At 41.4% G+C, this 72,089-nt stretch overlaps 1 protein-coding gene across 1 annotated transcript; it reads right to left on the bottom strand.

The window, feature by feature from the left end:
* Nucleotides 1-21,689: 21,689 nt before the first annotated feature.
* Nucleotides 21,690-61,513, bottom strand: LOC115506837 (nuclear RNA export factor 3-like). The gene is made up of 19 exons (XM_032592068.1): nt 61,490-61,513; nt 61,228-61,398; nt 59,762-59,812; nt 28,961-29,042; nt 27,858-28,032; nt 27,491-27,644; nt 26,764-26,847; nt 26,567-26,671; nt 26,362-26,442; nt 25,697-25,804; nt 25,420-25,523; nt 23,593-23,629; nt 23,174-23,242; nt 23,033-23,088; nt 22,787-22,894; nt 22,609-22,667; nt 22,374-22,489; nt 22,238-22,280; nt 21,690-21,766 (listed from the first exon to the last, which is right to left on the bottom strand). The coding sequence occupies exons 1-19, from the start codon at nt 61,511-61,513 to the stop codon at nt 21,690-21,692; spliced, it is 1,704 nt and encodes a 567-aa protein (XP_032447959.1).
* Nucleotides 61,514-72,089: the final 10,576 nt, after the last annotated feature.

The raw sequence follows: 72,089 nt of genomic DNA, 5'->3' as shown, positions 1-72,089 counted from the left end.
TGAAGGACCTGAATGTGAGACAGGAAACCAGCAAAACCTTAGAGGAGAAAAGAGGAAAAGACTTCTCTGACCTCAGCCGCAGCAATTTCTTACTTGAAACATCTCCAAAAGCAAGGGAATTAAAAGCAAAAATGAACTATTGGGATCTCATGAAGATAAAAAGCTTCTGCACAGCAGAGGAAACAATCAACAAAACTAAAAGGCAACCAATGGAATGGGAAAAGATATTTGCAAATGACATATCGGACAAAGGGCTAGTATCCAAAATCTATAAAGAGCTCACCAAACTCCACACCCAAAAAACAAATAATCCAGTGAAGAAATGGGCAGAAAACATGAACAGACACTTCTCTAAAGAAGACATCCAGATGGCCAACAGGAACATGAAAAGATGTTCAACATCGCTACTCATCAGGGAAATACAAATTAAAACCACACTCAGATATCACCTCACACCAGTCAGAGTGGCCAAAATTAACAAACCAGGAGACTATAGATGCTGGAGAGGATGTGTTGAAACAGGCACCCTCTTGCACTGTTGGTGGGAATGCAAACTGGTGAAGCCACTCTGGAAAACAGTGTGGTGGTTCCTCGAAAAATTAAAAATAGACCTACCCTATGACCCAGCAGTAGCTCTGGTGCGAATTTACCCAAGGGATACAGGAGTACTGATGCATAGGGGCACTTGTACCCCAATGTTTATAGCAGCACTCTCAACAATAGCCAAATTGTGGAAAAAGCCTAAATGTCCATCAAGTGATGAATGGATAAAGATACTGTGGTTTATATACACAATTGAGTACTACGTGGCAATGAGAAAGAATGAAATATGGCCCTTTGTAGCAACGTGGATGGAACTGGAGAATGTGATGCTAAGTGAAATAAGCCATACAGAGAAAGACAGATACCGTATGTTTTCACTCTTATATGGATCCTGAGAAACTTAACAGAAACCCATGGGGGAGGGGAAGGAGTAAAAAGAAAAAAAGATGTTAGAGTGGGAGAGAGACAAAGCATAAGAGACTTGAAAACAGAACAAACTGAGGGTTGATGGGGGGTGGGAGGTAGAGGAGGGTAGGTGATAGGCATTGAAGAGGGCATCTTTTGGGATGAGCACTGGGTGTTGTATGGAAACTAATTTGACAATAAATTTCATATAATACAAAAATAAAAAAATAAATAAAATAAAATGATGGAAGTAAAATAGAATTTGAAAAAAATTACATAAATGCAAAAACTATAGTAAAAAATTAAAGAAAAATATTTTTAATAGGAATTGAAAGTAAAATTGAAGTTTTTCTCTTTCTGCCTTCAAGATAAAGAAAAAAAAGAAAATTAGAAAAAAGAAAAAGAAAAAAAAGGATATCGTTTGAAAATTTGAAAAGGTGAACACAGTGAAGTAGACTAAAATAAAATGATGGAAGTAAAATAGAATTTGAAAAAATTTACACAAAATTTAAAAATATAGTAATAAAAATTAATGATAAATATATTTAATAAAAATTGATAATAAAAATGATTTTTTTCTCTTTCTTTATTCAAGAAAAAGAAGAGTTAAAGAGAAAAAAAAGAAAGAATATTGAAAAGATGGACCTGCTAACACCTTGAAGTAGGACTGAAATTACTTCGTTTTCCCCTAGAAGGCAGTATATGTAACACTTTATAGTACATAAACTAAGCCAGTGGTGAGACTTGTGTTCTTGAAGAGCAAAGTTGTCCCAGTTGGGTAGGGCTCAGTGTAACAGCTCCGCTCTCCACTAGATGGCACTGCTAGCCTACTGGGGTAGAGTGTTGTGGTGCTCATAGGTGCGTATGCACATGCACAGGAGCGGTGAAAATGGCGCCACCCAGCTACCCAGTCTGTTCTCCCAGATCAGCAATTGAGCATCTGTCTTCTATCTTCAGCTTTCATCCACTCCCCCTTTTTTTTCACTCTCCGTGACCAGGCCACAGGCAGTACCTCACTCCTGAGTTTTGTCTCAGATACAGCTCTTTTCCCCAGCCCCTTACTTCTGAATGACTGTGGTTTTGACCTGTTCAGCCCCTCTGCAGGAGGGTCTCACTGAGCAATGGCCGAATAAGCAATGGCCAAATGTCAGCTGCACCCAGGAACACTTGCTGGACCCTGCTGCTGCCAGTGCCCCAAGACTGCAGCCAGGTACCATCCTACCCCAGAAAAAGTTTGTTAGATAGTGTAGCAGCAGCTTTTCAGGGATTATGGAAAATCACAACACATATCTGGCACCATGCTTCACCCTTAACGACCTTTTTCCAGCACCAGTGAATGTGGCCGTTTTCTGGGGTCTGCTGGGACCAGGTGGCTTCAACAGTTTCTACCAAATGTCCATCCAGCAGTGGAACCTCTTTTTCCCGTGTGGCCCAAGAACCTCCGGGACCCCACTCTGTTCCTGGGGATTTGCCCTTCCCACCAGAGAACCGCCAGGTATTGAGCTGCAGAGTTGCAGACTTTGCTCTCCCCTTGTTTACAATCTTAATGGAATTTAAACCCTCTCCTTTCTCCTTTCTCCCTTTTTAGTTTAGTCCCTGCAGCTGTTTCCAATTTTCCTCTTTCTTTCCAGCTGCTTTTAGGGAGGGGTGCTTTTCCCATATTCTCCCCGCCCCCCAGTTTCTGTCCTCTCTCCACTCACAAAGCACCTCCCTTCCTGCACCTTTTTGCTCCACAAATTCACTTCTCTGCGCCTCGTACCTGCTGAATTCTGTGGTTCATGTTGTGCAGATTGTTGTGTTAATTCTCCAGTAAGTTTTCTAGGTGTGTAGGATGGTTTAGTGTTGGTCACAGACACGAGACAGACAAAAAAATTCCATGCTGTTTGACCATCTTGGCTCCTCGGGTAGTATTGACATTTTAATATTTGTTCTTGTAATCCATGAACATAGAATGCTTTTTCCATTTTTTTGTGTGTGTCTTCTTCAATTCATTTCATAAGGTTTCTATAGTTTTCAGTGTATAGATATTTCACCTCTTTGGTTAGATTTCTTCCTTGGTATTTTATGGGTTTTGGTGCAATTGTAAATGGCATCAACTCCTTGATTTCTCTTTCTGCTGCTTCATTATTGATGTATAAAATTGTAACCTATTTCTGTGCATTGATTTTATATACTGTGACTTTGCTGAATTCATAGATCAGTTTTTGGTGTAGCAGTTTTTAGTGGAATCTTTTGGGTTTTCTGTATAGAGTATCATGTTGTTTGCAAAGAGTGAAAGTTTGAGTTTCTCCTTGCTTATTTGGATGTCTTTTATTCCTTTTTGTTATCTGATTACTGAGGCTAGGACTTCCAACACTATGTTGAATAACAGTAATGAGAGTGAACACCCCTGTCTTGTTCCTGACCTTAGGGAGAAACTCTCAGTTTTTCCCCATTGGGGATGATATTAGCGGTAGGTATTCCATATATGGCTTTTATGGTATTGAGATATGATCTTTCTATCCCTACTTTCTTGAAGGTTTTTATCAAGAAAGGATGTTGTATTTTGTCAACTGTTTTATCTGCATCTATTGAGAAGATCATGTGGTTCTTATTCTTTCTTTTATTGATGTGATGTATCACATTAATTGACTTGCAGATATCGAAGCAGTCCTGTATCCCAGGTATAAATTCCACGTAATCATGGTGAATAATTCTTCTATTGTATTGTTGGATTTGGTTGGCTAGTATCTTGTTGAGAGTTTTTGCATCCATGTTCATCAGATAAATTGTTCTGTAGTTCTCCTTTAATTTTTTTTAATGTTTATTTATTATTGAGAGACAGGGAGAGACAGACCGTGAGCATGGGAGGTGCAGAGAAAAAGGGAGACACAGAATCAGAAGCAGGCTCCAGTCTCCGATCTGTCAGCACAGAGCCTGACACAGGGCTTGAACTCATGAACTGCGAGATCATGACCTGAGCCAGTCAGATGCTTAACCAACTGAGCCACCCAGGCACCCCTCTAGTTCTCCTTTACAGTGGAGTTTTTGTCTGATTTTGGAATCAAGGTAATGATGGCCTCATAGAATGAGTTTGGAAGTTGTCCTTACTTTTCTATGTTTTGGAACATCTTCAAACGAATAGGTGTTAAATCCTCTTTAAATGATTGGTAGAATTCCCCTGGAAAGCCACCAGCCCTGGATTCTTGCTTTTTGGGAAATTTTTGGTTACTACTTCAATTTCTCTACTTGTTTTGGTATGGTCAAATTTTCTATTTCTTCCTGTTTCAGTTTTGGTAGTTTATATATTTCTAGGAATTTGTCCATTTCTTCCACATTGTCCAATTTATTGACATGTTATTGCTCATAATATTCTCTTATTATTATTTGTATTTCTTCGGTGTTGGTTGTGATCTCTCATTCTTGATTTTATTTATTTGTGTCCTTTCCTTCTTCTTTTTGATCAATATGGCTTGGGTTTTATCCTTTTTTAAAATTCTTTCAAAGAACCAGCTCCTGGATTCATTGATCTGTTCTACTGTTTTGCTTTGTTTTGCTTTATTTTGTTTTTCCCAAAATCATTAATTTCTGCTCTAGTCTTTATTATTTCCAGTCTTTTGCAGGTTTCAGATTTATTTGTTTTTCTTTTTCCAGCTCTTTAAGGTGTAAGGTTAGGTTATGTATCTGAGATCTTTCCTCCTTCTTTAGGAAAGCCTGGAATGCTATATACTTCCTTATTATCACTGCCATTGCTGCATCCTTGAGGTTTTGGACTGTGGTGTTATCACTTTAATTGGCTTCCATGTACTTTTTAATTTCCTCTTTAATTTCTTGGTTACCCCATTTATTCTTTAGTAGGATGTTCTTTAATCTGCAAGTATTTGTGGGCTTAAATTTTTTTTTCTGGTTGGTGGTTTCAAGTTTCATAGTGTTGTGGCCTGAAAATGTGCACAATATGATCTCAATCTTTTTCTACTTGTTGGGGGCTGTTTTGTGTCTCAGTATGTCATCTTTTCTGGATAATGTTCCATATGCACTCAAGAAGAGTGTATATTCTGCTACTTTAGGATGAAATGTTTTGAATACATCTATTAAGTCCATCCAGTCACTCAAAGTCATTGTTTCCTTGTTGATTTTCTGTTTAGGTGATCTGTCCATTGCTGAAAATGGGGTGTTGAAGTCTACTATTTTGGTATTATTACCAATTAATTTCTTTATGTTTGTGATTAATTGATGTATATATTTGGGTATCTCACTATGGGGGCATAAATGTTTACAATTGTTAGATATTCTTGGTGGATAGACTCCTTAATTATTATCTAATGCCCTTCTTCATTTTTTACAGTCTTTAATTTTTTTAATGTTTTTATTTATTTTTGAGACAGAGACAGAGAATGAGGAGGGGAGGGGCAGAGAGAGAGAGGGGCACAGAATCCAAAGCAGGGTCCAGGCTCTGAGCACAGTGCCTGATGCAGGGCTCGAACTCACAGACTGTGAGATCATGACCTGAGCTGAAGTCAAATGCTTAACCAACTGAGCCACCCAGGTGGCCCATTTCTTACAGTCTTTATTTTAAAATCTATTTTGTCTGATATAAGTATGGCTACTCCAGCTTTCGCCTGGTGACCATTAGCATGTTAGATGTTTCTTCATTCCCTTACTTTTAATCCACAGGTGTATTTAGTTCTAAAATGGGTTTATTGTAAACAGCATATACATGGATCTTGTTTTCTTATCCATTCTGATACCCTATGTCCTTTGGTTGGAGACTTCAGTCCATTGACATTTAGAGTACAGAAGGATATGCATTTATTGCCATTGTGTTGCCTGTAGAGGTGGAATATTTGGTAGTGTTCTCTGGGCCTTTCTAGTCTTTTTTACTTTAGGTCTTTTGTTTTGTTTTGTTTCATTTTTTCTCCCCTCAGAGAGTCCCCCTTAAAATCTCTTGCATGGCTTCTTTAGTGTTCACAAACTCTATTAGTTTTTGTTTGTCAGGGAAACTCTTTATCTCTCCTTCGATTTTAATGACTGACTTTCTGGATAACGAATTCTTGGCTGCATATTTTTCCAATTCAGCACAATGAATATGTCCTGCCACTCTTTGTGGTCTGCAAAATTTCTGTTGATAGGTCCGCTGTGTGTCTGATCTGTCTTCCCTTATAGGTTATAGACTATTTTTCCTTAATGCTTTCAGAATTCTTTCCTTGTCTGTGTATTTTATGAATTTGACTATTATACGCCTTGTTGATGGTCAGTTTTTCTTGAATCTAATGACAGTTCTCTGTGCTTATTGGATGTTGATGTTTGTGTCTTTCACCAGGTTAGGAAAATTTTGGACTATGATTTGCTCATATAAAACTTCTACCCATTTTTCTCTCTGTTTTACCTCTGGGACTCCATGATTTGGATTTGATTCCTTTTTAATAAGTCACTGAATTCTCAAAGTCTTGTATCATGCTGTTTTGACTTACTTTCCATCTTTTTTCTGCTTCATTATTCTCCATAATTTTGTCTCCTATATCACTGATGCACTGCTCTTCTTCATTAATCCTTGACACTGTAACATACATTCCAAATTCCATCTAGGTTATAGCATTTTTACTTTTCTTCTGACTGGATTTTACTTCTTCTATCTCTGCACAAAGGGGTTCTATACTTTTTTCAAACTCAACTATTCGTGATTGTAAATTCTAGTGCAGGCATCTTGCTTATATCTGTGTTGATTAAACCCTGAGCTGTCATTTCTTGCTGTTCTTCTTTTGGGTTAATTCCTTCATTTTGTCACTTTGGAGGAAGAAAAAGAATTAATAAAATTAAAGAAAAATTCATAAGATTAAAAACAACACAAATAAATAAAGGAAGCTAGATCCTAGGTGTGTTTTAGTCTGGTTGTTGACAGAAGCTTGATAGAATACTGAAAAAAAAGAAATAAAAGAAAAAACAGGGAAAGATGATGGTGTAGAAGGACGCTGGGCTTACCCCATCCTGCTGATCGCAAGATTCCACCCACATCTGCCTAAATAACCCAGAAAACCACCAGAAGACTAGCAGAATGGACTCTCTGGAGCCAAGCATAGACAAGAGGCCCACAGAAGAGTATAGGAAGGGTGGAGAGGCAGTGTGCACTACACAGACTGGTGGGAGGAAGCCAGGGCAGTGGAGAGCCAGCCCACCTGGCAAGGCAGAGCTCCCGAGTCTGGCTTGCAAAAGTGAAGGGGCCAGACTGCATGAGTACTAACAGCCAACAGGACTTAACACCTGGAATGTTAAAAGTCAACAGCTCTGCTCTTGGAGAGCGGAAAGGGTGAGAGGACACTGGGAGGGAGAGTTGCTGAGCCCCAGAAGACAGACCTCAGCTCGGAGGGGGAAAAAAGGCGCTGGCAATCATCATCTACCTCTCACATCCCTCAGCTGAAATTCCAAAGGGAACCAGTTCCCATCACTGAACTTGCTTGCACCACAGAAACACCCAATTCTGTGCTTCTTTGGATCCATCCTCTGATGGGTCTGCCACCTTCCCAATGCTGCAAGGCCCTTCCTGCAGGGGAACACAGCAAAGCGAGCTAAGCCTGCCACACCCGCCCCTGTGCTCCTTGCAGATCCACCCCAGCTAATACCCCAGATCCCATCGAAGCAACACCACAATCCTGGCAGTGTGAAAATACCCCAGACAGAGGCCACACCACTCCACAGTGAGTCCTGCTCCTGGGAAAGGAGAATAAAAGGTACACACCAGTCTGACTGTGGCCCTAGCAGTGGGCTGGGAACAGACATCTGGTCTGACTGCGGCCACACCCACCAACACAAGTTAGTCCAGACAGCACAGGGGAAGTGCCCTGCAGTTTGGAGCCACCCCAGGGACTACCCAAAATGATGAAACGGAAGAATTCTCCTCGAAAGAAACTCCAGTAAGCAGCAGCAGCTAACTAATTGATCAAAACAGATTTAAGCAATATAAGGGAAAAATAATTTAGAGTAATAGTCAAAAAATTAATCGCTGGGCTTGAAAAAAGCACAGAGGACAGCAGAGAACCTATTGCTACAGAGATCAAGGGACTAAGAAATAGTCATGAGGAGCTAAAAAATGCTATAAATGAGGTGCAAAATAAAATGGAGGGGACCATAGTACGGATTGAAGAGGCAGAGGAGAGAATAGGTGAAATAGAAGATAAAATTATGGAAAAAGAGGAAGCTGAGGAAAAGAGAGATAAAAATGTCCAGGAGTATGAGGGGAGAATTGGAGAACTACGTGATGCAATCAAATGGAACAATATCCATATTATAGGAATTCCAGAAGCAGAAGAGAGAGAGAAAGAGGCTGAAGGTGTACTTGAACAAATCATAGATGAGAACTGTCTGGATATGGGAAAGGAAAAATGCATTGGAATCCTAGAGGCACAGAGAACTCCCTTCAGATGTAACTTGAATTGATCCTCTGAATGACATATCATAATGAAACTGGCAAAATACAAGGATAAAGAGAAAATTCTGAAAGCAGCTAGGGATAAACAGGCTCTAAATTACAAGGGGAGACCCATAAGACTAGAGTCAGACCTATCTACTGAAACTTGGCAGGCCAGAAAGGAATGGAAAGAATATTCAATGTGATGAACAGAAAAAATATGCAGCTGAGAATCCTTTATCCAGGAAGTCTGTCATTCAGAATAGAAGTAGGGATAAAGGAATTACCAAACAAAGAAAAACTGAAGGAATTCATCACCACTAAACCAGCTCTACAAGAGATCCTAAGGGGGATTCTGTGAGAGAAATGGTGCAAGGATCACAAAGTACCAGGATCATCACTACAAGCATGAAACCTACAGACATCACAATGACTCTAAATCCATATCTTTCAACAATAACACTGAATTTAAATGGACAAACTGCTCCAACCAAAAGAAACAAGGTATCATAATGGATCAAACAACAAGACCCATCTATTTGATGTCTACAAGAAACTCATTTTAGACCTGAGAGCACCTTCAGATTGAAAGTGAGGGGATGGAGAATTATCTATCATGCTACTGGAAGTCAAAAGAAAGCTGGAGTACCCATACTTATATCAGAAAAACTGGACTTTAAATTAAAGGCTATAACAAGAGATGAAAAAGTGCATTATATATAATTACAGGGTCTATCCATTAGGAAGAGCTAATAATTATAAATATGTGACAAATATGGGAGTCCCCAAATATATAAAAGAATTAATTACAAACATAAGCAACCTTATTGATAAGAATGTGGTAATTGCAGGGGACTTTAATACTCCACTTACAACAATGGATAGATTATCTAGACACAGGATCAATAAAGAAACAAGAGCCCTGAATGATACATTGGATTAGATGGGCTTGACAGATACATTTAGAACTCTGCACCCCAAAGGAACAGAATATATTTTCTTCTCGAGTGCACATGGAACATTCTCCAAGATAGATCACATACTGGGTCACAAAAAAGCCCTTCATAAGCATAAAGAATTGAGATCTTACCATGCACACTTTCAGACCCCAATATTATGAAACTTGAAATCAACCACAGGAAAAAGTCTGTAAAAGCTCCAAAAACATGGAGGTTAAAGAACACCTTACTAAAGAATGAATGCGTCAAATAGGCAATTAGAGAAGACATTAAAAAAATATATGGAAACAAATGAAATTCAATGAAAAGACAACAATCCAAACACTTTGGGATGCAGCGAAGGCAGTCCTGAGAGGAAAACACATTGCAATCCACACCTATCTCAAGAAACAAGAAAAATCCCAAATACAAAATCTAACAGCACACCTAAGGGAAATAGAAGCAGAATAGCAAAGACACCCCAAACCCAGCAGAAGAAGAGAAATAATAAAGATCAGAGCAGAAATAAACGATATAGAATCTCAAAAATTTGTAGAGATCAGTGAAATGAAGAGTTGTTTTTTTTTTTTTTGAAAAAAATTACACAAAATCGATAAACCTCTAGCCAGGCTTCTCAAAAAGAAAAGGGAGATGACCCAAATAGATAAAATCATGAATGAAAATGGAATTATTACAACAAATCCCTCAGAAATACAAGCAATTAGCAAGGAAGACTATGAAAAAATATATGCCAACAAACTGGACAACCTGGAAGAAATGGACAAATTCATAAGTACCCACACACTTCTAAAACTCAAACAGGAAGAAATAGAAAACATGAACGGGTCCATAACCAGCAAAGAAATTGAATCAGTTATCAAAAATCTCCCAAAAATAAGAGTCCAGGACCAGATGGCTTCCCTAGGGTATTCTACAAGAGATTCAAAGCAGAGATAATACCTATCCTTCTCAAGCTTTTCTAAAAAATAGAAAGGGAAGGAAAACTTCCAGACTTACTCTATGAAGCCAGCATTGCTTTGATTCCTAAACAGACAGAGACCCAGCAAAAAAAAGAACTACACGCCAATATCCCTGATGAATATGGATGCAAAAATTCTCAGTTAGATACTAGCAAATCGAATACAACAGCATATAAAATGAACTATTCCCCATGATCAAGTAGGATTCATTCCTGGGATGCAGGCCTGGTTCACCATCCGCAAATCAATCAGTATGATACATCACATTATTAAAGAAAAGAGAAGAAAAGAACCATATGATCCTGTCAATCAATGCAGAAAAATCATTTGACAAAATTCAGCATTCTTTCTTAATGAAAACCCTCAAGAATGTCGGGATAGAAAGAACATACTTAAACATCATCAAAGCCATGTATGAAAAGCCCACAGCTAATATCATCCTCAATGGGGAAAAACTGAGAGCTTTCCCCCTGAGATCAGGAACACAACAGGGATGTCCACTCACACCACTGTTGTTTAACATAGTGGTGGAAGCTCTAGCATCAGCGATCAGAAAACAAAAGGAAAGCAAAGGCGTCAAAATTGGCAAAGATGAAGTCAAGCTTTCACTTTTTGCAGATGACATGATATTATACATGGAAAACCTGATAGACTCCACCAAGAGTCTGCTAGAACTGATACATGAATTCAGCAAAGTCGCAGGATACAAAATCAATGTACAGAAATCAGTTGCATTCTTATACACTAATAATGAAGCAACAGAAAGAGAAATAAACTGATCCCATTCACGCACAGAGAACCATAAATAACCTATGAATAAACCTAATCAAAGATGTAAAAGATATGCATGCTGAAAACTATAGAAAGCTTATGAAGGAAATTGAAGAAGATACAAAGAAATGGAAAAATATTCCATGCTCATGGATTGGAAGAATAAATATTGTTAAAATGTCAATACTACTCAAAGCAATCTACACATTCCATGCAATCCCAATCAAAATTTCACCAACATTCTACTCAGAGCTAGAACACGCAATCCTAAAATTTGTATGGAACCACAAAAGGCCCCGAATAGCCAAAGTAATTTTGAAGAAGAGGAAAGCAGGAGGCATCACAATCCCAGACTTTAGCCTCTACTAAAAAGCTGTAACCATCAGCTTGGCATTGGCACAAAACAGACACATAGACCAATGGAATAGAATAGAGACTCCAGAATTGGACCCACAAAAGTATGGCCAACTAATCTTTGAAAAGCAGGAAAGAATATCCAATGGAAAAAGGACAGTCTCCTTAACAAATGGTGCTGGGAGAACTGGAGAGCAACATGCAGAAAAATGAAACTAGAACACATTCTTACACCATTCACAAAACTAAACTCAAAATGGATGAAGGACCTGAAGGTGAGACAGGAAACCATCAAAACCCTAGAGGAGAATGCAGGAAACAACCTCTTTGACCTCAGCCGCAGCAATTTCTTACTTGAAACATGTCCAAAGGCAAGGGAATTAAAAACAAAAATGACCTATTGGGACTTCATCAAGATAAAAAGCTTCTGCACTGCAAAAGAAACAATCAACAAAACTAGAAGGCAACCAACGGAATGGGAAAAGATGTTTGCAAATGACATATTAGACAAATGGCGAGTTTCCAAAAATGTATAAAGAACTACCCAAACTCCACACCCCAAAAAACAAATAATCCAGTGGAGAAGCAGGCAGAAGACACGAATACACCCTTTTCTAAAGAAGACATCCAGGTGGCCAACAGACACAGGAAATGATGCTGAACGTCACTCCTCATCAGGGAAATTCAAATCAAAACACACTTAGATACCACCTCACACTGGTCAGAGTGGCTAAAATGAACAAATGAGGAGACTATAAGTGCTGGAGAGGATGTGGAGAAATGAGAAGACTCTTGCATTATTGGCGAGAATACAAAATGGTGCAGTTGCTCTGGAAAACACTGTGGAGATTCCTCAAAAAATTAAAAATAGTACTACCCTATGACTCATTAATAGCACTGATAGGAGTTTACCCAAAGGATACAGGAGTCCTGATGATGCATAGGGTCATTTGGACCCCAATGTTTATAGCAGCACTTTCAAAAATAGCCAAATTATGGAAAGAGCCTAATTGTCCATCAAGTGAAGACTGGATAAAGAAGATGTGATTTATATGTACAATGGAATACTACTTGGCAATGAGAAAGAATGACATCTGGCCTTTTGCAGCAACGTGGATAAAACTGGAGGGTATTATGATAAGTGAAATAAGTCAGTCAAGAAAGACTGATACCATATGTTTTCACTCATATGGGGATCCTGAGAAACTTAACTGAAGACCATGGGGGAGAGGATGGAGGGAAAAATTTACAGAGACGGAGGGAGGCAAACCAATTGAGACTCTTAAATATTGAGGACAAATTGAGTGTTGATGGGGGTAGGGGAGAGGGGAAAGTGGGTGATGGGCATTGAGGAAGGGCACTTGTAGGAATGAACACTGGGTATTGTATGGAAACAAATTTGACAATAAATTATATTTAAAAGACCTTTTTTCTTTTTTTTTTTTCTTACTTGATCCAGCATTTATTTATTTATTTATTTATTTTATATATATATATGAAATTTATTGACAAATTGGTTTCCATACCACACCCAGTGCTCATCCCAAAAGGTGCCCTCCTCAATACCCATCACCCACCCTCCCCTCCCTCCCACCCCCCATCAACCCTCAGTTTGTTCTCAGTTTTTAACAGTCTCTTATGCTTTGGCTCTCTCCCACTCTAACCTCTTTTTCTTTTTTTTCCTTCCCCTCCCCCATGGGTTCCTGTTGAGTTTCTCAGGATCCACATAAGAGTGAAACCATATGGTATCTGTCTTTCTCTGTATGGCTTATTTCACTTAGCATTACACTCTCCAGTACCATCCACGTTGCTACAAAAGGCCATATTTCATTTTTTCTCATTGCTACGTAGTATTCCATTGTGTATATAAACCACAATTTCTTTATCCATTCATCAGTTGATGGACATTTAGGCTCTTTCCATAATTTGGCTATTGTTGAGAGTGCTGCTATGAACATTGGGGTACAAGTGCCCCTATGCATCAGTACTCCTGTATCCCTTGGGTAAATTCCTAGCAGTGCTATTGCTGGGTAATAGGGTAGGTCTATTTTTAATTTTCTGAGGAACCTCCACACTGCTTTCCAGAGCGGCTGCACCAATTTGCATTCCCACCAACAGTGCAAGAGGGTTCCCGTTTCTCCACATCCTCTCCAGCATCTATAGTCTCCTGATTTGTTCATTTTGGCCACTCTGACTGGCGTGAGGTGATACCTGAGTGTGGTTTTGATTTGTATTTCCCTGATAAGGAGCGACGCTGAACATCTTTTCATGTGCCTGTTGGCCATCTGGATGTCTTCTTTAGAGAAGTGTCTATTCATGTTTTCTGCCCATTTCTTCACTGGGTTATTTGTTTTTCAGGTGTGGAGTTTGGTGAGCTCTTTATAGATTTTAGATACTAGCCCTTTGTCCGATATGTCATTTGCAAATATCTTTTCCCATTCCGTTGGTTGCCTTTTAGTTTTGTTGGTTGTTTCCTTTGCTGTGCAGAAGCTTTTTATCTTCATAAGGTCCCAGTAATTCCCTTTTGCTTTTAATTCCCTTGCCTTTGGAGATGTGTGGAGTAAGAGATTGCTACGGCTGAGGTCAGAGAGGTCTTTTCCTGCTTTCTCCTCTAAGGTTCTGATGGTTTCCTGTCTCACATTTAGGTCCTTTATCCATTTTGAGTTTATTTTTGTAAATGGTGTGAGAAAGTGGTCTAGTTTCAACCTTCTGCATGTTGCTGTCCAGTTCTCCCAGCACCATTTGTTAAAGAGGCTGTCTTTTTTCCATTGGATGTTCTTTCCTGCTTTGTCAAAGATGAGTTGGCCATACGTTTGTGGGTCTAGTTCTGGGGTTTCTATTCTATTCCATTGGTCTGTGTGTCTGCTTTTGTGCCAATACCATGCTGTCTTGATGATGACAGCTTTGTAGTAGAGGCTAAAGTCTGGGATTGTGATGCCTCCTGCTTTGGTCTTCTTCTTCAAAATTCCTTTGGCTATTCGGGGCCTTTTGTGGTTCCATATGAATTTTAGGATTGTTTGTTCTAATTTCGAGAAGAATGCTGGTGCAATTTTGATTGGGATTGCATTGAATGTGTAGATAGCTTTGGGTAGTATTGACATTTTGACAATATTTATTTTTCCAATCCATGAGCAGGGAATGTCTTTCCATTTCTTTAAATCTTCTTCAATTACCTTCATAAGCTTTCTATAGTTTTCAGCATACAGATCCTTTACATCTTTGGTTAGATTTATTCCTAGGTATTTTATGCTTCTTGGTGCAATTGTGAATGGGATCAGTTTCTTTATTTGTCTTTCTGTTGCTTCATTGTTAGTGTATAAGAATGCAACTGATTTCTGTACATTGATTTTGTATCCTGCAACTTTGCTGAATTCATGTATCAGTTCTAGCAGACTTTTGGTGGAGTCTATCGGATTTTCCATGTATAATATCATGTCATCTGCAAAAAGCGAAAGCTTGACTTCATCTTTGCCAATTTGGATGCCTTTGATTTCCTTTTGTTGTCTGATTGCTGATGCTAGCACTTCCAGCACTATGTTAAACAACAGCGGTGAGAGTGGGCATCCCTGTCGTGTTCCTGATCTCAGGGAAAAAGCTCTCATTTTTTGCCCGTTGAGGATGATGTTAGCTGTGGGCTTTTCACAAATGGCTTTTATGATGTCTAAGTATGTTCCTTCTATCCCGACTTTCTCAAGGGTTTTTATTAAGAAAGGGTGCTGGATTTTGTCAAATGCCTTTTCTGCATCGATTGACAGGCTCATATGGTTCTTCTCTTTTTTTTTTGTTAATGTGATGTATCACGTTGATTGATTTGCGAATGTTGAACCAGCCCTGCATCCCAGGAATGAATCCCACTTGATCATGGTGAATAATTCTTTTTATATGCCTTTGAATTCGATTTGCTAGTATCTTATTGAGAATATTTGCATCCATATTCATCAGGGATATTGGCCTGTAGTTCTCTTTTTTGACTGGGTCTCTGGTTTAGGAATCAAAGTAATACTGGCTTCATAGAATGAGTCTGGAAGTTTTCCTTCCCTTTCTATTTCTTGGAATAGCTTGAGAAGGATAGGTATTATCTCTGCTTTAAATGTCTGGTAGAACTCCCCTGGGAAGCCATCTGGTCCTGGACTCTTATTTGTTGGGAGATTTTTGATAACCGATTCAATTTCTTCGCTGGTTATGGGTCTGTTCAAGCTTTCTATTTCCTCCTGATTGAGTTTTGGAAGAGTGTGGGTGTTCAGGAATTTGTCCATTTCTTCCAGGTTGTCCAATTTGTTGGCATATAATTTTTCATAGTATTCCCTGAGAATTGTTTGTATCTCTGAGGGATTGGTTGTAATCATTCCATTTTCATTCATGATTTTATCTATTTGGGTCATCTCCCTTTTCTTTTTGAGAAGCCTGGCTAGAGGTTTGTCAATTTTGTTTATTTTTTCAAAAAACCAACTCTTGGTTTCGTTGACCTGCTCTACAGTTTTTTTAGATTCTATATTGTTTATTTCTGCTCTGATCTTTATTATTTCTCTTCTTCTGCTGGGTTTAGGCTGCCTTTGCTGTTCTGCTTCTATTTCCTTTAGGTGTGCTGTTACATTTTGTATTTGGGATTTTTCTTGTTTCTTGAGATAGGCCTGGATTGCAATGTATTTTCCTCTCAGGACTGCCTTCGCTGCGTCCCAAAGCGTTTGGATTGTTGTATTTTCATTTTCGTTTGTTTCCATATGTTTTTTGATTTCTTCTCTAATTGCCTGGTTGACCCACTCATTCGTTAGTAGGGTGTTCTTTAACCTCCATGCTTTTGGAGGTTTTCCAGACTTTTTCCTGTGGTTGATTTCAAGCTTCATAGCATTGTGGTCTGAAAGTATGCATGGTATAATTTCAATTCTTGTAAACTTATGAAGGGCTGTTTTGTGACCCAGTATATGATCTATCTTGGAGAATGTTCCATGTGCACTCGAGAAGAAAGTATATTCTGTTGCTTTGGGATGCAGAGTTCTAAATATATCTGTCAAGTCCATCTGATCCAATGTCTCATTCAGGGCCCTTGTTTCTTTATTGACCGTGTGTCTAGATGATCTATCCATTTCTGTAAGTGGGGTGTTAAAGTCCCCAGCAATTACCACATTCTTATCAATAAGGTTGCTTCTGTTTATGAGTAATTGTTTTATATACTTGGGGGCTCCGGTATTCGGCGCATAGACATTTATAATTGTTAGCTCTTCCTGATGGATAGACCCTGTAACTAGTATATAATGTCCTTCTTCATCTCTTGTTACAGCCTTTAATTTAAAGTCTAGTTTGTCTGATATAAGTATGGCTACTCCAGCTTTCTTTTGGCTTCCAGTAGCATGATAAATAGTTCTCCATCCCCTCACTCTGAATCTAAAGGTGTCCTCAGGTCTAAAATGAGTCTCTTGTAGACAGCAAAGAGATGGGTCTTGTTTTTTTATCCATTCTGATACCCTATGTCTTTTGGTTGGTGCATTTAATCCGTTTACATTCAGTGTTATTATAGAAAGATACGGGGTTAGAGTCATTGTGATGTCTGTCTGTTTTATGCTTGTAGTGATGTCTCTGGTACTTTGTCTCACAGGGTCCCCCTTAGGATCTCTTGTAGGGCTGGTTTAGTGGTGACAAATTCCTTCAGTTTTTGTTTGTTTGGGAAGACCTTTATCTCTCCTTCTATTCTAAATGACAGACTTGCTGGATAAAGGATTCTCGGCTGCATATTTTTTCTGTCTAGCACACTGAAAATCTCGTGCCAATTCTTTCTGGCCTGCCAAGTTTCAAAAGAGAGATCCGTCACGAGTCTTATAGGTCTCCCTTTATATGTGAGGGCACGTTTACCCCTTGCTGCTTTCAGAACTTTCTCTTTATCCTTGTATTTTGCCAGTTTCACTATGATATGTCGTGCAGAAGATGGATTCAAGTTACGTCTGAAGGGAGTTCTCTGTGCCTCTTGGATTTCAATGCCTTTTTCCTTCCCCAGTTCAGGGAAGTTCTCAGCTATTATTTCTTCAAGTACCCCTTCAGCACCTTTCCCTCTCTCTTCCTCCTCTGGGATACCAATTATGCGTATATTCTTTCTTTTTAGTGTATCACTTAGTTCTCTAATTTTCCCCTCATACTCCTGGATTTTTTTATCTCTCTTTTTCTCAGCTTCCTCTTTTTCCATAACTTTATCTTCTAGTTCACCTATTCTCTCCTCTGCCTCTTCCATCCGAGCCGTGGTGGTTTGCATTTTGTTTTGCATTTCCTTTAAAGCGTTTTTCAGCTCCTCGTGACTGTTCCTTAGTCCCTTGATCTCTGTAGCAAGAGATTCTCTGCTGTCCTGTATACTGTTTTCCAGCCCAGCGATTAATTTTATGACTATTATTCTAAATTCACTTTCTGTTATATTATTAAAATCCTTTTTGATCAGCTCATTAGCTGTTGTTATTTCCTGGAGATTCTTCTGAGGGGAATTCTTCCGCTTGGTCATTTTGGATAGTCCCTGGTGTGGTGAGGACCTGCAGGGCACTTCCCCCGTGCTGTGGTGTATAACTGGAGTTGGTGGGCGGGGCCGCAGTCAGTCCTGATGTCTGCCCCCAGCCCACCGCTGGGGCCACAGTCAGACTGGTGTGTGCCTTCTCTTCCCCTCTCCTAGGGGCGGGATTCACTGTGGGGTGGCGTGGCCCGTCTGGGCTACTTGCACACTGCCAGGCTTGTGATGCTGGGGATCTGGCGTATTAGCTGGGGTGGGAAGGCAAGGTGCACGGCGGCAGGGGGGGCAGGCTTAGCTCGCTTCTCCTTAGGTGATCCACTTCAGGAGGGGCCCTGTGGCAGCCGGAGGGAGTCAGATCCGCTGCCAGAGGTTTGGCTCCGCAGAAGCACAGAGTTGGGTGTTTGCGCGGAGCGAGCAATTTCCCTGGCAGGAACCGGTTCCCTTTGGGATTTTGGCTGGGGGATGGGTGGGGGAGATGGCGCTGGCGAGCGCCTTTGTTCCCCGCCAAACTGAGCTCTGTCGTCCGGGGGCTCCGCAGCTCACCCTCCCTTTGTCCTCCAGCCTTCCCGCTTTCCAAGCAGAGCTGTTAACTTATGACCTCCCAGACGCTAAGTCGCGCTTGCTGTCGGAACACAGTCCGTCAGGCCCCTCCGCTTTTGCAAGCCGGACTCGGGGGCTCTGCTTGGCTGGCGAGCCGCCCCTCCGCCCCGGCTCCCTCCCGCCAGTCCGTGGAGCGCGCACCGCCTCGCCGCCCTTCCTACCCTCTTCCGTGGGCCTCTCGTCTGCACTTGGGTCCGGTGACTCCATTCTGCTTATCCTCTGGCGGTTTTCTGGGTTATTTAGGCAGGTGTAGGTGGAATCTAAGTGATCAGCAGGATGCGCGGTGAGCCCAGCGTCCTCCTACGCCGCCATCTTCCTGTCTCTCTCTAATTAATGAGTTTTAAACATACCCCATACAGTATATCAACACACACACACACACACACACACACACACACACAATTTTCCCTAAAATAAAAGTCTTTGTATTCCCTTTCTCATTTAGTATCTTATCTCAGTGTTTGCAATTGTGTTTTTATAGTTGTTATGTTTGGATAGATTTTCACAGATTTGTTGGACATTACTATTGCTTTCAAGAAGAATTTTAGGTTGATCTTAGATTCTGATCTCTCTACTGATTTTTTATATATCAAAGATATTTATATTTTATCAGTTATACATGAGGATGATTTTTTATTTCAAGCTTTTCATGTGCTTTTTAATTCTATTTTTCTTCAAACAGATTGAATTTAAATTTCACTAGATTTATATGGTTAAAAAAGTAATACTATTTTCTGTATACAAATATCTGACTGAAACACTGGGGACAGAGAATACCAGCATTTAGGTCAACTTTATTTTATCAATTAATCCCTTATCTGAACATCTGCAATTGTATTTTTATAGGTTATTATGGTTGAATGGATGATCTCATACATATCTTGAGTATTGATATTATTTTTTTAATTTTTATCTTTATTTATTTTTTTAATTTTATTTTTTTATTTTTTAAAATTTACATCCAAATTAGTTAGCATATAGTGAAACAATGATTTCAGGAGTAAATTCCTTAATGCCCCTTACTCTTTAGCCCATCCCCCCTCCCACAACCCCTCCATCAACCCTCAGTTTTTTCTCCGTATTTATGAGTCTCTTCTGTTTTGTCCCCCTCCCTGTTTTTATATTATTTTTGTTTCCCTTCCCTTATGTTCATCCGTTTTTTCTCTTAAAGTCCTCATATGAGTGAAGTCATATGATTTTTGTCTTTCTGTGACTGACTAATTTCACTTAGCATAGCTATTAATTTTAATAACTATTTTTGATTGATATGTTTCCTTCTCTATTGATTTTTCTATATATCAAGGATATCAATACAATGTGAGTCATATATGAGTGCATTTTTTGCTTGCCAGGTTCTCTTGTGCTCTATAATGCTGTTTTTCCCTAAATGAATTGTTTTTAAATTTGAATAGATTTGTATGGCTAAGAATGAATGCTGTTCTCTGCCTAAAAATATTTGACTAATATTTTAGAGGCAAAGAACACTATCCCTAGGTATAACAGAATAAGAGAACATCCCTCACCTGGATAGGGACACAGAACTGGGGCAGACACACAACCTGGGCTTTAGAGAGAGGTCTAGGATTTGAGTGTCTACCCCACTGTTCTCCAGGAGTCACTGGCCTTCTCTGACTCTCATTTTCTTTCTCTGTATACCAGTGATCAAAATACCTTCCTCGAATAGATTTTGCAGTCATTCAACATAACATGCTATGTCACTATTTATTAAGAAGAGAATCAGGAATCCTGAGTAGGAAACTACACACCAGTTGGTCTTTAGGTGGGTATCAGTTTAACGTTGGCTTCTCAGCCCCAAGAAGGCCATCCACTCAGTCAGAAGTTAACTCAGACTAGAAAATAAACACAACAATGATAATGAAGATGAACATGACCACACAGGGTTTCTTGTCAAGGCTGTGTTTTCAGGATCCTGGATCAGTCTGTATGATGACCTCCTCTGGGATCTTGTGCTTGACCTGGAGGAAGTGAGGAAGGGGAGTTGGGAGATCAGCAGAGCCAGGAACCCTGAGTCTCATCACCAGGCCACCCAATTTCTGTTCACTTGGCTTGAATTCCTGAACCTTACCTTGGCTTAAACGAGAACCGGCATATTCCTAATAGAGGTCATGAAGTTACCTAGTGTGGAGAAAGCACAGGTGATACCTATCAAACCTAAAATGGAGACAGTACTATTTCCGAATCTATGCAAAAGAAACACGTCCCTACGTTTACCACAACATGGGCAATGCAACGAGACCTGTGGCACAGTGCTTGCTGGGAAAACTCCTAAAACTCAAATGTCTGTTGATAAAGGAAGAGGGTCAAATAAATTCAAGAAGTAATGCACATCTGGTCAAAACAACTGCCTAGCTTCTGTGTTAAAACACATAAACGTTCAGGGTGATAATGAGTGAAATACATAAGCAATACTAATTACCAGCAAGTTCCCGTTATTAAATCCTCAGCCCCTCCCATCACCCTCCTAACCGCATGCACTCCCAGCACTCACTTCTGAGACCGTTGGAGGTTCATCCCAGACTGTGTGGTGAAAGACTGAACCATTCCCTGCTGCTTCTGGGAAAAGGTCTTCGAGTAGCTGCAGGAGGGAGTGGGAACTGGGATAGAGAATGTGCTCATGGTATTCTTAGGGCTGATGATATTCACAAGCAGAGTATCATTCATGATGCATAGACTGGAGGAAAAATGGGACCTTAGACAACTGTACAGATTGACAAACTGACATCCCAACAATGATCTTGCTCCCACTGCCACTTAGCCATCAGATTCTTTCCATATCCCTGCTGTATCTCCCATCCATGTTTCTTAGATAGTACCTCTACTTCTTCACCCCTCACAGAGCCAATATTTGGCAAGATACTTGAAACAATATGAAGACATTAAACCATTTGACCCTAAACCACGGGCAAGTTTACATCAATACTTACCAGGCACATATGACAAAGAGTTGACAGTCTAATCTCAATTTCCAGAGGAAGAAATTGTGTCACAAAAAGATAATGTGTGATTTGGCAAAGGTCACAAAAATAGTGAGTGTTGGGAACAGGAAAAAAAATCTGATTACAGAACTCACACTCTTAATCACTAGGAGAGATGATTCCTGGGATGAACCTATTGCCTTTTCACAAAATTCAGAATATGCCAAAGATTGTAACACCTGATTTCCACAGAACTGAACTCATACTGAACTGGGTGATCCACCCACAACAAAGCATTCACCTGTAATTGTTGACAGGGTTAGCAATGAAGGTCCGGGTGAAGGCACGAACAGAATCCTGAGACATTCCTTCCACTTCAACAACAAAAGCAAATAACACCACCCCTTAGCATTCCACATGCTTTACACACTCACACAGCATTCCCAGTCATGGTCTGACTTGATATTCATTCGTGCTGGAGGGGACAATTTTTCTCTGGGAGTCAGAGTGTTCTGAATGGGGAAGGCAATCTGTTCCCCATGACAGGGATCCGACTATGTGCTGGGACCAATGAATACCCCTCAAAACTTACAGGTTCAGAGCCCAAGTTCACAGAGTAAGGATCTAGGGTGAGAGTTATCAAATTCCACAGACTGTGTCCCTAATGCCCAAGCTGTGTGGGGTAGACAGGCATATACCTGGTTCAGACCAGGGTGGTTTGAGGACAGAGTGAGGACAGGAGAACACAACAGGAATCAGGGAAGCTGGGAGAGTTCTGAGAGGGAGCCCAACCACCAGGGAAGGGGCAGTGGGGCAGCTGAGGAGGAGGTTCTACACACACTCACCTTCCTTGAACACTCCATTGACAGAGAAGCAGAGCATCAAGTCCTAAAAGGGAAGAGCCCAGGTGCTAAGTCACCTACACTTCCTACCCACCTGTGGCTTTCTGAGGGCTACCCTTGGGAGGAAGCAGGTGCTCACCATCTGGAACCATATGTCCACCACAAAGGAGCTGAGGTCATGCTGAGTTTGGGGCAGCACACAGAGGGAGTGCACAATGTCATGTTTTGTATGCTTCAGCAGCTGAACACGCAGGTCTATGGGGGGGGGGGGGGCGGAGAAGCAAGTGAAGATCAGGGGTTGCCACACCCTGGGTCCTATGATTAGCCCCTCACATCTCCTTCCCCTGCCCAATCTTCCCCTATCACACACGCACAGGGGTCCTGGACCTTCTTCATGTTCCTGCTTTCCTTGAGGTACTCGCACAAGCTGCTTCTAGGGAGAGAAAGAGGAACAGGGAGTGGTGGTCTGGCCAGTGTGCATGCTTCCCGAGCTGCCCTGTGTCTGCTGGGAGCCACAAAGCCCATTAACAGAGTCTGAGCTGTGCCACTCACGGGGCTGGCTCCTTGGGGTTGAAGGGAATGGTCAGGGAGAAGCAGGCCTCATCGTGGTAAGCACTGAGGAGACCCTGACGGTCTCCAGAGTCATAGATCAAGTAGTACCTGTGGGGAAACAATGAGGACAGTCTCTATCTGGGGTCTGGACCTCAAATGAGACTTCAAGACACAGTCAGCAGTCCTGAGCTTGAGTGGCCTCACCATCCTAGCCCTCCACTTTCCCAGGTTCCCAGGAGTACTTACTGCTGCAGGAATTGCAGGACCAGACTCTTCAGTGCATCAGATCCAAAGAAGCTTCCCTGAAATCACAACAGCCCTCAGGACCACAGATGATATCCCTTCCTCACACACCACCCAAAACCTGGCTTGATCTGCCCTCCTCACCTTGCAGGTTGGTAACCTCTTGTGGGCTGCAATACCAACGCTGGTTGGTGAAGGTGACTCCTGGCCATCCTGGGGAAAGGAAGAGGAAGTGAGTGTTGCTGACCAGGAGTGGATTATGGACAATCAGGAAAAGGATGGGCCCAGGAGAGGGTGAGGCTCAGAGGTCAGATATGAAAGGGACATGGAGATTACATGGGCAAGGCTACATTTGGGATCACTGTCTTGGGGTGCTTGATGCCTGTGGAGAACGTGGCTGAAGGAGATCCGGAGCCCTTGTTGGGTTTCCACATAGATCTGCACATCCATGAGGTTTAAGGGTCACGAAAATTGTAACTTCTTCAAGACCTAAATGGCCTCTGGGCAGGTTTGGGGTGTCATCAGTGCCAGTAGAGGACTCAATGATCAAAGAATACACCTACCAGGCATAATAACTTGGAAAACAGTTCCAGGATGGAGCTGCAGAAATCCAGATAAAACAGAAAAGTCAGTGAAAGTTTGCAGGTGTCCATCATGGGAGCAAGCACACTTACACCTGACACATGGCCAGTACGTCCCACCTACACTGCAGTGCCCCAGGCTTGCAGGGCCCTTGGCACCTCCCTTGTGGACTGACTTAGAGGAAAAGCACACACTCTCTCTCCCCATCCCTTCTCATTCCTTTCTTCTGCCTGACCCCCTCCTCCCTCCCTTTCCCCCTGGGTGGCTCCCACCTAGATCATCCTGACTCCCATCTCCAGATTCACCAGAAGCAACATTTGGATCCCAGGGTCCAGGGCTGCCTTCCCCTCCCTGCCTCCCTTCTTTCCTCTAGGCCCGCACTGAATACTCCAGAGAGAAGAGGGAAAGGGGTGATAGCCCAGGGTTCTGGCACCTCACTAGGGGCCCAGCATTCTGCAGGACCATGACACCCCCAGGGATGGCCCAGAATGCTGGGGCACGGAGGTGAGTGAGGCATGACCCAGGAGACAGGGAGGGAGAGGAATGGGGATGAGGACAGAAGGAGTGAAGGAAGGAGGGGAGAGGTGAGAGAGACAGGGGAGTAGAGACAAAGGAGGAAGAGAAAGCAAAGCAAAGGGAAAAGAAAGAAGCTTTACCATGGTGGTGGGGCCAAGGAGGAAGAGAAAAGAAGGGGGAAATGTCTCCCCAGCTGCAGCGCATTCCTTCATTTGCCCTGGCTGGCCCTGGCATCCAAGGTAGGAATGGAAAATATGCAGGTGTTGGGCTGGGGGCCCATTGGATGCTGGTTGAAACTTTGTCACCTGTGTGAGCTCAGTCTGAGCTGGGCATGGGGAATGGGGCAGCCACAGGGGCAGAAGACCTTCCCCAGAAGGAGTAGAGTATCAATCCCCAGGTCAACATGGGGCTGAAGGTCTGTGGTCCCCCCTCTTATGATCACCACCTTCCCTCCTGATGGCCCCAGTGCACCTGTGCCTGTCCCAGTCGGTTCCTTCCCTGAGGCATTATACCCGTTGCCAGGCTACCCAGGGCTCCACTGAAGGAACAGTCTGGATGATGTGACATGTGGGGGTGGGGTGGGAAGGGGGTGGTGCCTCTGAGAGGCCTGTCCTTCATCTCCTCAAGCTCCTCTCCTCTCTGCCTTCCATTCCTACCTGAGGAAGCCCTCTGCTCCCTGGCAGTCTCCCACTTCTGGCCCCCTGACTCAGGGAACCCTGGTTTCTCTCAAGGAGGGCCCAGCTCCTGGCATTGGGTCAGAGGAACAGATGTCATGATGGCAGCCCCCCAGGACCTCAGCCCTCAGTGTGGGCAGGAAAGCCACCATGGCTGCCTGGAATTGACGGGAGGAGGGGGGATACATCTGGTTCAAGGAAAGGAGGGTCCCTCTCAGAACAAGGGAAGGAATCCCTGTCTCAGCAGGGAGGCAGGACTGCCTGTCTCAGCATGAGGCCCTGGCCTGGATGGAGGACCCTTGTGAGTCCAGGTCACAGCATGTGGCGCACAGCAGTCACTCTGGTCCTAGTGAGGAAGGGGGGCCCTGATTCATGGATCACACTTTGGGGAGGGCATGCTAGAGAAGGCTGGGTGTAGATAGCCAGCAAACAGACCTCAGACCAAACAGGTGAGAGGATCAGAGGAAGGAACGGAGACCCCTAAGCACAGGCGAGGGACAGAGAGAGAAGAGCATAGGGCCTCTGTTCCTCGCAGAGGAACAGGGATGCTGTCCCCTCCAAGCAGGCACCGTCAGGCATAGTTCAGAGTCCCACAGGGTGACGGAGAGTATAACTGACCTTATGTTGGTTGACTTATCGGGAAAGGTGGTGCACAGGGGGCTTCTGTTGGCACTCATGTCTTCTCGCTGCAGTCTTTTGCCCTTGTCCAACTCCCCTGCAGACTTCAGGGGAGGAATTATTGGAAGGAAACGCAAGGATCAGAGAAAGATGGCCAGGACGACCCTGCACCCCCGGCCCTTTCTTTTTCCAACAAATCCACTTCCCTGACTCTCGCCACCACCCCATGAGCACTCTCACCTTCTTTTTAAAGAAAGATCTGGGTACCACACCTTACCTCACTGTTGGAGAGGTTCAAGTCCTCGATGCTGGAGGCATTCTGCATACTGTTGGATAGGCCATCCATCTGGTAGGGTTTCTTGTCGCTCAGGTTCGAGGGCAAAAGCTATGATGAGGAAAGTGTTAGAGTGAGGACCCCAACAGGGGTTATCTGAGACCAATCTGCCTCTTCTACCTAATCTCCCACCTTTGCCATCAATCCCAGCACTGGGCCTGAGTTCTCACCTTGAACATGTTCTTTTCATGAGTCTGCCGGGAGGCAGCCATGCTGTTTCTAGGATTTGGTACCATTTCAATATCTCGGGTGACCATGTCTCCGAGAAGCCGAGGGGAGGGAATCACAAGGCTGAGACAGACCCGGCTGGTTACAGCTTCAGGTTAACCTCCCCACATTACCATCCCCAAGTCTCCTTTCCAGACAGGCTTCTCTGATCTTACCTGCCCTAGAACTACTTCTGTAGACATACCAGGGGCAAAGCGGACTCTCTGGATGTTAAGAGATTGTTAGGAGACTACATATCTTTTGTTTGTGGTCAACTGCAGAGTTAGAGATGGGGTCAGTGGCTCTGAGTCTGAGGCAGAGACGGGGGATGGAGGCAATAGGTGTGGGAAGAAGATATGGGTCTGGATATAGATTCACAGCTGGTCTCGGGTCTGCATTACCTTTATCTGATCCACATTTTCTGGCTTCAGCTCCTTCTGCACAGACTGGGGTGCATCAGAGGGGTGGACAAAGATAGATATCTGTAGGGAACCCAAGAGGGGTTGAGTAAGCACCAGGAAATCCGATCCTTGGGATCAAGCAAGACCTTGCCCCTGTCCTGCCATCTTGCCCCTAACTAGCCCTGGCCATGCCCTTGACACACACCATTTCATTATTCTCATTCCAGATCTTGCCGTTGACACTCTTCAATGCGAAGGCAATGCCGGCATTCTCAACAAAGAACTGGGCCTGCATTTTCTCATAGTGAAACTGTAGGGTGAATGGCAAAAGAAACAATATGAGACCCAAGCCACTGCTCATTTGCCCTGTTTCTTCTCATCTGCCTCACTGTCTTCTCTTACTTCCACTGGGGTGAAGGGGACACTGCATTGCTTCTGAATCAGATTCAGCAGCCACTTCTCATCATATCTGATGCCAAATGGAATCTAAGAGTAAGAAATGGGAGAAGAAATGGGAGAAGAGATTGACACAATGGAACCCAAAGTTAAGATAAAACTCAAGCATGTCTTCCTTTCACACCTTTTGTGTGTGTGGGGGGGAGGGTTCTTCAAAATAATTTCTTATGATAGGACAATATCCATTATTGTGAACTTTTGTACCAGTCATGGATTTCCTAAATAACCTTTCTTTCCATTCAAACACTTTCTTCAAATAATCAACTTAAGATGTTTAACATGAACTTCCTTATATAAAGTTCCAAGTGATCCTTGCTCAAGGAAGGATGCCTTAGCCTGTCTGTCCAACAGAGACCCCGGAGACTCGACCCCCTCCCACACTCAGCTTGAGCTAAACTGAGACTTCCAGGGTGGAGCTGCTACTTCTCCTTGGCTGTAGTTTCCTTTGTTCTTAGACAACCTACCCAATTCTCCCTTTAGTCAATCTGTTCCCTTTACATTGCTTCTCTGAGTCTGCCCTTACCTGATCTAAGATGCTAATTCCTAGTAATAAAAAGATGGATTACCCACTCCTCTCCCCCAGAAAAGTACCTAGCATCTCTATATGAGTCCAACATAATTCCCTCTGTTCACCTCCTTCTGCACATTGGGTTCATTTTGCCAGGACACTCACTGTGATCTTGAACCAGCTCCTGGAGGTCTCATCCTGCTTCTCCCCCTCCATTCTTGTCTCTGGACGCTTTTGCTCTCCCTCCATGTTAGCTTGCGTTTGGTCTTGTATCTGAAAACTGCCTCTCCAATGACAGGATGGAATGGCATAGGGAGCACTGTGGGGAAGTGGAGAGAAGGAAGTAATCCACACATGCTTGGAAAGTCTTCTATTACACATTCGCCCCACTGTACAATAAAGTTTGCTCAACCATTAACCTGATTCCATCATCCTGCACTCTTCCAGGTTGAAGAAGAGAACGGCATATTCAGCTACAGGGCTACGTATTCCACTGGCTGGTACATTTCAGCTATGGTGACTGGCCACTTACTATCTTCCTCGGGTGCTCATGCGACTGTCATTTGTTGCTGGATCTCCATCTTGCTGCTGGTGGGATGAAGAATCAATGCCAGAACGGACATGCCCAGACCAATTGTTATGCCTCCGTCGGTAAATACCCGAGCATCTTGCTCTTCTTTGTAAGGAGTTACCTGTGTTATTATGCCCTGAAATTGAGAATAACACATCACTGGTTCCAATATCACAAAAGGTTCTGGGGAAACATCATGGCTAATGAAGAAATATCACTGACTTTATCGTCTAAAATGAAATGCAGCACAGTGCTAAAAAGGTTGAAAGACTTCCCTGGGGCTCCACTTCCCGGGAGATGAGAAGTGGGGAGCATGCACAGCCAAGAAGAAAAAAAAAAAAAGCACAGAGGAAAGGGTTTGGGCCTAGGGTTTAACCTGTGATGTTAGCCCTTGCTCTTCCCTTTGCAGGCTAGGTGACCAGGGACAAGTTGCTTATCATCTCTAACTCACAATTCCCTTCTCTGCCCCAGGGGGATAACAAAATCCATGCTGGAAGTTTGGTGTTATGGTTCACAGGTCAAAGGTGAGTTCCCACCTGAAAAAGGAATTAGAGAAGTGAAAGTTACATCTGATGAAAATATCCAGAAAAACCTAGAGAGACATACTATGGAGAATACCAAAAGAGAGGGGGAGAGAATTAAAGGAGATGTCCCCAGAATGAAGGAGAGGGAAATGTGGAGAAGTGGCATTTGATGGGATCTCGCTTGAGAAGTTTCCCAAAGTAACAGGATAATCAAGTCAGTATAACAATACTAATAGGAGACAAAGTATGCTTTAAGAAAAAACATTCCTAGAGAAAAGATGTACATTTCACAGTGATGTTAATGTAGCACAAACTGAGAAAATTTGTGACTGGAGGAGTCAAACTAAAAGAAATATTAAAGGTTCTCCTTCAGGCAGAAGAAATAGGATCCCAGATGGAGGCACACAGTTGCAGGAAAGAAAGACTAATGGCATTTGTGAATATGTAGGCAAGTCTAAATGAGTATTGACTATATGGCATCATGACACTAATTTCTTCTAGGGGTTTAAATATACATAGAATTAAAATTCATGGCAATACATCGGGAGGGGGTGAGAGGAATCAAAGTGTCCCAAAGTTCCTTCATTGTCTGAAGAGCTTTGAAGAAGTAATTCACATCACACTGTGAAAAGGAAAACAAAAATTACATTATAGTCAGAAAGGTAAACACTACAAGAATGGCTAAGGATGTTTAATTGTCTGGCCAAATGAGGTAACAATCTAATACTAAAAACAAACAAGCAAACAAACAAACAAACAAACAAACAAAAAACCAGTATTAAGTCATTCCAAAGAAAGGAGAGGAAAAGGGCAGGCAAACCATAAGATACTCTTAAATACTGATGGCGGGTGGGGGAGAGGGGAAAGTGGGTGATGGGCACTGAGGAGGGCACCTGTTGGGATGAACACTGGGTGTTGTATGGAAACCAACTTGACAACAAATTATATAAAAAATTAAAATAAATTAAATAAAATATTGACATAAAAATACATGTGCAGTCAATATGGCATACAGAAACCAAGTTATATATATATATATATATATATATATATATATATATATTTAAATTAAAAGTTTCAGACTGGAGGGGCGCCTGGGTGGCTTGGTCGGTTAAGCGTCCGACTTTGGCTCAGGTCATGATCTCACGATCCGTGAGTTCGAGCCCCGCGTCAGGCTCTGTGCTGACAGCTCAGAGCCTGGAGCCTGTTTCAGATTCTGTGTCTCCCTCTCTCTCTGCCCCTCTCCTGTTCATGCTCTGTCTCTCTCTTGTCTCAGAAATAAAATAAAAAAACGTTAAAAAAATTAAAAAAAAAGTTTCAGACTGGATATTCCAAACAGAAACACAGATATTATGAGACTGGAAGGAAAACATTCCATCAAATGCTCCTTAAAAGAAACATCTGCAAAATTTAATGATCTAGAAAATTTGGAAAAAAAAAAAAAAAACTTGGCAAAATGTATAGCATTTACTTACTGACCTCCCAAAAGCTGGTGTAACCATATTACTAAAAAGAAAGGTATTTTTTCAAGAAAAAAAATTACTAGATTAAAGAGGAGGTTTCATTATAATAAAAGGTTCAATGCAATAAGAAGCCATCAATACAAAATCCTAAATTTGTGTGCGTGTCTTAACACAGAGTAAAAATGTGCAGAGCAAACAGTGACAGTAAAAATATAAATGGATAAATTCACGATTACAGCAGGAATATTAACACACCTCCTTGAGTAACATATAAAATGGCAGACATACAAAGCATAAGAGACTCTTAAAAACTGAGTACAGAAGGTTGATGGGGGGTGGGAGGGAGGGGAGGGTGGGTGATGGGTATTGAGGAGGGCACCTTTTGGGATGAGCACTGGGTGTTGTATGGAAACCAATTTGACAATAAATTTCATATATTGAAAAAAAATAAAAATAAAAAAATAAAATGGCAGACATAAATTCCACTAGGTGGAGAATATTTTAAAATCAGAATAAAGCAAATTAATAAATGTACTTAATTGACATAGAACAGTGCACATAACCATTACACGTGGAACATTCCAGAATAAGTCATGTGCTGGGCTATAAAGCAAGCCTCAAGAAACTTCTATGGAGGTAATACAATCTACCCTGAATAGATGATGTAAGAGTTAAGGGTAATAGTGTGTTCTCTGCCACTCCTTCACCTGTAGTAGGCATCCAAAGAATATTAATTTACAGCAACCCCCCACTCCCTTGCCTCGCACGTGGCCAACCTAGGAGCCCCTCCCCACTCTCCAAACTGTGGACTCTCCAAAAAAAAAAAAAAAAGCAGAAATTGCTTTAATTTTCATGGGGTTTCTTCACTTAAAAATAATACAGCTATGACAGAAAACAAAACAAGAAATACTTAAGGTTACATCAAATAATAGTCTAGTGGGAATTCTTGATCCAAAGCCTTGAAGGCTTCAGGGCACAGTGGAATAAAGCTTCAGACCGACTTCTACGTCTGCAAATAATGGGGATAATAACTGAGTACTTGTTAGGTTGTAGGAGATACCATGTGAAGTGCCTCTGGCTTAAAATAATTCTGTAAATGATCATTTCCTTCCCTTGGTGGAGGTTACTTTTCCTCTGCTTCTGGTTGGGCCACACACACCACCCCTAGGACAGTGCTATCCATGTGGCCACGCCTATCCAGGCCTCTAGGCCTGAGGAATGGGGTTTCATCTCCACCATCATCTTCAAGGCAAAGACATTGGGGAGAGGGTTGTTCCAGTACCCTGTTGGGTACCATAACATGAACACCTGGGAAATTTGAAACCAACTATGTGACCCAAGGAAAGCTTTTAACTCTGTTACAAAATTAATTGGACAAATTAAAGGGATGTTAAAGAAAAAAAACAAACAAACAAACAACTCTTCTATCCCAAATAAGAATGTCACGTATAAAGAGATGCATATTACTGGGAAAATACATGGAATATGTTTTAAAGGCAAATGTTTAATATTCTGTTATATAATAAATCTGATCAGTAAAAGAGTGTTATTAAAGTCTATTGAAATAATTCAAATAAGAACTATACATTACAAACTTATAAGATTTAAACATGTGTAAAACAATTATATATGCATGTATGTTTGTGTGTACATATATTTCCATATATACACACATATGTGTACATATATATACATAGAGAGAGAGAGAGAGAGAACAGTATATACATATTGTGAGCAAAATTTGGGAGAATATATATGTTCATGTAAATGTACTTGCATAGTACAGGGAAGTATATCTGGGGAATATAAACTAAATTACCAAGGATATACATCTTGTTATGTAACAAGATAAAGAGAATATACAAAAAAAATTACTCAAATACACATTTCTGCACTGCATTTGATTTTGAAATAAGCACATTAACTTGAAATCCAAAAATAACTGATATAAGATTTTATGTCATTGTAGTATATAGCTGTTTGGAAAATTCATTACAAAAATCATATGTATGTATGTTGCCTACCTGTGTATATCTCTATCTATCTATCTATCTATCTATATTATTTTTTTCCCACATTATGTTTGTCTCTCAATCACACACACATATGGGTTTCCTGTCATAGTTGAGAGGGGAGAGCTGGAGAAAAGTTCTTGCTACTGGGTTTAATGTACATGGGCTCTGAGTCACCCTTAAGGCTTCATTTTCCACAGAATCTTCCAGAAGTTTCCCTCTGACCAGGACCTTCCTCCCTTTCCCCTTCCAAGGCTCTCTGCTAAGTGATGATCAACCTGCCTCTCTAGATATGTTCAGATGGTCAGATGGCACAGACTTCCAATTTCTGAATTTTCTCCAGTGAAAAATATTAAAAGTTATATTTTGTGTGGCGAGTGATGAAACAGTATGTAAAATGAAATCATGCTCCAACTGCTTTACCTAACCATCTTTTTCTTCTGCATGGTTTTGCAGAGAAAAATCATAGTACAATATCACACACCTCTTAGAGGGCTGGTGGATGTTATAGGTCTTAGGTGGGAGCAGAGAGGGCAGAGGGGGTTCAAGAACTTTCTAGAATTGTCTTGTTAAGTATTACAAAGTTTTGCTCAGCATGCCAAACTGCTGTGTAAAGGATTTCCACACTGGACCCCCCAAAGCGATGAACCAGGTTATAAGGTATTTCCTTCTTGCTCTATCTGGTTAGTCTCCACCCTCTCCTCTCCTGCTGGCTAATGCTTCCTTAGCCTCCAATCTCAGCTTAAGCATTCGCTTCCTGTGAGAAGTCTCAGACACACCCTTCTGGTTTGATTACCATTAGTCATGTAGTAACCCCATCACCTTTACCATCATGGGATACACCTTTCATGTGAAAGGGGACAAAAGACCGTGAGCTCAAACGTTCCCGTGGGCTGTGGCTTCACACAGCGGACTGAAGATTCTGAAGTTTTTCCAAGTATTTTACCTTGAAGATTTGCCACAAGTTTGCCTCTTCTACTTTTGAGGGGAATGTCCAGGACACAAGTCAGTTCAGAAATTGAACTGTAGAGTTATCCCACAGACAACTAGGGCATGTACTTCAGAGAAGCTGTTGAGGCTGCAGACTGATGCTTCCTTCTCTAAAAGATCCAATAAGAGTACTGTAATGGCAATCTGTAATTTTGAGGAGGCATGGATTTGCATGACACAGAACAAATGAAACTTCCAGAGGTAGAACTGCCAAGTTAGAAAGTTGTTGTTCATGGTGGTGGTGATATATATTTATATCTATCTATATCTATATCTATATCTATATCTATATCTATCTATCTACCTATTTATATTTAATTGAAACATAATTAACATACAGCATTATATTAGATTCATGTTTATAATATAATGATTCAACAGTTCTGTACAGTACTCAGTGCTCATCACAATAAGTGAGGTCTTAATGCTCTTTATCTATTTCACCCATCCCTTCACCCACCTCCTCTCTGGTAACCACCAATTTTTTCTCTGTATTTATGAGTGTTTGTTTTGTTTGGTTTTGTTTTGTGGTCTGATTCTTTCTTTTTTCTTCTTCTTCATTCGTTTGTTTTGTTTCTTAAATTCCACATATGAGTGAAATACTATGTTATTTGTCTTTCTCTGACTGACTTATTTCACTTAACATTTACCCTCTGGGTCCATCCATATTGCTGCAAATGGCAACATATCATTATTTTTAACGGCTGAGTAATGTTCCATCACACACCTACACACACATAAACATGCATACACGTATATATAAGCCCCATATATGTCTACACCATATATATGTATATATATACACACACACACGTATATGTATACATATACATATGTATACATGTATATGTATATGCACATGTATACATATATATGTGTGTGTGTATGTGTGTGTGTGTGTGTGTGTGTGTGTGTGTATATATATATATATATATATATATATAGGATCACATGGCAATTCCATTTTAAATTTTCTGAGGAAGCTCCATACTGTTTTCCACAGTGGCTACACCAATCTGCATTCCCACCAAAAGTGCACCTTTATCCTCCACATCCTTGCCAGCAAGTTTGGAAAGTTTTTAAAGAATTTGCTTTGTGGAATGCTCTGAAATATATTTCATAGTATTTAAATGAATTTCAGAAATCAGAAAAGGCATTAAAGAAGGAAGCAAAAATTTCCATTAACCCCTGGGGAGATGGCATCTTTCTTTATATTCTCATTAATGGTGTGTATAATATGACACTGGCTGATATTTTAATCTACATAATAACATTTAATCCCTTTGACATAACCACAAAGTCCACATGGTGATTCCTTCTTTACAGATGAGGAAACTGAGCCTCGGATTCCAGGCACAGCTGAGGCTGAAGCGTTTGTGTAACCTTCACTGCCCTGTGATTTCAATAAATCCTGGCAAAGACCCTACGAGGAAGAGAATCCTCACTCCTTGAATGGGGAAACTGGGGCTTGGGATCTCAACGTCCCACACTGCCACATGTCATGCTTCTACTCATTGGATGAGCCCAGACTGGAAACCAGGTCTTCTGAAGCAAAAGCCTTTACTCTTCCTACTGCTTCACCTGGCCTTGCCTTAATTATTGGATGTAATTTTATAGGCTTTGTTTATGAACATAATGGAAATTCCCCCTCAGTTTAGACAGTGTGGAAAATGCATGAAAGGATGGAGGAGGACATGCAAATAATTAGTAACACCACAGAACACTCACAAACCTAGTAAACTTTTAAGGTTCCCTTTTGGATACCTGAAAACTATTCAAAAATCTAGCTTCAATTTACTGTGACTATTTGAGACAATTCTTTGTTTTTATTTCTGTTGTTTATCACCTGGATATCTATCACCCAGATGTTGCTTTTAACAGAGAAGGAAAGCTGTATATCATTTCTCAATGAAAACAAGTTAACAATTGTAAGAATGCCATTGTCAATCCCTGGAGGAAATATGTGTTTCCCAAAACGGGTTTCTTTTCTCCCAATTAAAGAGATACCATATGGTTTCACTCTTATGTGGATCCTGAGAAACTTAACAGAAACCCATGGGGGAGGGGAAGGAAAAAAAAAAAGAGGTTAGAGTGGGAGAGAGCCAAAGCATAGGAGACTGTTAAAAACTGAGGACAAACTGAGGGTTGATGGGGGGTGGGAGTGAGGGGAGGGTGGGTGATGGGTATTGAGGAGGGCACCTTTTGGGATGAGCACTGGGTGTTGTATGGAAACCAATTTGACAATAAATTTCATATATTGAAAAAAAATAAATAAAAATTCATTAAAATACTCAAAAAAAAGAAAAAAAGAGTTTCATTTTTAATAATTACACTTAAAATCTGCATTATGACATGTTTGCTAATATGTAATGCAAACTACGGAGTTTGATGTTAAAATGAAGATGTCTTCATACACATACATGGGTACTTTGTTTTTTTTTTATATATATGAAATTTATTGACAATTTGGTTTCCATACAACACCCAGTGCTCATCCCAAAAGGTGCCCTCCTCAATACCCATCAAACCATCAAAACCTTAGAGGAGAAAGCAGGAAAAGACCTCTCTGACCTCAGCCGTAGCAATCTCTTACTCGACACATCCCCAAAGGCAAGGGAATTAAAAGCAAAAGTGAATTACTGGGACCTTATGAAGATAAAAAGCTTCTGCACAGCAAAGGAAACAACCAACAAAACTAAAAGGCAACCAACGGAATGGGAAAAGATATTTGCAAATGACATATCGGACAAAGAGCTAGTATCTAAAATGCATGGGTACTTTGAATGAAACCCTTGAACTTGACTAATTTGGCGGCACACCAAAATCCAGTTTAAGTACCATCCATTACTTCCTCAAAACAAATATGGCCAATACAAAGCAGTCCTTGACCTCCCATCGAGTCAATCCATTTTCAGTAGCTGGGAAAAGAAACTATTTGGCAGAAGGCACAAGCACAGCTGTTTCTTAAAACTGCAGAGGTGGAGACACAGGAAGATGGCGGCGTAGGAGGACGCTGGGCTCACCGCGCGTCCTGCTGATCACTTAGATTCCACCTACACCTGCCTAAATAACCCAGCAAACTGCCAGAGAATTAGCAGAACGGAGTCACTGGACCCAAGTGCAGACGAGAGGCCCACGGAAGAGGGTAGGAAGGGCGGCGAGGCGGTGCGCGCTCCACGGACTGGCGGGAGGGAGCCAGGGCGGAGGGGCGGCTCGCCAGCCAAGCAGAGCCTCCGAGTCCGGCTTGCAAAAGCGGAGGGGCCTGACAGACTGTGTTCCGACAGCAAGCGCGACTTAGCGTCTGGGAGGTCATAAGTTAACAGCTCTGCTCGGAAAGTGGGAAGGCTGGAGGACAAAGGGAGGGTGAGCTGCGGAGACCCCGGACGACAGAGCTCAGTTTGGTGGGGAACAAAGGCGCTCGCCAGCGCCATCTCCCCCGCCCATCCCCCAGCCAAAATCCCAAAGGGAACCGGTTCCGGCCAGGGAAATTGCTCGCTCCGCGCAAACACCCAACTCTGTGCTTCTGCGGAGCCAAACCTCCGGCAGAGGATCTGACTCCCTCCGGCTGCCACAGGGCCCCTCCTGAAGTGGATCACCTAAGGAGAAGCAAGCTAAGCCTGCCCCCCCTGCCGCCGTGCACCTTGCCTACCCACCCCAGCTAATACGCCAGATCCCCAGCATCACAAGCCTGGCAGTGTGCAAGTAGCCCAGACGGGCCACGCCACCCCACAGTGAATCCCGCCCCTAGGAGAGGGGAAGAGAAGGCACACACCAGTCTGACTGTGGCCCCAGCGGTGGGCTGGGGGCAGACATCAGGACTGACTGCGGCCCCGCCCACCAACTCCAGTTATACACCACAGCACGGGGGAAGTGCCCTGCAGGTCCTCACCACACCAGGGACTATCCAAAATGACCAAGCGGAAGAATTCCCCTCAGAAGAATCTCCAGGAAATAACAACAGCTAATGAGCTGATCAAAAAGGATTTAAATAATAGAACAGAAAGTGAATTTAGAATAATAGTCATAAAATTAATCGCTGGGCTGGAAAACAGTATACAGGACAGCAGAGAATCTCTTGCTACAGAGATCAAGGGACTAAGGAACAGTCACGAGGAGCTGAAAAACGCTTTAAAGGAAATGCAAAACAAAATGCAAACCACCACGGCTCGGATGGAAGAGGCAGAGGAGAGAATAGGTGAACTAGAAGATAAAGTTATGGAAAAAGAGGAAGCTGAGAAAAAGAGAGATAAAAAAATCCAGGAGTATGAGGGGAAAATTAGAGAACTAAGTGATACACTAAAAAGAAAGAATATACGCATAATTGGTATCCCAGAGGAGGAAGAGAGAGGGAAAGGTGCTGAAGGGGTACTTGAAGAAATAATAGCTGAGAACTTCCCTGAACTGGGGAAGGAAAAAGGCACTGAAATCCAAGAGGCACAGAGAACTCCCTTCAGACGTAACTTGAATCCATCTTCTGCACGACATATCATAGTGAAACTGGCAAAATACAAGGATAAAGAGAAAGTTCTGAAAGCAGCAAGGGGTAAACATGCCCTCACATATAAAGGGAGACCTATAAGACTCGTGACTGATCTCTCTTTTGAAACTTGGCAGGCCAGAAAGAATTGGCACGAGATTTTCAGTGTGCTAGACAGAAAAAATATGCAGCCGAGAATCCTTTATCCAGCAAGTCTGTCATTTAGAATAGAAGGAGAGATAAAGGTCTTCCCAAACAAACAAAAACTGAAGGAATTTGTCACCACTAAACCAGCCCTACAAGAGATCCTAAGGGGGACCCTGTGAGACAAAGTACCAGAGACATCACTACAAGCATAAAACATACAGACATCACAATGACTCTAACCCCGTATCTTTCTATAATAACACTGAATGTAAACGGATTAAATGCGCCAACCAAAAGACATAGGGTATCAGAATGGATAAAAAAACAAGACCCATCTCTTTGCTGTCTACAAGAGACTCATTTTAGACCTGAGGACACCTTTAGATTCAGAGTGAGGGGATGGAGAACTATTTATCATGCTACTGGAAGCCAAAAGAAAGCTGGAGTAGCCATACTTATATCAGACAAACTAGACTTTAAATTAAAGGCTGTAACAAGAGATGAAGAAGGACATTATATACTAGTTACAGGGTCTATCCATCAGGAAGAGCTAACAATTATAAATGTCTATGCGCCGAATACCGGAGCCCCCAAATATATAAAATAATTACTCATAAACAGAAGCAACCTTATTGATAAGAATGTGGTAATTGCTGGGGACTTTAACACCCCACTTACAGAAATGGATAGATCATCTAGACACACGGTCAATAAAGAAACAAGGGCCCTGAATGAGACATTGGATCAGATGGACTTGACAGATCTATTTAGAACTCTGCATCCCAAAGCAACAGAATATACTTTCTTCTCGAGTGTACATGGAACATTCTCCAAGATAGATCATATACTGGGTCACAAAACAGCCCTTCATAAGTTTACAAGAATTGAAATTATACCATGCATACTTTCAGACCACAATTCTATGAAGCTTGAAATCAACCACAGGAAAAAGTCTGGAAAACCTCCAAAAGCATGGAGGTTAAAGAACACCCTACTAACGAATGAGTGGGTCAACCAGGCAATTAGAGAAGAAATCAAAAAATATATGGAAACAAACGAAAATGAAAATACAACAATCCAAACGCTTTGGGACGCAGCGAAGGCAGTCCTGAGAGGAAAATACATTGCAATCCAGGCCTATCTCAAGAAACAAGAAAAATCCCAAATACAAAATCTAACAGCACACCTAAAGGAAATAGAAGCAGAACAGCAAAGGCAGCCTAAACCCAGCAGAAGAAGAGAAATAATAAAGATCAGAGCAGAAATAAACAATATAGAATCTAAAAAAACTGTAGAGCAGGTCAAGGAAACCAAGAGTTGGTTTTTTGAAAAAATAAACAAAATTGACAAACCTCTAGCCAGGCTTCTCAAAAAGAAAAGGGAGATGACCCAAATAGATAAAATCATGAATGAAAATGGAATGATTACAACCAATCCCTCAGAGATACAAACAATTCTCAGGGAATACTATGAAAAATTATATGCCAACAAATTGGACAACCTGGAAGAAATGGACAAATTCCTGAACACCCACACTCTTCCAAAACTCAATCAGGAGGAAATAGAAAGCTTGAACAGACCCATAACCAGCGAAGAAATTGAATCGGTTATCAAAAATCTCCCAACAAATAAGAGTCCAGGACCAGATGGCTTCCCAGGGGAGTTCTACCAGACATTTAAAGCAGAGATAATACCTATCCTTCTCAAGCTATTCCAAGAAATAGAAAGGGAAGGAAAACTTCCAGACTCATTCTATGAAGCCAGTATTACTTTGATTCCTAAACCAGACAGAGACCCAGTCAAAAAAGAGAACTACAGGCCAATATCCCTGATGAATATGGATGCAAATATTCTCAATAAGATACTAGCAAATCGAATTCAACAGCATATAAAAAGAATTATTCACCATGATCAAGTGGGATTCATTCCTGGGATTCAGGGCTGGTTCAACATTTGCAAATCAATCAACGTGATACATCACATTAACAAAAAAAAAAGAGAAGAACCATATGATCCTGTCAATCGATGCAGAAAAGGCATTTGACAAAATCCAGCACCCTTTCTTAATAAAAACCCTTGAGAAAGTCGGGATAGAAGGAACATACTTAGACATCATAAAAGCCATTTGTGAAAAGCCCACAGCTAACATCATCCTCAACGGGGAAAAACTGAGAGCTTTTTCCCTGAGATCAGGAACACGACAGGGATGCCCACTCTCACCGCTGTTGTTTAACATAGTGCTGGAAGTGCTAGCATCAGCAATCAGACAACAAAAGGAAATCAAAGGCATCCAAATTGGCAAAGATGAAGTCAAGCTTTCGCTTTTTGCAGATGACATGATATTATACATGGAAAATCCGATAGACTCCACCAAAAGTCTGCTAGAACTGATACATGAATTCAGCAAAGTTGCAGGATACAAAATCAATGTACAGAAATCAGTTGCATTCTTATACACTAACAATGAAGCAACAGAAAGACAAATAAAGAAACTGATCCCATTCACAATTGCACCAAGAAGCATAAAATACCTAGGAATAAATCTAACCAAAGATGTAAAGGATCTGTATGCTGAAAACTATAGAAAGCTTATGAAGGTAATTGAAGAAGATTTAAAGAAATGGAAAGACATTCCCTGCTCATGGATTGGAAAAATAAATATTGTCAAAATGTCAATACTACCCAAAGCTATCTACACATTCAATGCAATCCCAATCAAAATTGCACCAGCATTCTTCTCGAAATTAGAACAAACAATCCTAAAATTCATATGGAACCACAAAAGGCCCCGAATAGCCAAAGGAATTTTGAAGAAGAAGACCAAAGCAGGAGGCATCACAATCCCAGACTTTAGCCTCTACTACAAAGCTGTCATCATCAAGACAGCATGGTATTGGCACAAAAGCAGACACACAGACCAATGGAATAGAATAGAAACCCCAGAACTAGACCCACAAACGTATGGCCAACTCATCTTTGACAAAGCAGGAAAGAACATCCAATGGAAAAAAGACAGCCTCTTTAACAAATGGTGCTGGGAGAACTGGACAGCAACATGCAGAAGGTTGAAACTAGACCACTTTCTCACACCATTTACAAAAATAAACTCAAAATGGATAAAGGACCTAAATGTGAGACAGGAAACCATCAGAACCTTAGAGGAGAAAGCAGGAAAAGACCTCTCTGACCTCAGCCGTAGCAATCTCTTACTCGACACATCCCCAAAGGCAAGGGAATTAAAAGCAAAAGTGAATTACTGGGACCTTATGAAGATAAAAAGCTTCTGCACAGCAAAGGAAACAACCAACAAAACTAAAAGGCAACCAACGGAATGGGAAAAGATATTTGCAAATGACATATCGGACAAAGGGCTAGTATCTAAAATCTATAAAGAGCTCACCAAACTCCACACCCGAAAAACAAATAACCCAGTGAAGAAATGGGCAGAAAACTTGAATAGACACTTCTCTAAAGAAGACATCCAGATGGCCAACAGGCACATGAAAAGATGTTCAGCGTCGCTCCTTATCAGGGAAATACAAATCAAAACCACACTCAGGTATCACCTCACGCCAGTCAGAGTGGCCAAAATGAACAAATCAGGAGACTATAGATGCTGGAGAGGATGTGGAGAAACGGGAACCCTCTTGCACTGTTGGTGGGAATGCAAATTGGTGCAGCCGCTCTGGAAAGCAGTGTGGAGGTTCCTCAGAAAATTAAAAATAGACCTACCCTATGACCCAGCAATAGCACTGCTGGGAATTTACCCAAGGGATACAGGAGTACTGATGCATAGGGGCACTTGTACCCCAATGTTCATAGCAGCACTCTCAACAATAGCCAAATTATGGAAAGAGCCTAAATGTCCATCAACTGATGAATGGATAAAGAAATTGTGGTTTATATACACAATGGAATACTACGTAGCAATGAGAAAAAATGAAATATGGCCTTTTGTAGCAACGTGGATGGAACTGGAGAGTGTAATGCTAAGTGAAATAAGCCATACAGAGAAAGACAGATACCATATGGTTTCACTCTTATGTGGATCCTGAGAAACTTAACAGGAACCCATGGGGGAGGGGAAGGAAAAAAAAGAAAAAGAGGTTAGAGTGGGAGAGAGCCAAAGCATAAGAGACTGTTAAAAACTGAGAACAAACTGAGGGTTGATGGGGGGTGGGAGGGAGGGGAGGGTGGGTGATGGGTATTGAGGAGGGCACCTTTTGGGATGAGCACTGGGTGTTGTATGGAAACCAATTTGTCAATAAATTTCATATATATATAAAAAAAAAACTGCAGAGGTGAAGGTCCATAGTGGAAGGGAAATTGACTTTCTACTGGTGAAAGTACCATGTACCCATTATACAGTATATGGAGCGCTAAAATCAACATGAGAAGAAAATGGTTGAAAACCTCAAACATGACAAGCTCTCCCCCTGTAGAAATCCTAGGAGGTATGTGTGATAATGCATTGTTGTGAGCATAGACAGCCACACCTCACTTACTCCAAACTGGGCCTCACCTTTTACTGGCTACCACAGTCTAGGATCTGCCTGTTGTCTCACTTCCTTGTGTGAAAATGCCTCCCCCCGCCCCCCGACAAATTTAGTCTTTTCTTCTGTGCTGGCCTCATCTTTAAGAGAGGGTAGAGCCAGATCTCACTGGTTATACACCTGTGCACAGGAGTGAGGCAGATCTGGATTTGAGCCCTGTTTCCATTTCCTCTTAGCACAGTGGCACCCAAGTTTGCTCACTATGCACTCAAATGAAAAAATATGTATAATACAATATATATTAAATATTATATATTTGATTTATTATATAATATTTAATATATAGTGTATATATTTATTTATAATATATAAATATATATTTAATTTAATTTATTATATAACATTTATTATATATATTATATTATATTTTATTATATTATATTATAGAGAAGGAGTGCAAGAGAAAGAACCTTTATATCTGTATAACTGGTGTGGTCATCCTCACTGGCTCCGTCTACACCTGGTTTTGTCCACACCAGAAATCTCTGTCTCTCTCATTGAGAATATAAGTCTCTCAATTTTTTCTTGCTGCCTACACAACCATTCTCCATCACGAAATCACCTGACACTTACAGCTGGGTTATATTGTTCTCATGTTGAACATCACCCATCAAAAAGAACATCAATATCAGACTAAGCCACTCTGTGACCATGATGAAATGAGATAAAAAAAAATAAAAAACAAGATCACAGTGAATAAAGTAAAGTTGCAGGATGCACATTCCGCAATTAGTTGCACGTCTATACACTAACAGTGAACCATATGAAAAAGACATCAAGAAAACAATCCCATTTACCATAGCATCAAAAGCATTAAAGTACTTATGAATCAATTTAATCGAGAAAGTGAAATATCTATATGCCAAAAACTATAAGACATTGATGAGAGAAACTGAAGAAGACACAAATAAATGGAATGATACCCCACGTTCATGAATGGAAAGAATTAATATTGTTAAAATATCCATACTACCCCCAAAATAGTCTATAGACTCAATGCAATCTCTATCAAGATACCAATGCCATTTTCCACACAAACAGAACAAAAAAGGCCTTAAGTTCATATGGAATCACAAAAGACCCAGAATAGCTAAAGCAATTTGAGAAAGAAGAACAAAGCTGGAGGCATCACACCTCCTGATTTGAAAGTGTATTACAAAGCCATCATAATCAAATGGTATGATATTGGCATAAAATATACACATGGACCAATGGAACAGAACAGAGAGCCCATAAATAAACCCGTGAATAAATGGTCAACTAATATCTCATAAGAAAGCCAAGAATATTCAATGGAGAAAGGATAGGCAGTTCAAGAAACGGTGCTGGGAAAACTGGACACTCACATACAAAAGAATGGAATTGGACCCCTATCTTATACCATTCACAAAATTTACTGAAAATGGATCAAAGATTTAAATATAAGTCCTGGGACCATAAAACTCCCAGAAGAAAATACAGGGGGAAAACTCCTTGACAATGTTCTTGGTAATGATTTTTTTGCAAATGACACAAAGGCACAAAAGCAGCAAAAGGAAAAATCCACAAGTAGGGCCACATCAATCAACAATTAAAAGGCAACCTGTGGAGTGGGAGAAAATATTTGCAAACCATATATCTGATAAGGGGCTCTCATCCAAAATACATAAGGAACTTACACAACTCAATAACGTAAAAGTAATAACCTGATCAAAAAATGGGCAAAGGACCTGAATAGACATTATTCAAAAGATGATATATAAAGGGCCAACAGGTATATGAAAAGGTGCTCAACATCATTAACCATCAAGGAAATCAAATCAAAACCACAATAAGATATCACCTCACACCTGTCAGAATGGCTACAATCGAAAACAGGAGAAACAAAAAGTGTTGGCAAGGATGTGCAGAAAAGGGAACCCTCTTGCACTGTTGATAGGAATGCAAGCCGGCTCAGCCACTCTGGAAAAGAGTTAAAAAGTTAAAAATAGAACTGTCCTAAGATCCAGTAATAGCATCACAGGGTATCAACCCTAAAAATACCAAAACACGAATTTGAAGGGATACATGCACCCCTATGTTTATAGCAGCTTTATTTACAATAGCCAAATTATGAAAGCAGCCCAAATGTCCATCAATAGATGAATGGATAAAGAAGGTGTGTGTGTGTGTGTGTGTGTGTGTGTGTGTGTATGCATATATTTTTCATCCATAAAAAAAGAACAAAGTCTTTCTATTTGCAATGGCATGGATGGAGCTAGTGAGTATAATACTAAGTGAAATAAATCAGTCAGAGAAATACAGATACCAAATCATCTCACTCATATGTGGAATTTAAAAAACAAAATAAATGAGCAAAGGGAGAGAGAGCAAGAGTGTGTGTGAGTGTGTGTGAGTGTGTGTGTGTGTGTGTGTGTGAGAGAGAGAGAGAGAGAGAGAGAGAGAGAGAGAGAGAGAGAGAGAGAATCAGACACTTAACCATGGAGAACAAACTGATGGTTACCAGGGGAAGTGGTGGTGAGTGGAGGGATGAGTAAAATAGGAGATAGGGATTAAAGGGTGCACTTGTTGTGGTGAGCACTAGGTGATGTATGGAGTTTTGGAATCACTATGTCATGCATCTGAAACTGACAGAACACCAGGTTAACTATACTGGAATTAGAATAAAAACTTAATAAAAAAAGGAACTACACTGTGTATAAACCATCTCTCAAGCAACATCTTCTTTATTAAGATAGAAATTAAACTTATGTGTAGGAGCATACGGGAATAGCTGTGTAGGAGCATATGGGAATAGAAACTATACTGTGTATAATGCGTCAACCCAACAACTTTCTGTAAGATAGAAGTGCTTTTCAACATAGGTGTAGAGGCATTTGGGAAAAGCTGTGTGATTAACTACTTGAAAATATACCGAGTATAAACTGCCCTTCAAAACACACACACACACACACACACACACACACACACACACACATGATGAGATTTCGCCTCATGCCTGTTAAGAGGGCTATTATTAAAAACACAAGAGATAACCGGTGGTGACAAAGATGTGGAGAAAAGGACATCCTTGTGCTCTGTTGAAGGAAATGAAACTTGGTACAGCCACTGTGGAAGACAGTATGGGAGTTCCTCGAAAAGTTTAAAATAGAACTACCGTAAGATTCAGCAATTCCTCCTCTGGGTATATATCTGAAGGAAGTGATATCACGATCTTGAAAAGATGTCTGCATCTGCATGCACACTGCAGCATTATTCGCAACAGCCACAACATGGAATCAAACCAATTGTCCATCAATGGATGAATGGATACAGAAAATGTGATGTATATATACACAATGGAATATAACTCATAAGAAAGAAGGAACTCCTGCCATTTGCAACAGCATGGGCGAAACTTTAAGGCATTCTGATAAGTGAAATAAGACAAAGACAACTACTGTATGATCTCACTTGTACATGGAATCTAAAAAAGCCAAATCTGTAGAAACAGAGAGACGAATGGTGGTTGCCAGGGGCTGGAGGTGGGGAGAATGGGTGATGGTAGCCAAAGGGTACAAACTTCCAGTTTTAAGATTAATAGGTTCTGGAGACCTAATGTACAGCCTGCTGACTACGGTTCCCAATACCGTACTGTATACATGGAAGTTGCTAAGAGAGTAGATTTTCAATGTTCTCACCACACGCACACACAAAATGATAACTATGTGAGATGACGTGTGTGCCAACTAACCTTATTGTGGGAATCATTTTGTAATATGCACATATATCAAATTGTCACGTTGTACACCTTAAACTCGCACAACGTTATGTCGATTATATCTCAATAAAGCTGGGGGTAAAAACAACACAAAATCACCATGCGAACCACAAAAATGACCAAGCACCCTCTTCTCCTGGTTAAAATAAGTAACCAATGCTTCTTTACCGATTACAGCTTTAATCTTGCTCTATGCTTCTCTCCTTTCAGATAAAATTTATCACTGTACCCAATTAAAGAATCACTCCCACTTCCTGACAGCATTCAATATGGACCAGCTCCCCACTTCCTTGAACCTCCTCCACAATCACTGAACACAAGTCCAAATCTTATAATACTTCATTCCTTTTTTAATGAATATAATTTATTGTCAAATTGGCTTACATAAAACACCCAGTGCTCATCCCGACAAGTGCCGTCCTCAATGCCCATCACCCATTTTCCCCTCTCCCCCACCCCCCCATCCACCCTCAGTTTGTTCTCCGTATTTAAGAGTCTCTTGTGGTTTGCCTCCCTCCCTCTCTGTTTGTAACTAATTTTCCCATTTCCCTTCCCCCATGGCCTTCTGTTAAGTTTCTCAGGATCCACATATGAGTGAAAACATATGATATCTCTCCTTCTCTGACTGACTTATTTCACTCAGCATAATGCCTTCTAGTTCCATCCACGTTGCTACAAGTGTCATAAGTTCATTCTTTCTCATTTCCAAGTAGTATTCCACTGTATATATAAGCCACATCTTTATCCATTCATCAGTTGATGGACATTTAGGCTCTTCCCATGATTTGGCTATAGTTGAGAGCACTGCTATAAACATTGAGGTACACATACCCCCATGCATCAGCACTCCTGTATCCCTTGGGCAAATTCCTAGTAGTACAATTGATGGGTCACAGGGTAGTTCTATATTTAGTTTTTTGAGGAACCTCCACACTGTTTTCCAGAGCGACTGCACCAGTTTGCATTCCCACCAACAGTGCAAGAGGGTTCCCGTTTCTCCACATCCTCGCCAGCATCGGCAGATTCCTGATTTGTTCATTTTACCCACTCTGACTGGCGTGAGGTGGCAACACAGTGTGGCTTTGATTTGTATTTCCCTGATGATGAGTGACACTGAGCATCTTTTCATGTGTTTGCTGGCCATCTGGATGTCTTCTTTGGAAAAGTGTCTATTCATGTCTTCTGCCCATTTCTTCACTGGATTATTTGTTTTTCAGGTGTGGAGTTTGGTGAGTTCTTTATAGATTTTGGATACTAGCCCATTTTTATTTTATTTTATTATTATTATTATTTTTTTTAAGTTACATCCAAATTAGTATATAGTGAAACAATGATTTCAGGAGTAGATTCCTTAATGCCCCTTTAGCCCATCCCCCTCCCACAACCCCTCCAGCAACCCTCAGTTCTCCATATTTATGTATACTAGCCCTTTATCTGATATGTCATTTGCAAATATCTTTTCCCATTCCATAGGTTGCCTTTCAGTTTTGTTGACTGTTTCCTTTGCAGCGCGGAAGCTTTTTATCTTGATGAGGTCCCAATAGTTCATTTGTGCTTTTAATTCCCTTGCCTTTGGAGATGCGTCGAGTAAGAAATTGCTGTGGCGGAGGTCAAAGAGGTTGTTGCCAGCTTTCTCCTCTGGGGTTTTGATGGTTTCCTGTCTCGCATTCAGGTCTTTCATCTTTTTGAGTTTACTTTTGTGTATGGTGTAAGAAAGTGTTCGAGTTTCACTCCTCTGCATATTGCTGTCCAGTTCCGCCAGCACCATTTGCTAAAGAGACTGTCTTTTTTCCATTGGATACTCTTCCCTGCTTTGTCAAAAATTAGTTGGCCAAACACTTGTGGATCCAATTTTGGGTTCTCTATTCTGTTCCATTGGTCTATGTGTCTGTTTTTGTGCCAATACCATACTGTCTGAATGATTTCAGCTTTGGAGTAGAGGCTAACGTCTGGGATTGTGATGCCTCCCGCTTTGGTCTTCTTCTTCAACATTACGTTGGCTATTTGGGGTCTTTTGTGGTTCCATAAAAATTTTGGGATTGCTTGTTCTACCTTTGAGAAGAATGCCAGTGAAATTTTGATTGGGATTGCATTGAATGTGTAGATTGCTTTGGGTAGTATTGACATTTTGACAATATTTATTCTTCCAATCCATGAACATGGAATGTTTTTCCATTTCTTTGTGTCTTCTTCAATTTCCTTCATAAGCTTTCTATAGTTTTCCACGTACAGAACTTTTACATGTTTGGTTACGTTTATTCCTAGGTATGTTAAGGTTCTCGGTGCAATTGTAAATGGGATCAGTTTCTTTATTTCTCTTTCTGTTGCTTCATTATTGGTGTATAAAAATGCAACCATTTTCTGTACATTGATTTTGTATGCTGTGACTTTGCTGAATTCATGTATCAGTTCTAGCAGGCTTTTGGTGGAATCTGTCTGGTTTTCCACGTAGAGTATCATGTCATCTGCGAAAAGTGAAAGTTTGACTTCATTGTTGCCCATTTTGGTGCCCTTGATTTCATTTTGTTGTCTGATTGCTGATGCTAGGACTTCCAACACTATGTTAAACAACAGCGGTGAGAGTGGACATCCCTGTCGTGTTCCTGATCTCAGGGGAAAAGCTCTCAGTTTTTTCCCACTGAGGATGATATTAGCTGCGGGCTCTTCTTTTTCTTTGTCTTTTTTTAATTTTTTTAATGTTTTATTTATGTTTAAGACAGAGAGAGACAGAGCATGAGTGGGGATGGGGCAGAGAGAGAGGGAGACACAGAATCCGATGCAGGCTCCAGGCTCCCAGCTGTCAGCACAGAGCCTGACATGGGGCTCGAACTCACGACCCGTGAGATCATGACCTGAGCCAAAGTCGGATGCTCAACCGAGTGAGCCACCCAGGCGCCCCAGCTGTGGGCTTTTCATAAATGGCTTTTATGAAGTTTAAGTATGTTCCTTCTATCCCGACTTTCTCGAGGATTTTTATTAAGAAAGGATGTTGTATTTTGTCAAATGATTTTTCTGCATCTATTGACAGCATCATACAGTTCGTATCCTTTCTTTTATTAATGTGATGTACCACATTGATTGTTCTTGCGAATATTGAACCAGCCCCGCAGCCCAGGAATGAATTCCACTTGATCATGGTGAATAATCCTTTTATATGCTGTTGAATTCGATTTGCTAGTATCTTGTTGAGAATTTTTGCATCCATGTTCATCAGGGATATTGGCCTGTATTTCTCCTTTTTTTGTGGGGTCTTTGTCTGGTTTGGGAATCAAGGTAATGCTAGCTTCATAAAATGAGTCCACAAGTTTTCCTTCTGTTCCTATTTTTTTGGAACAGCTTGAGAAGGATTGGTACTAACTCTGCTTTACATGTCTGGTAGAATTCCCCCGGGAAGCCATCTGGCTCAAGACTCTTATTTGTTGGGAGATTTTTGATAACTGATTCAATTTCTTCACAACTTATGGGTCTGTTCAAACTTTCTATTTCTTCCTGTTTGAGTTTTGCTAGTGTGAGGGTGTCTAGAAAATTGTCCGTTTCTTCCAGGTTGTCCTGTTTGTTGGCATATAGTTTTTCATAGTATTCTCTGGTGATTCCTTCTACATCTGAGGAATTGGTTGTGATAAATACATTTTCATGGTGATTTTATCTATTTGGGTCCTCTTTTCTTTTTGAGAAATATGGCCAAGGGTTTGTCTTTTTTTAATTTTTTTCAAAAAACTAACTCTACTTTCATTGTTCTGTTCTACTGTGGTTTTTTTTCAATTCTATATTGTTTATTTCTGCTCTGCTCTTGATTATTTCTCTTCTTCTGCTGGGTTTGGGGCTTCTTTGTTGTTCTGCGTCTAGTTCCTTTAGGTGTGCTGTTAGATTTTGTATTTGGAATTATTCTTGTTTCTTGAGATAGGCCTGGATGGCAAATTTTTCTCTTAGGAGTGTCTTCACTGTACCCCAAAGGGTTTGGATTGTTGTCTTTACATTTTCATTTGTTTCCATATGTTTTTTTTTAATTCCTGCTTTAATTGCCTCGTTGACCCATTTGCATTTGGAGATTTTCCAAACTTTTTCTTGTGTTTGATTTCAAGTTTCATAGCATTGTGATCTGAAAGTGTGCATGGTATGATCTGAATTATCTTATATTTATTGTGGGTTGTTTTGTGACCCAGTATGTGATCTATCGTGGAGAATGTTCCATGTGCACTCGAGAAGAAAGTATATTCTGCTGCTTTAGAAAGAAAAGTTCTGAATATATCTGTCAAGTCCATCCGGTCCAGTGTATCATTCAGGGCCATTGTTTCTTTACTGATTCTCCGTCTAGATGATCTGCCCATTGTTGTAAGTGCAGTGTTACAGTCCCCTGCAAATACCACATTCTTACCAATAAGGTTGCTTATGTTTGTGATTAATTGTTTTATATATTTGGGTGCTTTTGTATCTGGTGCATAAACATCTATAATTGTTAGCTCTACTTGATGGATAGACCCTGTAATTATTATATAATGCCCATCTTCATCTCTTGTTACAGCCTTTAATTTAAAGTCTAGTTTGCCTGATGTAAGTATGGCTACTCCAGCTTTCTTTTGACTTCCAGTAGCACGATACATGGTTCTCCATCCCCTCACTTTCAATCTGTAGGTGTCCTCACGTCTAAAATGGGTCTCTCGGAGACAGAAAATTGATGGGTCTTGGGGTTTTTTTTTTATACATTCTGATAACTTATGTCTTTTGATTAAAGCATTGAGTCCATTTACATTCAGTGTTATTATTGTAAGATATGAGTTTAGTTAGAGTCGTCTTGTTGTCTCTAGGTTTCATGCTTGTAGTGATGTCTCTGGTACTTTGTGGTCTTTGCAACACTCACAGAGTCCCCTTTAGGATGTCTTGTAGGGCTGGTTTAGTGGTGATGAATTCTTTCAGTTTTTGTTTGTTTGGTAATACCTTTATCTCTCCTTCTATTCTGAATGACAGACTTGATGGATAAAGGAGTCTTGGCTGCAGTTTTTTTTATTTTCTTCTTTTCATCACATTGAAAATTTCGGGCCACTCCTTTATGGCCTGCCAAGTTTCAGTAGATGGGTCTGCTACAACCCTTATGTGTCTACCCTTGTAGGTTAAGGCCCGTTTATCCATAGCTGTTTTCAGAATTCTCTCTTTATCTTTGTAGTTTGCCAGTTTCGCTATGATATGTCATGCAGAAGATTGGTTCAAGTTACTTCTGAAGGGAGTTCTCTGTGCCTCCTGGATTTCAATGTCTTTTTCCTTCCCCAGATTGGGGAAGTTCCCAGCTATGATTTATTCAAGCACACCTGTGGTCCCCTTCTTCTTCTTCTTCTTCTTCTTCTTCTTCTTCTTCTTCTCCTTCTCCTTCTCCTTCTCCTTCTCCTCCTCCTCCTCCTCCTCCTCCTCCTCCTCCTCCTCCTTCTGGAATTCCTATGATACGGATATTGTTTTGTTTCATTGAATCACTTAACTCTCTAATTCTCCCCTCATGATCCAGAATTTTTTTTCTCTCTCTCTTTCTCAACTTCCTCTTTTCCATAATTTTATCTCCTATTTCACCTATTCTCCTCTCTGCCTCTTCAATTCTCCCTGTCACCACCTCTAGTTTATTTTGCACCTCATTTACAGCACTTTTTAACCCACTCTGACTATTTTTTAGTTCCCTGATCTCTGCAGCAATAGATTCTCTGCAGTCTTCTATGCTTTTTTTTTCAAGTCCAGCAATTAATCTTATGAGTATTATTCTAAATTCTTGTTAAGTTATATTGTTTATGTCTGTTTTGAGCAATTATTTAGCTGTCATTTCTTCCTGGAATTTCTTTTGAGGGGAATTCTACTGTTTCATCATTTTGGCTAGTTTTCTGTCCCTCATGTGTTTTAAAAGTTTTTTATGTGCCCTGCACCTGCAAGCACTATTATATTAAAGAGGGGTCATACACTGCCCAGGGCCTGGCCATTCAGGATGCGTTTTGTGGAGAGTGTTATTTGCTGTCTGTTGTTGCGACTTTGGTTACTTTATCTCCCTACTCGTAGTGATGTTTTGAACCCTCCCTTAGGTGTGCTTTTATTTGTTCATTGAAGTAGAGGTGGAAAGGAAAACAAACAAACAGAAAGCTGAAACATGCACACACACACACACACACACACACACACACACAAAACCCAAAAACAAAACAAAACAAAACAAAAAACCATGAAACACCAGCTACAAGTAAACAACAGGGTGGAGGCAGTGCTGATGGAAGAGGACTTATCCCATATAAAGAGAGAAATGACATGGGCGGGGAAAAAGAAAAAAATAATAAAAATTGACCAGACATAAAAACTATACGGCTTAATCCAGAGAGAGAGAAAGGAAAATAAAAAAGAGGCGGGGAAAAAAGAAAAGAAAATAACGTTGTCCAGACAGAGAAATGACAGGGCTTAATCCAGAGAGAGAGAAAGGAGATGTGGAACATGTATCAAGAGAATGGATTAAATATGTCTGCTTAAACCAAATCAACAGCCAGAGTAACCAGACTAGAGGAGGGAAGAGATAAGAAGGAGAAAAGGAAGGAAGAATATATCTATATAATAAAAATTGTCTGAGAATTAAATCGGACAATGCAACAGTGCTGGTCTGGGGGAGGGGCTGTCTGGTTCGTCAGCATCAATCCCGCTCCAGTAGATATGCAGTTACCAGGCGAGGAGGGTCATGGTTTGGTGTAGGCCTGTCCCACCTCCACTGTGGGCCCTGCTCTCCAATCCCTGAGAGCCTGCCTTAGTGGTGGTGGGGAGGAAAATGGCGACACCCCAGTCTCTCCTCCATGGACCAGGTGTCGCAATCCACTCTGAGCCATCCTCACTGTGCCACAGGCACCAATGAAGCAGTTTGTCTAGTTCTGCCGAGTCCCGTGCCCTGGCGCTTGGCTGTGATTCAAACTCTCACTCTGCCTGCCCTGGTACCAGGGAAGCACTGCTCTGCACTGCCCGATATGCGGTCTCTGGCTGGAGGATGCAAGCGGGCTTTGTCCTGTCCCACAGCACTCCAGGGAGGGGATCGCTTTTTCCTACTGCGGACCGCACCCCTGACCTCGCCACTGAGCCCAGGGCTGGCTTCCCTCCATCCCAGGTGTGCTATTGGAGCAGCCGGCCCCAGTCAGGAGAAAACCCCTCGGTTAGAGATTGAATCTTTCTCCATCCCGGTCCATGGTTTTTCTCTTGTCCAGATACAGTCCTATGCTTCCCTAGCCTCTCTTTCTCTTCTCTTTGTCTCTCCGCAGAAGGGGATCTCTCCCCTCCGTTCATTTTATCTCTCCCAGTTTGCAATCATGCACCTAAGGCCCATCAGGTTGTCCCAGTGGGTCCCTGGATGTGACTGTCTCTTTGTCTCCCGGACTCTCAGAGTTCAAAGTCCTTTAGCTTCAACACTGCTTTCTTTGAGAGACAAGGGACTTCCCAATCCCCCTACTTCTCCGCCATGTTGGTCCTTCCTCTCTCCTTATAATATTTCATTCCTAGTGTTCTCTTATGGAGACACCCCATGGGTGTCCATGGTGTGCCTTCTGCCTCACTGCAATGAGTAACAAGCCCAACTTTGTTTGGTTACAGATGTGTTTCCGGTGGTCTTTTGGCTAGAGAACATTGACTGTGGAGTGGTCTTGAATTGGTTGGCCACCCCAAGGGGGGCAATGCAGATTATTCTTAAAGTCCTATCACTCTTTGTTTCCACAGTATCTGGTCTCCAGGCTGGTCAACTATCTGTGAAGAGCAGAGTCCATTGTAGATGCCTGTACCAAGGAGTATGTGGAATGTCTATGATATGGTATAGAGTGTGAGGTGGGAAGACTGTTTATGGCAGAGGGTAGCAGATGGGAGTCTGGACACGAAGGTCCAGCAGCAGCTGCTCTATTCTTTTCCCTATGCTGAGGCACACTCGGCTTACAGATGGGGTGGCAGAGAGGCTGGGGCTGTGGAATTCCATGTGGGCTCAGCTTATGAAATCATAAAAGAGGCGTTATTTCCCATATGTACTTCTCTTCCTGCCCATCAATTACAAAGACATCAAGTACCTGGACCACTTCCAATGAGGTGAACTTCTCACAAAGGCTGCTGGTGGGGATGGGTGGTGGGACCCCTCCTCCCTGTCCCCCATCAGGGCCCAGGAGCCTCTGTGAGGAAGGAGGGGCCTAGAAGCAGGTGCAGAAACTCCAGGGAGAGTGGCCTGATGGTGTCCTTTTCCATACCTCATCTCCAACTAACTTGTGTGCCAATGTGTTACTCTCTGCTCCCAATACTTTGTCCCAGAAGTGATCTCTGACTGATCAGATACCCTTAACCCTGGGAGCCCTGCCTGTGGTCCCCACCCCCAGTCCCAGTTCATAACTGCTACTTATCTTCCCAAAACATGGATTCCATTGATCCCACAAGACTTCTCATAAGCCTTTAGTGGTATCATGCCTTTAATGACCTCAAAATCCCCCTCCATTCACAGCCCCGTGTCATACCACCATCTTATAATTCTTGTGCTGAAGAAAGCCAGTGGTTGAATGTGAACACTTCACCCCCTCAATGGCCATATCCAAAGGTGGGAACCTCATACCTAGAGCAGACAAGGTTAGACACTGTCCCCACCCCTTCAAAATAAAATAAAGTACGAAGAAGTGATGCCTGGCTGTTCTTAGCACCCTAGCCTGCATCAAAAAAGGTGGTGGTGAGGTAATGGTAGGGGGACATGCTTCTAACCAAGTATCTCCTAGGTCAGGCAAGGCTTGGATCTCACCAAGACTTCCTGGAAGGTCATGTAATATCACAAGGAAACAAATACATAATGATGCTGCAATTGCTCCTTAAACCAGGATGGCCTCAACCCCTTGGAGTGTCCAATCAGTTACCTCTGAGCCACGTCTTCTCACCTGGGAGCCCCCACTCTTCACCAAGTCAGGCTGGAATTCCCATCCCCTCCCTTCCACCCAGCCCCCATTAGTCGTGCTCACTGTTCCAGGCACAGCTCATCTTTGGGGGAGTCTCTGACGACTCCAGTGAGCTCTTCCTCCTCTGTATACATTAAGAAGATTCTACAGAGGTTAGCTCCACAAAGACCTGGACCATGTGAAACCATTACCATGATCTCTGCAACCCCTGGGCCACTGGAGGTGTGAGGAGTGACAGATGCTCAGTGAACACCCATGTGACAATGTAGGACATGCAGGGGAAGGAACTCACCCTGGGATGGCTCAGGCACTGAGACCCAAGAAGAGCTGCTGACCCACATTCCAGTATCCCTCCCAGCAGATCCCCAGTCACCTCTTCCTGGGTATAAAGATCTTCCCAGACACTCAGGTCATGTGCAGTCCTGATGCAAACATAGAGAGTAACAAATGAGGATAGGAAAAACATAATTGTTACATGGAGAGAATAAGGACTTTGTGCCAGCACATCTCCATTACACTGCATGTCACAGAGATGGCACTGAAATACCTATGTCAAGTGGATGGATATGTGCGGTTTCCTTCTTCTTACAGTCTCAAATACTTGCCAAAATGTGGTGATGCTATTAAGGTAAGAAACCCCATCGCAATCAAAGATTGGAGCAGTTGGGATGGGAAGACAGCAAATATTGGCATTGTGGATGATATGCCAAGGCTCATGCTGGGATCTTGAAGGTGGTTTCCCCTTGAACTCCTCACAATGCTCCCTTAAGGTAGAAACCAGGATTTCCATTCACACACCAGAAAGGTGAGGCTCAACGAGGTTACTTATGTTTCTAGGTTCACACAGCTTTTTAGAGATAGAGCCAGTATCATCTAGCCTGTTTGCCTGACTCCAAGGCCCATCTTTAGAATCAGGAACACAACCTGCCCCTTCAGATGTGTGATATGGGCAAGGAGAACTGACAGGTGCCCCTGGTGAGTGTACAGCCACTCTGGGGGGCAATATGGCAACACCCACTAAGTGTGTGGGAAAGCTGAAAGCGGCCAGCTTGCAATATGAAGCACATGTATTAACCAACAAAGAGATGGATATAGGACCGCTACAGAGAACTCACTGAAAAAATGTACACGCACAAAAACATTGTTGAATTCCAAAGCCACAACCACCAGTGAAATTCATAGAATAATTAATATGAATAACAATAGATGGGAAAGGAAGCTAAAGACGTGTATGTGTAACATACTATAATTTTGAAGAACATGTGAATAGGAATATGTATATATATATAATATACACATATATAATGTATATATATAATATACACATATATAATCTGTACATGCAAGTTAAATCTCTACCTACAAATAACCATCTCTGGAGAGTATGTACCCTTCTATTGACAGAGGCCCCTTTCGGTCAGAGGATGGGGATTAGAAAATGACAGATACCAAGTAACGTTAATTTATAAATACACATTCACATATTGTTTGAAATGTTACATCAGGAAAATCATCAATGTAATAATGTGGAGACAAGGAATTTAGAAATGGATTGACAAAGGAAAAAGTACATATGTACTTACTATTTTTGAAACGTACAAAATAGAGTGCTCGTGGGAGGGAAAGCAAGTTCAAAACTAATTGCTTGGACATGGTAGATTGTGTGTGTGTGTGTGTGTGTGTGTGTGTGTGTGTGTGTTTCTATGGCTGAAACACAATATTCTGCGAGTCTGTGTTTTTATGTCGCAAGCTCTATCATCCCATACACATGCTCAAAGTGCAGCTTTCTCTCCAACTCAGACAGGGATGGGCTTTCTGTTTTGAGACTTACAGATAACAAAAAGTGATGGATGCAGAGGGACTTCTGCCAGTGGGTAGAAACTTCCAGAAGGCTCTTTTTAATTTGTTTTAATGTTTATTTTTGAGAGAGAGAGAGAGAGACAGAGTTGGAGCAGGGGGAGGGGTAGAGAGCGAGGGCAACACAGAATACGAAACAGGCTCCAGGTTCTGAGCTCTCAGCACAGAGCCTGATGTGGGGCTCAAATTCACGAACCACGAAGTCATGACCTGAGCCAAAGTCAGACACCTAACTGACTGAGCCACCCAGGGGCCCCTGGAAGGCTCTTTCTGGTCCCACCAAACCCAGGTCCTTTTCTGCTTCCTTCCCACCACTCTGGCTGTGTCCTCATCCAAGATTTTTAGAACTGCAATTCTCGATGTGACCAGCAAAGGGGCATCTGTCTCCATTGTGCTTTTTGCTTTCTTTAATATTAAAATTCCTAATTTTTGAAAGGAGAAAAAAAGATGTGTTATTCATTAGAATAATTCATGAAACAGTATGGAGAGCATGCCACCAATTCTGTTTGGAAAAAGTCCTGTGTATGTGGAAAGACTAAACACAAGCTTTATTTAGTGTTTTGACCCCATATCTGTATTTGGCTCATTAATCTATCCCATTTACTCACTGTCTTCCCTCATCAGTGTCACCTAACATGTCCACACTGTGGAACGAGCCCCTCTGGGAGAGCAGGCTGCTCCAGAACCCAGGACCCCACCCCTGGAAGGGCTTCCCAGACCTATTCCCACCCCCTTCTCATCTTCCCCTCTCCAGGATGCTGTGGACACAGCTGACCAGAGCAGTGTCTCTGAGTCCTGCTGTGGTCTCAGAGGGAGACTGTTGCATAGAAGCAGAGCCTGAGAGTCAAATATATCCCCTGGAAGGAGCAGCAGTCCCGGTTAATGCTGGTGATATTAGGAAAGTGGATAAAGACAATCGCTCTTACAAACACCCTCAAAGGCAGCCCACCTCCTCTCCCTGCCAAGGCCCCACATCCTATGGACCCAGCCTGTATGTCTAGCCCTTGTGTGCCAAGCCCTCTGTGCCCTGAGCAAACTGCACCATTGACCAATCCCTCCATATTCCAATCACTCCAGTGTCTAAGGGGTTATATTTGCGTGGGCCTTGTTTTATGCACACACAGGGTGGGGTTACATCTTCAGAACCACCCCGTAAGGGAGTATTGTCAGTCCCCCCTTTTTGGTGATGAAACTGTGTCTTCAAACCAGTAAAACCTGGCACTGGCCTTTGTGTCTTTTTTTATTTTTTTTAATTTCTTTATATTTGACATATACATAAAAACTACATGTATTTAGGGTGTGCAAACTGATGTTTTGGTATATGTGTGCATTGTGAAATGATTACCACAATAAAACTAGTTAACCTATCCATCTACCCCCATATTTACCACTCTTTCTGCGTGTTTGGTGATTACACTTGAGATCTACTCTCTTAGCAAATGTCAAGTATACAATACATTATTGTTAGTTATAGTCGCCATGCTGTACATCAGATCTCTAGAACTTATTCATCTTGTAACTGAAAGTTTGTACCCTTTGGTCAATATCTCCCCTTCTTCCCATTTCCAGACCCTGGTAACCACCATTCTACTCTCTATTACTAAGACTTTGACTTTTTTTTTAAAGGTTTCCACAGGTAAGTGAGTGTGTATATATATTTGTATATATATATGTATGTGTGTATGTGTACACACACACACACACACACACACACAGTGGAATACTATTCAACCTTAAGATAAGAAGGAAATCTTGCCTGTCCTTTGAAGGGCAAGGAGTGCAGTGCTTCATGAGGAGAACACAGAGCTGGGATTCAGCAAACCTAAGCTCTAGTTCAAGTTTATGAAACATGTAAATGGCTCAAAATGCCTCAGTCCAACATCTCGCTCAGCCAAAGTTGATGATCTTCATTCTCATTTTACCAAAGAAGTGGGTGCTTCTTTCTTTAGGAGACAGCCACCAATGGGGCGCCTGGGTGGCTCAGTCATTTAAGCACCCTACTCTTGGTTTTGGCTCAGGCCATGATCCCATGGTTCATGAGACTGAGTCCCACGTCAGGCTCTGGGCTGACAGTGGGGAGCCTGCTTGGGATTCTCTCTCTCCCTCTCTTTCTGCCCCTTCCCCACTCGCATGTGCATTCTCTCTCTGTCTCTCTCTCTCTCTTTATCAAAAACAAACATTTTAAAAAGAGAGAGAGACACCTACCAAACAATACAACATTCCTACATCCATGCTAAACCAGTATTTTTATTATGCTCTAGCTCTGTTTTATAAACTAGAAATAGGAGTAGAATTGTATCCTGTCATTATCTTATCTCTGAAATTAATTGTGTGATTTTATTCTCTTACTAGAATTACGTATTAGATTTTCTTTTACTTTTATTAGTGTAGAGGAGATGCCAAGATTAGATTAATGTGTTGAGGAGTATTACTACATGAATAGGCAAGTCTAATTGGAAAGAGATGAGCAATAAACGTTAGTTGCCCATAGGGGGGAAACAGAGAGAGACAGAGAAAAAGGGAGAAACCTATGCCGACGTAGCTTTCTGTCCTGTCCCTCTCTCACCTGGAGGACGCTGTCCTGGCCACAGGTAGCGGGGTCTCAAAAGTAGCTCTGACCGTCTGTGTTCTTCAAAGGAGTCTGCCCTCCCAACAACACCCCTTCCACACCATGTGAGGCCCTACACTCACATACCAGGAGCTGCCTACAGAACTAGGTTCCAAGGCCCACAAACATGGAAGTATCATCCCCACACAGGGATTTCTCATGCCTCTGAGAAAGGAGCATGTGCCACCCCTATTATTAGGCATCACATTCATAACTGGCCAACCTGATCGAGGGCCCCTGATTTGCACTCATTTCTTCCATCAGCATCCTTTATGCTAAGGGTTTCCTTAACAGCTAACACCTCCCTAGCATTCCTCCCTCTCCTTAATGCCCAAGACGCACATGCCCTCAGAGCGTCATGGAACACATCTTTGTCCACACAAAATAGCTCAGGGAATGAGAGAAGTAGAGGCAGGCCCTGGCTCCACGCTGGGGTCACCATCCCCAGTTGATGGTATCTTTTTACAAGTAGGGCATCATCAGTCATTTGCGATCTCTTCTCTTGATCCGTGAAGTTTGGGGTCAGGGATTAAAATCAACACACCATGTCCACTTAAGTAAGGAATTTTGTGTCCTCTCAGTTTACCTGCGGGTTAACATCAAAGAAGCATGCATTCTCTTTGAGCTCCTGGAGATACTGCAGAGGGACAAGAGCTGTGATTCTGTAAGTTTGACAACCCTCTCAGAAGACTCTCCCATGAGGCATGTCTAGGGAATATGAGAAGATTGGATGAGCAAGAAAAACAAAAGCTAGTAATATCTGGCCTTGCTGGAATGAAGGGGAAAAGTCATTCCCACAGGTTGTTGGTGCCAAATGATGCTTTATTTGTTTTCTGGGGCCCATTTGGTCATGGCTTAATAACCTAAGTGGCCTTTGATACAAAAGCCTGATTTCCACCTTTTAGGGAGATTCAGAGAAGGGTTAAGGAAAGAATCAGCAAGGTGATTCTGAAGCACCCAAGTTAAGGGTCCCTGGCTGAGAGGGCAGGACAAGTTGCTTCAGGAGTTCCCGGCTCCAGGGAGGAAAGACAGCTAATCTTTACAGAGGAAACTGCTTACAAGGCTCTGACTCCTGTTTTTCATTCAGTGGCTGGGTTAAATCTCAGGATAACCCTGGTAGTGAGGTATGGCTATCCTTCCTTCATGGGTGTGTGTGACTCCAAAGCACAGACACACATGGCGAGGAGGTTATGCCTCTTTCTCCAGATCTCTGCAAAGAGTGGGTCTTACCACATTATTAATATTAATCCCTAATGTAATATCACCCCGTTAGAATATTAGAATGCTTTCATTTTTCCCTATCTCACTTCTCTTTTAATGACATATTTTTCATACACATTCCTAAGTGTTTAGCTAATGGTCCCATTTTATGCCTCATAGTATGTCCTACAATAATTCTAGAGTTTGACAAGCAAACCTGCTCAGTGAGTTTCTGTTTATGCAGCATCCTGTTTAGATGGAAATTGGTTGGAACAGGATAATGAGAACTCCATATACTGCTGGGGGAGAGCTAATTTGGTTCTTTGCAACTTCTTTGCAGAGACATTAGGCAGCTTCTGTCAGAGAGGAAAGTGGGGTCCCATCAGCAGCCCCACTCTTATTTCTGACCTGCAGAGAACTTGGGAACCTGTGCCCGAGGAAGCATGTGTAAGAAGGGCCATGGAAACATGGCTGGTCATATCAAAACAGCCCCACCGTCACCTTATTAGAGAAATCTCAGAAACACTGTTTTCAGAGAAAAGAGGATGCCAAAGGGCACTTACACCACGATAACACTTATATGTTTGTAGCTGAAACATGCACACAATTATATATGTGCAGTATTCTCTCACAAAAATTCTCTGAGGATGGCATCATTATACCCATTTGACAGATGATAAACTCAGACTCATCACAAAGGAAAGTCCATCTTCCAGAGTCACCTAGGCAGGAACAGGAATGAGATTCTACCTCTTACACTCCCCAAAAGACAACCAACAGTCTCCTTGATAGATGAAAACCTTCTAGGGCTTGAAAACTTGCAGTTTTACACATTTCCAGTATTGTGCCCACGTGGATACACACTCCCCAGCCCTTCTCTTTGAAGAAGCTGATGGTGAAGCTGATGGAATTCCGGTGCATGGTCCCGTAGGGTGTAATGGGTCTGGTGTCCGGGTCAAGGGCTTGTGATTCCTGCATCCTCTTTATCTGCACTCTCTCTTCATTTGGGGGCTCCACGGGAAACTGTTTTTCCAATATCAATGTAGAAAATAAACATAGAAAAGGGATATGACAATGAATTAAAGGGCACAGCTTGATGATCTTCTTTTCTCACCCCCAAATCCCTCAGCAAAGCCATCCTGCAACACAGAAATGGCCCTAAAGGTTCATTCATTATGTGAGTAGGGGATACTTACTACCACATTTCCGGGTGGTCTCTGTGGGAGTTATGTTGTTCGGTTTTAGGTAATAGTCATCACTCTCCGGGAAGGAGGAGAAAGATAGGACAGGACGCACATTTCTTGAAGTCTTCCTATGTGTCATGTACTCTGCACCAGGTTTCCCATTTACCTCCCCCCTACAGTTCTGTAAGGAAAGCATTGTGGGTGTCCTTTTACAGATGACCAAGGGTAAGCCAGTAGAGCCTAAGTAAGATTTCCACATAGCATAAACCATATAATTGGGTTGCAGCTTTATTTATTTATTGTGTGCTCATCACAATAATCAATCCATACTTAACAGATATTAACCCCAAATGACCTAAAAATGAGGTTTTGAAGGTAGGAAGTTGCTATCCTTTATGTTACAACAGTTTGCGACACTGCAAAGGACCACAGTACTTAAACACTTGGCATTTCACCTGTGGTATTAAAACTTCACGTCCTAAGCAAAAAGGGATTGATAACGGGAAAAGTCTAAAAGCCCTCTGTGGGTGAGAGGGGACAAAATGAAAGAAGAGTCAGGAATATTTCATATATCCAGCAACCTGTTATGTAGATGATAGGCCACCAAGGATTTATGATTGGTCATTTTACACTCCACCATGGGTGCTCACTCAACAACCACTCTTGGAGGTGATGATGATGATGATGATGACAACGACGATGACGACGACGACGATGACGAAGATAATAATGGTGGTCCAAGTGAAATTTTGCCCCTGGGGCCGAGAGACCTGGGAATGGGAACCATGCAAATTGACTGTTTTTCAAGGCAGTAGACAGACACGGAGGAGTCAGAGGAACAGGCATTTCCTCCAGGAAAGATGATCTAGAAGGTGGGAAAATCAACACTGGCAAAGCTAATATAAGCAAATAGTACTGAAAATTGTATCTCCTTTTATCCAAACTCTTATTCAAGTAAACTATTATTCAGTTCATGGTTTAAGTCAGGATATTTGAAGTTAGGAAAGGCTAAGGGATTTGGAGAAACTGCTATGTGAATGTCTGCTCAGTCATGAAACCTGGAATTATTCTAGTTTCTTCACTGTGCCTTGAAGCCACCAGGGCTCCAATTGCCCTAAGTGTATTTTGGCACTGACATTTGACACTTCCCAAGCCAATGGTGAATTTTTTATACTGACCTGTAGTACTTTGTGTTTGCTTTGAATATAGTTGACACACAATGTTACATTAGTTTCAGGTGTTAGACATAGTGATTCAACAACTCCATATGTTATGCTATGGTCACCACAAGTGTAGCTGTCATCTGTCACCATACAACGCTCTTAAAATACCGTTGACCATATTCCCTATGATGTGCCGTCTATTCCTGTGACTTAGTGACCTGTAGTACTTTTAAATTATCATGTTTTTGACATTTTTTAAACACTGTGAATGGCAATTTCTTATTATTACTGCCTGGTGCCCCCATTTGGAACTTGGGGGCTGCAGGAAGTAGGTGGCTGTCAGGACAGATCTGAATGCATCTTTGAAAGTGTCGGGAATGTTGGAGACCCACAGCTCTAGAAGACCACTCCTTCTGCAGTTCTGAAACAGCTCCAACCATCTTTCCTAATATAAACCATTAGTACTCGGCTATTGCAGGGGCCTCCAGGGCTTGAATCAAGGAAGTAGAACCATTGTCTCTGCTGAGGAGAAAGAAGGATGTGGGATATGCAGGGACTTAAACCGTGTGTGAGAAGGCAGTATCTTAAGGAATGAGAAACATTCAGTGGAACTGGAGGATTTCCCTCTTCATCCATGACCAAAACCCTTGGTGGAATCCCAGGGCTGTGAAAACAGAGTATGATTATGTGAACCTCTTTCCTCTTTCCCTCGCTCCCCTCCCTAACTCCTTTTCCCCTGAGATCTCTCACTCTCTATCTAAACTCAGTCCTTGCCAGAGCATTGAAATGAGTGAGCTGCAAGCATAGGCATTCTGTGTCTAGGGACACACGCATGTGCTTAACCGCTTCCTGAGGAGGCATTACCAGACAGGTGATGGCAGGCCCAAGGACGTGTAATCTTTGAAAGATTTCCCATGTTTATTGCCAAGCAAACACGTGGAAAAGTTTGGCAGTTAACATTCCATGAACTTGGTTTGAGATGACTGCCTGAATTTCTGAGTCAGGGAGGAGCACTGCCCTCCTGAGATTGGAGCCCAAAGTGAGTGAACTAACTCTGGTGTAGAAGGGAGGGGGAGTTGACGAGAGCTGTACTCAGTATGAGGGGGACAGATTGAGGGGAAAGCACAGGACTTGAGGTCAGCAGGCCTGGATTTCTGTTGTAGCCTCCCCAAGTGTATGTGAAGGCATGTCAAGGTCTTGGCTCTGGAGACACCAGCTATTCTTATGCAGCAAATGAGTCCCAGGCCAGCATCCTATTAGTCAGCCTTGATCCTAGTCCTTGCCAACATGCAGCATAAGAGACAGGGAGGGCCTTTGCCTCCTGTGTCATTTAAACCCGGTCCTGAAGGTAGAGAGACATATTTTATTGAGCAGTGTTTTTTACTTCTCTTTGCAGAGGGCAAAAACCTCTGTTAAAGTACCAATCATAAGGATACTCACTAGGCTTGAGAAAAAAAAAATTGAAGACATCAGCGAGACCCTTACCACAGAGATAAAAGAGTTAAAGAAGGATCAATCAGAGATGAAGAATACAATAAATGAGAGATTGGAAACAGGCCTGATGCAATGAACAGCAGGATGAAAAAAGCAGTGGAATGAATTAGTGACCTAGAAGACAAAATAATGGAAAATAATGAAGCTGAACAAAAGGGAGAAAGAATTATGCAACATGAGAATAGACTTAGGGAACTCAGTGATTCCATCAAACATAATACCATTCATAATATAGGAGTCCCAGAAGAAGAAGGGAGAGAAAAGGGGGCAGAAAATCTATTTCAGGAAATAAGGGCAGAAAACTTTACTAATCTGGGGAAGGAAACGGACATCCAGATCCAGGAGCCACAGAGAACTCCCATCAAAATCAGCAAAAGCAGGCCAACACCAATTAATTAATTTTGCAAAGTGTAATTATAAAGAAAAAGTCTTAAAAGCAGCAAGACCAAAGAAGACCTTAACTTACAAGGGAAAAACCCATAAGGCTAGCTGCAGATTTCTCAATAGAAACTTGGCAAGTCAGAAGGGATTGACATGATATATTCAAAGTGCTGAATGGGAAAAGTCTGCAGCCAAGAATACTCTATCCAGCAAGGCTATCATTTAGAATAGAAAGACAGATAAAGAGTTTCCTAGACAAACAAAAATTAAAGGAGTTAATTAAAGGCTGACCACTAAGCCAGCCCTGCAAGAAATATTAAAGGGGACTCTTTGAGTGGAAAGGAGAGACCAAAAGTGACAAAGACAAGAAAGGATCAGAGAAAATCTCTAGAAACAATGACAAAGCAGGTAACAAAATGGCAATAAATACCTATCTATCAATAATTACTTTGAGTGTAAACAGACTAAATGGTCCAATCAAAACATATAGGGTGTCAGAATGGATTAAAAAAAAATCCATCTGTATGCTGTCTGCAAGAGACTCATTTTAGACCTAAAGACACCTGCAGATTGAAAGTGAGGGCGTGGAGTAACGTTTGTCACATAAACGGATGTCAAAAGAAAGCCAGAGTATCAGTACTTACATTGGACAAACTAGACTTTTTTGTTCTTGTTTTTATCCTGCTTTGGTATCACGATAAAATGGGCCTCATAGAATGATTTTGAATGTGTTCCCTCTATTACATTATTTGTAAGATTTTGGCAAAGATTGTCATTAATTATATATTTTTAAGTGTTTGGTAGAATTCACCAATGAAGCCATGTAGTCTTGGGCTTTTCTGTTCTGGGAGATTTTTGACTCCTAATTCGATTTACATTCTTGTCATTGGTCTAAGAAGATTTCCTATTTCTTGGATTCAAGATTAATGATTCCATCTTGGTAACTTGTGCATTTTTAGGAGTTATCTGGTTTTTTTCTACGTTATCTGATTTGTTAGTGTATAATTGTTTATACTGATCTGCTATCACACTATGCATTTATGAAGTATCTGTTCTATTGTTTTCTCTTCCATTTCTCATTTTGGTTTCTGAGTCTTCTCTCCTTTTATTCTTAGGACATTCAGTTAATATTTGTTATGTCTCTTTTTACATGATTTAACCAGGGGACTCTTCTGTGTGTACTTGAGGAAAATGTGCATTCTATTTTTCTTGGATGGAATGTGCCATATATATATATATATATATATATATATATATATAGTTAGAACCATGTATTCTGGGGGCACCTGGGTGGCTCAGCTGGTTTAGTGTCCAACTCTTGATTTCAACTCAGGTCATGATCTCATGGTCGTGAGATCAAGCCTTGCATTGGGCTCCACACTGGGTGTGGTGCCTACTTAAGATTCTCTCATTCTTCCTCTGCCCCTCCACTGAATGTTCCTTCTCACTCTCTCTCTCTCTCCCTCTCTCTGAAAAAATAAATTTAAAAAAGAACCATGTATTCTGAAGTATCCTCCAAGTATGCCCCAAGTTAAAAACAAACAAAAAAAACATTTTTGTTGATTTTGCATCTGGATAATAAAATTTGTCAAAAAAATTTTAAAGAATAATAAAAAAAAAATAATCGCTGAACATTCCATGTTCTAACAAGGAACAGAGAGACTGATGTAGAAAGCTGTTAAGTATCTCCAAAAGCCCTGCTTTACACCCTTCTTTGCAATTGTTTCATGTGTATCAGAATGGCCTATAAAGCTCACTATTGCTGGCAGGACCTTATGGGCACTTACCTTGCTCTTTCACAGCACAAGATCACTGCGTGAGGAGCATGTTAGATATTGAGTAGACACCTACTTGTTGGTAAGTGGACCACAGAATAGGGAGATGAGTCACTGAGTGGAGATAATGGAGTCAGACACCAGAAATAGGAGTAACACCAAATTCCCTCCAAAACTGGGGCTCATTCTGCACCCTATCACTTAATGCTTCTAGTGCTTTCTTTGAATACTTGTATTATTTCATTTTTAAACTTACAAGCATTTGAAGCATTTGAAATTCTTCCTGGTTTAAGACAGAGAAATGGGTCCATTTTTACCTATTTACCTGAGTGAATGGATATCTTGTTATCACCACACCACTTCATTTTCCTTAATTGTTTTTAAATTTAAATTCCAGTATAGCTAACATATAGTGTTATATTTGTTTCACATGTGTAATATAATGATTCAATAATTCTATATATTACTCAGCACTCATCATGATAAGTATAGTCTTTAATCTCTATCACCTATTTCAACCATTACCCCACACACAACTTCCCTCTGGTAACCATCGGGTTGCTATCTAGAGTTAAGTGTCTCTCTCTCCTCTCTCTCTGTCTCTCTCTATCTCTCTCTTTCCCTCCTTCCCTCCCTCGTTTTTCTTTGTTCACTTGTTTTGTTTCTTATTTTTTTTTCTTTTTTTAATATAATTTATTGACGAACTGCTTTCCATACAATACCCAGTGCTCATCCCAACAAGTGCCCTCCCCAATGCCCTTCACACACTTTCCCATCTCCCCCACCCCTCATCAACGCTTAGTTTGTTCTCAGTGTCCAAGAGTCTCTCATGGTTTGCCTCCCTCCATCACTGTAACATTTTTCCCCTTCCCCTCCACCATGGCCTTCTGTTAAGTTTCTCAAGATACACATATGAGTGAAAACATATGGTATCTGTCTTTCTCTGACTGACTTATTTCACTTAGCATAATACCTTCTGGTGCCACCCAGGTTGCTGCAAACGGCCAGATTTCATTCTTTATCATTGCCAAGTAGTACTCCATTGTATATATAAGCCACATCTTTTTTTTTTATTTTTCAATATATGAAATTTATGGTCAAATTGGTTTCCATACACCACCCAGTGCTCATCCCAAAAGGTGCCCTCCTCAATACCCATCACCCACCCTCCCCTCCCTCCCACCCCCCATCAACCCTCAGTTTGTTCTCAGTTTTTAACAGTCTCTTATGCTTTGGCTCTCTCCCACTCTAACCTCTTTTATTTTTCCTTCCCCTCCTCCATGGGTTTCTGTTAAGTTTCTCAAGATCCACATAAGAGTGAGAACATATGGTATCTGTCTTTCTCTGTATGGCTTATTTCACTTAGCATCACACTCTCCAGTTCCATCCACATCACTACAAAGGGCCATATTTCGTTCTTTCTCATTGCCACGTAGTACTCCATTGTGTATATAAACCACAATTTCTTTATCCATTCATCAGTTGATGGACATTTAGGCTCTTTCCATAATTCGGCTATTGTTGAAAGTGCTGTTATAAACATGGGGGTACATGTGCCCCTATGCGTGAGTACTCCTGTATCCCTTGGGTAAATTCCTAACAGTGCTATTGCTGGGTCATAGGGTAGCTCTATTTTTAATTTTTTGAGGAACCTCCACACTGTTTTCCAGAGCAGCTGCACCAGTTTGCATTCCCACCAACAGTACAAGAGTGTTCCCATTTCTCCACACCCTGGCCAGTATCTATAGTGTCCTGATTTGTTCATTTTAGCCACTCTAACTGGCGTGAGGTGGTATCTCAGTGCGGTTTGATTTGTGTTCCCTCATGAGGAGTGACGTTGAGCATCGTTTCATGTGTTTGCTGGCCATCTGGATGTCTTCTTTGGAAAAATGTCTATTCATGTCTCCTGCCCAATTCTTCACTGGATTATTTGTTTTTCAGGTGTCGAGTTTGGTGAGTTCTCTGTAGGTTTTGGATACTAGCCCTTCATCCGATATGCCATTTCCAAATATCTTTTCCCACTCCGTCGGTTGCCTTTTAGTTTTAATGATTGTTTCCTTTGCAGTGCAGAAGCTTTTTATCTTCATGAGGTCCCAAAAGTTCATTTTTGCTTTGAATTCCCTTGCCTTTGGAGATGTGTGAAGTAAGAAATTGCTGCAGCTGAGGTCAGAGAGGTTTTTTCCTGATTTCTCCTCTAGGGTTTTGATGGTTTCCTATCTCACATTCAGGTCATTTATCCATTTTGAGTTTATTTTTGTGAATGGTGTAAGAAAGTGGTCTAGTTTCATTCTTCTGCATGTTGCTGTCCAGTTCTCCCAGCACCATTTGTTAAAGAGACTGTCTTTTTTCCATTGGATACTCTTTCCTGCTTTGGCAAAGATTAGTTGGCCACACATCTGTGGGTCCAATTCTGGGTTCTCCATTCTATTCCATTGGTCTGTGTGTCTGTTTTTGTGCCGATGCCATACTGTCTTGATGATCACAGCTTTGTAGTAGAGGCTAAAGTCTGGGATTGTGAGGCCTCCCGCTTTGGTTTCTTCTTCAAAATTCCTTTGGCTATTTGGGGTCTGTTGTGGTTCCATACACATTTAGGATTGCTTGTTCTAGCTTTGAGAAGAATGCTGGTGCAACTTTGATTGGGATTGCATTGAATGTGTAGATTGCTTTGGGTAGTATTGACCTTTTGACAATATTTATTCTTCCAAACCATGAACGTGGAATGTTTTTCCATTTCTTTGTGTCCTCTTCAATTTCCTTCCTAAGCTTTCTAGAGTTTTCGGCATACAGATCTTTTACATGCTTGGTTACATTTATTCCTAGGTATTTTATGGTTCTCTGTGCAATTGTGAATGGGAACAGTTTCTTTATTTATCTTCTGTTGCTTCATTATTGGTGTGTAAAAATGCAACCGATTTCTGTACATTGATTTTCTACCATGCGATTTTGCTGAATTCATGTATTAGTTCTAACAGAGTTTTGGTAGAGTCTGTCTGGTTTCCCAGGTAGAGTATCATGTCCTCTGTGAAAAGTGAAAGTTTGACTTCATCTTTGCCCATTTTGATGCCCTTGATTTCATTTTGTTGTCTGATTGCTGAGGCTAGGGCTTCCAACACTATGTTAAACAACAGTGGTGAGAGTGGACTTCCCTGTCATGTTCCTGATCTCAGGGGAAAAGCTCTCATTTTTTCCCCACTGAGGATGATATCAGCTGTGGGCTTTTCCTAAATGACTTTTATGATGTTAAGTATGTTCCTACTATCCTGACTTTCTCGAGGGTTTTTACTAAGAAATGATGTTGTGTTTTTCCAAATGCTTTTTCTGCATCTTTTGACAGGATCATATGCTTCTTATCTTTTATTTTATTGATGTGATGTACTACGTTGATTGATTTGTGAATATTGAACCAGCTCTGCAATCCAGGAATGAATGTCACTTGATCATGGTGAATAATTCTATTTATATGCTGTTGATTTTGATTTGCTAGTATCTTCTTGAGAATATTTGCATCCATATTCATTGGGGATAATGGCCTGTAGTTCTCCTTTATTGTGGGTTCTCTGTCTGCTTTGGGAATAAAGGTAATGCTGATTTCATAGAATGAGTCCAAAAGTCCTCCTTCTATTTCTGTTTTTTGGAACAGCTTGAGAAGGATAGGTATTAACTCTGTTTTAAATGTCTGATAGAATTCCCCTGGGAAGCCATCTGGCACAGTACTGTTATTTGGTGTTGTTTTTTTTTTTTTTTGATAACTCATTAAATTTCTTCACTAGTTATGTGTCTGTTAAAATTTTCTATTTTTTCACCTTTTGAGTTTTGGTAGTGTGTGGATGTGTAGGAATTTTTCCATTTCTTCCTCGCTGTCCAGTTTGTTGGTATATAATTTTTCATACTAGTTGCTGATAATTCCTTGTATTTCTGAGGGATTGGTTGTAAGAATTCCATTTTCATTCATGATTTTATCTGTCTGAGTCTTCTCTCTTTTCTTTTTGAGAAGCCTGGCTAGAGGTTTATCAATTTTGTTTATTTTTTCACCAAAACAGCTCTTGGTTTCATAGATCTGTTCTACTGTGTGTTTTTTTAATTCTGTATTGTTGATTTCTACTTTGATCTTTATTATTTCTCTTCATCTGCTGGGTTTGGGGTGTGTTTTCTGTTCTGCTTCTAGTTGCTTTAGGTGTGCTGTTAGACTTTGTATTTGCAATTTTTCTTGTTTCTTGAGATAGGCCTGGATTGCGATGTGTTTTCCTCTTAGGAGTGCCTTTGCTGCACCCCAAAGGTTTGGGATTGTTGCATTTTCATTTTCATTTATTTTAATATATTTTTTGAATTTCTTCTCTAATTGCCTGGTTTACTGATTCACTCTTTAGTAGGACGTTCCTTAACATCCATGCTTTTGGAGTTTTTCCAGACTTTTTCCTGTGCTTGATTTCAAGTTTCATAGCATTGTGATCTGAAAGTGTGCATGGGATGATCTCAGTTCTTTTATATTTATTGAGGGCTGTTTTGTTACCAAGTATGTGATCTATCTTGGAGAATGTTCCATGTTCACTCAAGAAGAAAGTGTATTCTGTTGCTTTGGGAAGCAGAGTTGTAAATATATCTGTCAAGTCCATCTGGTCCAATGTATCCTTCAGGGCCATTGTTTCTTTACTGATTCTCCGTCTAGATGATCTGTCCATTGCTGCAAGTGGAGTATTAAAGTCCCATGCAATTACCATATTCTTATCAATAAGGGCACTTATGTTTGTGATTAAGTGTTTTATATATTTGGGGGCTACCGTATTCGGTGCATAGACATTTATAATTGTTAACTCTTCCTGATGGATAGACCATGTAATTATTATATAATGACCCCCTTCATATCTTGTGATAGTCTTTAATTTAAAGTCTAGTTTGTCCGATATAAGTATGGCTACTCCAACTTTCTTTTGACTTCCAGGAGCATGATCGATGGTTCTCCATCCCCTCACTTTCAATCTGAAGGTGACCTGGGGTCTAAAATGAGTCTCTTGTGGACAGCAAATAGATAGGTCTTGGTTTTTATCCATTCTGATACCCTATGTCTTTTGATGGGGCCAGTTAGTCCGTTTACATTCAGTGTTATTATTGAAATATACGAGTTTAGACTCGTGTTATCTGTAGGTTTCATGCTTGTAGTGATGTCTCTGGTACATTTTGGTCCTTGCAACTTTTCAGTCACAGAGCCTCCTTAGGATCTCTTGTTGGGCTGGTTTACTGGTGATGAATTCCTTCCGTTTTTGTGTGTTCGAGAACAGCTTTATCTCTCCTTCTAGTCTCAATGGCAGGCATGTTGGATAAAGGATTCTTGGGGGCATATTTCTCCTGTTCATCACATTGAAGATTTCCTGCCATTCCTTTCTGGCCTGCCAAGTTTCAGTAGATAGGTCTGCTACTACCCTCATTTATCTACCCTTGTAGGTTAAGTCCCATTTATCCCTAGCTTCTTTCAGAATTTTCTCTTTATCCTTGTATTTTGCCAGTTTCACTATGATATGTTGTGCAGAGAATCGATTCAAGTTATGCCTGAAGGGAGTTCTCTGTGCCTCTTGGATTTCAATGCCTGTTTCCTTCCCCAGATTGGGGAAGTTCTCAGCTATGATTTGTTCAAGTACACCTTCAGCCCCTTTCTCTCTCTCTCTTCTTCTTCTTCTGGAATTCCTATGATACGGATATTGTTCCGTTTGATTGAATCACTT

Source organism: Lynx canadensis, chromosome X (genome assembly GCF_007474595.2).
Source record: "Lynx canadensis isolate LIC74 chromosome X, mLynCan4.pri.v2, whole genome shotgun sequence".
Lineage (NCBI taxonomy): Eukaryota > Metazoa > Chordata > Mammalia > Carnivora > Felidae > Lynx > Lynx canadensis.
Note: the sequence above shows the minus strand (reverse complement) of the source record. Positions and strands in the feature narration are given on the sequence as shown.

Coding starts and splice junctions, on each gene's coding strand:
- LOC115506837 (XM_032592068.1), bottom strand. CDS start 61,513: ATGGCTTTGCTGAGGGATTTGGGG. Junction 23,630..25,419: donor GATAAGTCAACCAACATAAG/GTCAGTTATACT, acceptor GGATTTCTGCAG/CTCCATCCTGGAACTGTTTT. Junction 22,281..22,373: donor TGGACATATGGTTCCAGATG/GTGAGCACCTGC, acceptor CTTCCCTTTTAG/GACTTGATGCTCTGCTTCTC.